The sequence below is a fragment of the Rhipicephalus microplus genome, unplaced genomic scaffold (genome assembly GCF_043290135.1).
Source record: "Rhipicephalus microplus isolate Deutch F79 unplaced genomic scaffold, USDA_Rmic scaffold_17, whole genome shotgun sequence".
Classification (NCBI taxonomy): domain Eukaryota; kingdom Metazoa; phylum Arthropoda; class Arachnida; order Ixodida; family Ixodidae; genus Rhipicephalus; species Rhipicephalus microplus.
In genome coordinates, this window is record NW_027464590.1 from 1,297,633 (window position 1) to 1,369,721 (window position 72,089).

Sequence of the window (72,089 nt, forward strand, 5' to 3'; positions counted from 1 at the left end):
GGGTTTAACGTCCCAAAACCACCATATGATTATGAGAGACGCCGTAGTGGAGGGCTCCGGAAATTTCGACCACCTGGGGTTTTTTAACGTGCACCCAAATCTGAGCACCGGGCCTGCAACATTTCCGCCTCCATCAGAAATGCAGCCCCCGCCACCGGGATTTGAACCCGCGACCTTCGGGTCAGCAGCCAAGTACCTTAGCCACTAGACCACCGAGGCGGGGCACCAGCCTGTAGACCACTGATGTCACTGTTATAAGATGGTAGTTGTTTATATCAGCTTTGTCCCCCTTTCCTTTATAGATCATGCTCATCCTGCTAAATTTCCATCCAATGGGAACTTCTCCATCAATTATTATTTTGCTCACTGCCTCTTTTAAAGCCTGCTTAGACTTCGGACCTACTGTCTTTATTAGCGTAGTTGGAATGCCATCTGGGCCTGTCGATGTACTACTATGAACCCTTTTCTCAGCCCTTTCCCAATCTTGTGAAAATGAAGCCATTGCGCCACTTGATTAATCCTTGTCTATTGTGGTGCATAGCACTTTTTTGTTGAAATTTCGCACCTCTTTGTTGAAATTTGAGATAGCGCTCATGTCTCACACTTGAGACATGAGTGCCATCTGGCAGTTTCTTTGGAAAACAAAGCGCGTGGCCTTGGGCACTCGTCTCAGAGGTGAGAAGCTGTAGAACGCGAGGCGACGGGTAGGTGCCACCACCATCACGTCTTAGCAAAGCGTTGGAAGCGCTCTCCTTTTCGTGCAAGTGTTGCATGGTCAGCGCAGCGCGGTAAGCGCTACGGTCCTTAAAATTACTTATGTATGGCTTTTCCAGTAAAAGATATGCATGCAAAATATATGCATGTTGTTATGGTGCCACAGGCATGCGCAATAATTTCTTTTCAACTGACACTTGCACAATCATAAACGCCCAACCTTGAGCAACATTGGTGGTCGCTGCAGATGGGATCGGCCGTTTGAAGTACCCGATGCGGTAAGAGTGGACAAACAGACAAGTGTGCAGACAGACAGACGGACAGACCAAAATTTTTGCGTCGAAAGCCCCAAGAATGACTATCGTCTTTATTAGACGACATCAATTTTTTTTCGCCTCTGTAAAGCTTGACCTGCGGTCAATCTATACAGAAGGTGGCATAAGAAACAAAGCTCCCGCGAAATGCACGTAGCGCCATTTTTGCCACAACTAGTTCAAAAACAGTTTCGCACAATTGCAGGTGCCACTGCGGCAGCGCTACTCAAGGACAACTTAAAATAAGAAAGCCAAGACATCCTGATTTCTGTGGTCAATTTGTGAGTGTTTCGCTAATAATTCATCATTACCTTCGTCGTAATTACGTTTCTAGCCTCGATGTTAAAATAATGAAATAGTGAAATTGCTTAGAATTGGTACAAAATGATTCGGAGCTTTTCCACCCGAATCAAACCAATGAAGGCAGTAATGTTTGGCGTGTGTGCACCTTATCTTTCTGCATTCTTTCTTCCTATAAAGTTGCGCAATGCTCCTTTCTCACTTCTCTCTTCCTTGTCAGAAATTGGACTTCTAATACGTGCTTAGCGAAATATTACAGCTATTGCTAGAACCAACAATGAAGGCCTTGTGTAAAACGGTGAATTGTAACAATGAAAGTATACTTTTCACGTGGGATCGAGATATGACGTTTTGCCTTCATAAAAAATGAAAATCTCCAGTAGAAATTGCCGATCAATGAGAAGTCCATGATTGAGTAAGCATCAACTACTCGAATAGAGTCCATAAAGAAACGCATGCGTATGTCGGCAAAAAATTACTCATAAGCTACGTAACTCTCGAATCAATCCCATGCGAAGCCTGAAGAAAGGAGGTGACTGCCATGTGATTTTTATCAATCAAAACCTTACAAAGTGGCGCTAAATATAGTACAAATGCATGAATATATTTACGTTAGGCAGGTGTATATGTTATAATACAAATTGTCTACAGTTGCGTGACGTTGCCAAAAGAAACATGTAAATTATCAACATCTGAAGTGGTGAGTAGATATAAGGTGCTGGTGATGAACAGGAAGGTAGCTCTCAGCATTATTACAGCAAATCATATTCATTACATAGCGCCGAATTACAGGTGACGTTAAGGCCACGTGATAGCTTTATTATAGCACTAAAAAGCATTATTGATTGATGTGTGAAACTTAACGTCCCAAAACCATCACATAATTATGAGAGACGCCGGTGTAACAGGGCTCCAGGAATTTCGACCACCTGGAGTACTTTTCCTTCACTAGAATTTGAGCACACGTGCCTATAGCACTTCCACCTCTATCGAAAATGCAGCTGTCGCAGCCAGGAGAAGTACAAGTTTAATGCTTCCTAACGCGAACACCAACTCCAGTTGAGATCACCGAAATCAAAACTGGTGGCTCTTAGATTTAGTTGTTGTAGGCCACATGCCGGCAGGTAAACTCGGAGGCCTGCGTTTGCGCCTCCCCTCGAAGGAAACATTTGTTTATTTGTCGCACCAGACGTCACTTGCTCCGTACGTGTCCTCGCGTTTTGGCCTAAGAAAGTTCAGCAGATGGCATGTACCTTGAAATCAACGTTATGTGAAGCAAGTGGAGAGAAGATGACATTGTATCAATTTTTCATTGAGCGACACGTGATGGAATGACGCTAAATATATGTACAAATGTAACTCGCACAGACAAATGTTAAAGAGTTGGAGGTGTTCATACAACCAGTTATTTGCACTGGCGCAACGATGCCTAAATAAATATGCATTTTAGCAAGACCAGAAGCTGCTATGAAGTGCTGATGCTCGCGAGGATGCTGACCCTGGACACTGCTCCATAATTCAACTTCAGTGCATGGCAAATAACCACAACGAACCACGCAGAATGCTTGGTTTCGTTCCAGCTGGGACCCTGACATTTATTATTTGCATTCGTCGAGCCGATGTTGCCGATGTCGTATATTTCTTGGTGCTCGACCGACGAAATTGCCCAGTTGTGTTCTCGTCGTTCCTGGGTAGATACTAAGTGTCAATCACCTGTGACACATTCCGGCATAACAGCTCCACATAGCCACCCGCTGGTATGTGTCACTGTCTGGTGGGAAGTGTTTGACAACGTAAGCGACGGCATTGTTACATTATTCATGTCTTGAGCAGCGCGTCACATTCGTCAAACGATCTTACCCTCCCATGCTAATTTTGGTTCACGCCAAGTTAATAGATAGATAGATAGATAGATAGATATAAAGATAGATAGATAGATAGATAGATAGATAGATAGATAGATAGATAGATAGATAGATAGATAGATAGATAGATAGATAGATAGATAGATAGATAGATAGATAGATAGATAGATAGACGTTCTATGTGTCGATCGTACGCTAATGAATTCCTTGCATTTAATATATCTTGCTCTATGGGCTCACTCGGACACACCAATTTTTCCTGAGCCATATTGCCTCGAACGCGGAATCACTAAAAGTTCGCTCCGACAGACTCACTGGGACTTGATCGGTCCAAAATATGACTTACCCGAGTCACTAAGATTCCGACTCATGGCTTGATCTGATATGAATGAGTCCAATTGAATAGACTCATGAAATCTAAGCACGGAATAAGCTTTTCGGGCATTTTTTTCAATGTTCATACCATCTCGCGCGATCGGTGCTTTTCTCGGCGCTTCTTGATATTGATACGTGTACAGAACTGTCGCCCCGACACTGCTGAACTGGCACCCAAACGAAGAAGACGACAACGTGGTTGTTGTGGGTTGCACTCTCGAGCTTCTCCCCGTTGGCCTGCTTGACTGTGCGCTTTCTAAGCCGTTGGCAAGACAAGCTCTCGGTGAATAAATCTTCCCCGTAACATCTTTTGGTGGAAGGTGCGGGGTCTTCAAACAACCCGGCTCTGTAACTCCGCAGTGGACGCCAGCTTTGTCCAGCCGCGATGCCTGAAACCGGCACTCAGGCCTCGCCATCCGCGCCGGCTCCATAACCTGTGATTCCCCCCCATCTTCTCGACCCTGGCACGTTTTCCGTGACGGACAGCACGGATGTCGAAGAATGGCTCGCATTATTTGAGCGCGTCAGCAAGCACTACAGGTGGGACGAAACACTTATGCTGGCAAATATTTTATTCTACCTACGGGGTACGGCACGCGCCTGGTATGAGACGCATGAAGAATAACTAACCAGCTGGGACACATGCAAGCAAAAGCTTCGTGATTTGTTCGGTCGGTCAGTTGCTCGTCAGATGTCAGCCAGGCAGGAACTCGCGTCGCGTGTTCAATCATCGACGGAGTCGTACGTCACGTACATTCAAGACGTACTGGCACTGTGTCGGAAGACTGACAAAAATATGTCTGAGGCGGACAAGATCAGCAACGTGTCGAAAGGCATTGCTGATGATGCTTTCAACATACTAATGTGCAAGAATTGCGCCACTGTCAACTCCATCATATCTAAATGCCGACAATTTGAACAAGCTAAGAGCAGGCGAATAACCCACCACATCACGAGACTACGAAACACAGCTGCGACTTCGTCTTGCGAGGATTCTGCAGTGCCCCGTTCACTTGCGCCTCCTGCCAATATTGCAAGGATTGTTCGCCAGGAACTGGAAGCCATGGCACCCGCTTCCTATCAGCCCCCTGCGCAAGACAACTGGGCAACAGTCTCGCTTATTCAAGCCGTCGTACGTCAAAAGTTTGCTAACCTGAGCGTCCAGGTTCCCCGGCCCGCCAGACCTATGCCGCAACCTATGAGCACTCCCGTCCACAACGCTGACCACCACTCTGCTCCCCTTGTCGCTGCGGCAGCTGCGACTCCTCGGTTTCCATCACGCTACCGAAATCCATCTAAGTGGCGCTCGCACGATGATCAACCCATCTGCTTTTCTTGCTCTCGAGTTGGGCACATCTCCCGCCATCGCCGCAACAAGTGGTATTTCCGGCCAAGTTTTCCTAATATCGACCGCCGTCAGGACCGTGGACGCTATTCGCAACCCAGTTTTCCGGATGACAATATTCAGGACCCTTCAGCTCGCCGTTCATCCCCACGCTCCGAACCGTCCTACGCTGACATCGTCGCCCAAAGAAACTGGTCTGGCCGCTTGCCGTCACCTCAGGGTCGGCCGTCATGCTCCCCTCAACGCCGCCGCTCTCCGTCACCGGCTTATTCTGGCCATTCCCCAGGAAACTGACGAGTGCAGCGCCTGGAGGTGGCGCTGCGTGGACGACTTAGAACGAAAACCCTCAACCGGCTACAAATTCAAGACGCAATTTACTTCGGGTGTTCGTTGATGGCCACGCCATTACTGCTCTAATTGACACTGGTGCCCATGTATATGTTATGAGTTCTACCTTTCGATCTCGCCTGAAAAAGGTTCTCACACCGGCTATGTTCTCTACTGTTCGAGTTGCCAACGGAAGTCGAACATCGGTGCTTGGTATGTGCAGTGCCCGCGTTACTGTTGCTGGCCACCACACTTCCGTTCTCTTCGCAGTCCTCGATGCTTGCCCACAAGACGTCATCCTTGGAATTGACTTCCTAACCGCCCACTCAGCCCTCATCGATTGTTCTACCGGTATCTTACGGCTCGAATTGCCTTTGTGCTCCGACTTCACTCCTTGAAGTCGCACTCGGCTACGATCCGTGGAGTCTCTACGGCTACCACCCCAGGCTGCTATGCACATTCCTTTGTCACCCTTCCCGTCTGTTCCTGATAGAGACTATCTGGTGGCTCCCTTATTGATTTGACCCTTACGCACCGCGTCGCACTACCACATACTATGGTGGTTGTTGCTAACAACACGGTCCTATTTCCAGTTCTGAACTTCTCAACGTCGACCCATGATCTTCCCAAGGCATCACTTTAGCCGATCTTTCCACCCTTGATGAATGTTCGGTTTGTTCTTTTACCCCTGACACTAAGACCATGGCGAAACCTGTCATCACGTCGCAATATAAGGCGTTCCTCGATAAAATGATATTCAGTGACCTCTTACCTTCCCAAGTCGCAGCACTGCGGGGTGTTCTATTTTCTTACCTGGATATCTTTGACGTCGACGACCGTTCCCTGGGCCGCACAAGTGCCGTAACCCACCGCATTGAAACCGGCAACGCCAGTCCACTCCACAAACGCCCTTATCGCGTGTCACATGCTGAGCGCCAAGTTATACAGATGGAGGTCGAGAAAATGCTGAGTAAAGACGTCATTGAGCATTCATCGAGTCCTTGGGCATCCCCTGTGGTCTTAGTTAAAAAGAAGGACAACACCTTGCGCTTTTGCGTCGACTATCGCCACCTGAATCGGATCACCAAGAAGGACGTTTAACGTTTACCCCGAATCGATGATGCGCTTGACTGCCTCCACGGCACCAACTATTTCTCGTCCCTCGACCTTCGATGTGGATACTGGCAAATTTCGGTGGATGACCGCGACCGCGAGAAAACAGCATTCATCCCACCCGATGGCCTTCACCAATGTAAGGTCATGCCTTTTGGGTTGTGCAATGCCCCGGTTACTTTTGAGCGTATGATGGACTCTCTTCTTCGTGGTTTCAAATGGTGGACCTGCCTTTGCTATTTGGATAATGTAATCATTTTCTCGCCCTCCTTCGAATGCCACCTGTCTCGTCTCTCGTCAATTTTCGACGTTTTTCGTTGCGCTGGTCTCCAACTAAATTCGTCGAAATGCTCATTTGGACGCCGGCAGATTAAACTACTCGACCACCTTGTTGACGCCACTGGTGTTCAACCCGACCCTGACAAAGTCCGTGCAGTCCGAGAATTCCGGTTCCGCGTTCCACACAAGAAGTTCGCAGTTTTATTGGGCTCTGCTCATACTTCCGCCGATTTGTCTTACATTTCGCGAATGTTGCTAGGCCCCTCATGGATCTCCTCAAAAAGAATGTGGCCTTTTCTTGGGGAAGGGACCAAGAACATTCCTTTGCGTCGCTAATTACCGCCCTCACATCACCACCTGTGTTGGCTCATTTTGACCTAGCGGCTCGAACAGAGCTTCGCACCAATGCAAGCGGCCATGGCATTGGTGCTGTACTCGCTCAGATACAGAATGGCACCAATCGCGTGATAGCCTATGCTAGCCACCTTTTGTCGCAAGCGGAACAAAATTATTTCATCACTGAGCGGGAATGCTTAGCCCTCGTTTGGGCTATTGTGAAATTCTGTCCGTACGTATACGAACGTCCGTTCGCAGTCATCACGGACCATCATGCGCTTTGCTGGCTGTCCACGCTTAAGGACCCTACAAGAAGACTCGGCCGATGGGCACTTCGATTACAGGAGTACACGTTCTCGGTTGTTTACAAATCTGGAAAGTTGCACAGCGATGCTGACTGCTTATCGCGGCACCCCGTTGATTCACCTTGATCCAATGATTTGGAATCCGATGCCTGCGTTTTAGCTATCACTGACTTTCTGAACGTGGCCGACGAACAGCGCCGGGATCCTACGCTGCTCACCATCATTGACCACCTTCAATCGCGTAATGCTGACCCTTCTCTTAGCAGATACCTACTTCAAGACAACGTTTCGTACCACCGCAGCTTACACCCCGACGGCGCAGAACTTTTACACGTCGTACCACATCACCTGCGAAAGGATGTTCCGCGACAATTCCACGACGCTCCAACTTCTGGACATCTAGGAGTCTCCAGAACTTACGACCGCATTCGACGACGAGTATTCTAGAAGGGCCTCTACCGCTCTGTTCGCCGTTACGTCGCATCATGCGACCTCTGCCAGCGCCGAAAGAAGCCTATGATTCCCCCTGCCGGTCTTCTTCAACCTATTGAAGTTCCAGCCGAGCCATTTTATCAAGTGGGGTTGGACTTGCTAGGTCCCTTTCCTACTTCTACAACTGGAAATAAATGGATTGCAGTGGCCACAGACTATGCCACTCGGTATTCAATCACTCGAGCGCTACCAACCAGCTGCGCAACCGACGTTGCCGATTTCCTGCTGTACGACATTATTCTCCAGCATGGCGCTCCGTCTTACCTGCTCACAGACCTTGGTCGCTACTTTCTATCTCGTGTGGTTGATGATCTACTCTGATCTTGTGCAAACCGTCACAACTTCACCACATCTTACCACCCTCAGACTAATGGTCTTACGGAGCGCCTAAACCGCACATTCACAGACATGTTTGCCATGTACGTATCTACCGACCACACTGATTGGGACATAGCTTTTCCATTTGTAACCTTCGCCTATAACTCATCGCGTCATGAAACAGCGGGCTACTCCCCTTTTTATCTACTCTTCGGACGTCATCTCTTACTGCCCTTCGACACACTGCTTTCATCAGACCACCCATTCTCCACTTCGTACGCTCAGGATGCGATCACCCGGGCCCTCACGGCACGCGCGGTAGCACGCGCTCGGTTATCGTCGTCACAGACAGCACAGAAGTCCCTTTATGACCGTCGACATAGAGATGCCGTTTTTTCTGCGGGATCTCTTGTTCTCCTGTGGCTCCCATCTCGACGTGTTGGCCTCTGCGAGAAACTACTATCGCGATACGCTGGGCCCTGCCGAGTCATTCGTCAGGTCACACCTGTGACCTACGAGATTGCCGCTACCAAAAACTCATCAGCTGCTGCACCCAGAACGGAAGTAGTCCACGTTTCTCGTCTCAAGCCCTACAACGCCGACTCGCTCATTTAACAGGCACCGAGACGGCGCCTTACGGGCCGGGGTGATGATACGTGTATGGAACTGTCACCTCGACACAGCTGAATTGGCACCCAAACGAAGAAGACGACAACGTGGCTGTTGTGGGTTGCACTCTCGAGCTTCTCCCCGTTGGCCTCCTTGACTGTGCGCTCTCTAAGCCGTTGGCAAGACCAGCTCTCGGTGAATAAATCTTCCCCGTAACACTATATTACCATCTATTTAGGGCTATGAGTGGTTGCAAACCGGTAAGTGAATTTTTATGAAAATAGTTGAGTAAAACAGATATATTCATGAAGAACTTTGGAAGTGCTTGTGGGGAAAATGGCAACCATCTGTGCAATTGGCCCCCTGGCGCAGAAATCATCGTAGGCACGAGGGCCTAGCCAGGTCAGATGTAGGGTATATTAACATGCAGGGTGGCCGAATTCGCTGAAGTGGGAACAGGTAGAATAACAGCTAAGGGAGGAGAGGCCGATGGTATATAGTTTTCTATAATCACGTCTTAGGGACATGGAACAACTATCTAGCAATGTAGACTACGCATCAAAATATTGTAATAGAACAGACGGCTGCAGAAATTGGGGTGGTTTTGTAGCATTCGTTCGTAAAAACACAGCCTGGCAAAGAGTCAAGCAGGAGTGCTAAGAACATTTATGGCTAAAAGGAAATATGGCTGGGCAAATTACGCTCCTGAGTTTTGTATACTTGCGGACAGGAGAAAAATCCAGAGAGAAAAACCAAAAAATGGTGCAGTGCATAAAAAATGACATTACAAACTAGAAAAAGAGTGCGAGGGAATTACATAGGAGATATGAATGTGCACATAGAAGTAATGCTTTGATATATTGACCCAACAGGCAGATTTTATTTGATATGTGTGAAAGGCATGATTTATTCATTTGTAACAGCACCTAAAAACGCCAAGGGCAGATACATAGGAGCTGGGAAGGCTGCAGTCGGTGATACATCACGCAATAATGTCACATAGGATGTATGATAGGCTAAGGGTGATGTACATAGATGAATAGGGGGTCAAGACGCTTGGGTAGTGATCACAATCGTATCAAGCGGAACTTCAAAAGAGAAATCAAATTAGAAAAGTGGCATTACGAGCAACCAGTTTGTAATGTTTATTCAAAAAGGCAAATAAAGGCAAATAGAAAAAGCAACTAATGAGATTGAGCAAATAATCACCGAGGATACTAAAATAGAGTTGACGTACACAAATCTAATTCGATTGTTTGAATTAGAGCTTGCTAAGGTACAAGTCAAATCAACCAAGAAAAGCAGACCCAAACCTAAAAGGTGGTGGGTTGAGGAATTTAAGAGAGCCATAGTAAGACGTCAGGAAGCCTCCAGGGAACACACGTATACCAAACACAGAGTTTAACAGGAAGATGATGTCAAAAGAAAATGTAATAACGTTTTGAGCTGCACAAGGGCAGCGTCCGATTTATCAGAGACAAGATTAGAAGAAAGGGGGCCCAATAGATGGCAGAAGTTAACAAACAGGATAGAAAGGCAGCTACAAAGTTTTAGAACCATCTCAATTCTCTGAGTAATAAGACAAGCATAAAACAGAGGCCTAGAACTACAGTTCAAGGGGTCAGAGTAGAAGGATATGAGACAATGGAATATATAAAAACGATGATGACAGACACATTTCAACACCAAGAAAATGCTGCCTGCACCGTATACCAGACGAGGATAGACAATTAGCTCAGTGGCTCCTCTGGAATAATGAGAGAGGGAAAGGACATAAAAAAGGGTTCCCAGTAGCACTTCAACTGGCCCTGAAAGCATCTCAATTATTTTAATAAACTATGACCAAAATCTAAGCAAACATTAAGATAGACAGCGAGAAAAGCAATAAATATTCAATGGTGAAGCGCCTAATGGGTGGAAACTAGTAGGGCAAGCATGATCTAAAAAGAAAAGCGGGACAAAGCATATATAAGCAACTACCGTATTTTAATAGTGACATCAGTAGTTTACAGGCTGGCGATCACATAGTAAAAATTGCAGACATGGGTGGAGAATGAGGGGGTGCTGAGAGAACAACGAAATCGGTTCCGTAAACGAAGAAAGTTCAAGGACGATCTGTTAGCCTTGATGCAGTGTACTGAAATAGCGGAAAAAGAACACAGGCCTCTGTGGCTGGGATTTCTAGATATCAAAAGAGCTTACGATAGTGTGTTTCAAAAAGACTTGTGAGGAAGACTGGATACATGAGATGTGGAAGATGGGATCACTAATATTCTAAAGGATATCTATGAAAGTAACAAGGTAGTTATCAAATGAAAATAACAGATATCTGAACCTATAGAGATACAACACGAGATTCGACAGGGATGTCTCTTGTCAACTTTGTTATTTCTGCTTTATCTCCAGGGACTAGGAGCCAAGTTATAGGGGAGCCGACTAGGCTTCGGCCTCTCTTTTGCCAAGAGAGGAAAACACTATGAACAGTCATTACCAGCATTGATGTGTGCAGACGGTATAGTAATAAAAGCCGAAAACAAGGAAGATCTGCAGGCATTGAGAGACATTTGTGGTAAGAAGGTAGATAGGTTAAATTTGAAGTTAAGCACGGAAAAATCGGCAATCATGATTTTAATGGTAACGAAGGCAGTCAGCATAAGATACAAGAACTCACGCTAGAAATAGTGGATATATACAAATACTTGGGCGTATGTATACATCACAGGCTAAGTAGCTAAGGAAGCACGAAAGATACGTAATGACTAAGGGTAACAGGAATGCAGCTGTAATTAAAAATAGGACACTGTGGAACTACAATAGGTATGACGTAATGAGAGGGATTTGGAAAGGTGTCATGGTCGCGGTTTTGACGTTCGGCAATGCGGTCTCGTGCTCGAAATCAGAGGTTCTAGCAAGACAGGAAATCAAATAACGTGGCATAGGCAGACTGGCTTTGTGAGGACATGGGATTGCCACAAAGAAGGGGGTACAGGGTGACATGGCCTGGACATTATTTGAGTGCAGGGAAGCTAGCAGCAAGGTAGAACTTGAGGAGTGAGTGAGAAAATTGGGAGCGGAGCGTTGGGCTAGGAAATTTTTGATCTACTTGCACATGAAGACTATTGGTACTAAATTAAGGAAGCGAACTGGAAAACTGTCAGGCTAGTACGTAGACAGAAGCAGAATACCAAGCCAAAAGGAAAGATCGGTTAAGGAAAAGGTGAAGGAAACAGAGAGGGACATGTGTAAGATGGGAACGCCTACGAAATCATCACTCGAGACCTACCAATCTTTTGAGCAGGAAAATGCTAGGAGAATGATCTACTATAACGGTCAGGGTAGTTCTCTTCTCTTCGAGGCAAGAACGGGAATATTGCGGACCAAGACGTACTGAGCAAAATACGAAGGCACTGACACAGTATGTTGCGCGTGTGGAGAGGAGGAGGAAACGGCTGTATATTAGATAACGTTCTGTAAAGGGCTCCACCCTAAAGTCCGAGATAATGGCGCCAAATTTTTTGAAGCATTGATATTTAGGGCGAGTGGAGGCAAAATAGTTTTTAAACGGGTAGAAATAACCAGGAGGAGGCTAACTGATTCGTGGCTATAATCTAGGCGCAAGTGAACTTCAATTGTTAAACACTCAGTTATAGTACTTAACTTTATGCCTAGGTGGCGTCAGCCACCACCTGACTTAAAGGGAACAGCCTGATTTGTCCATCCACTCATCCAAAATGAACCAGGCAACCACAAAAGTTTTATTTTCCGATGGAGGCGTAAACGTTGTAGGCCCGTGTGCTCAGAGTTGGGCGCATGTTAAAAAAAACCGAGGTGGTCGAAATTTCCGGTGCCCTCTACTACGGCGTCTCTCATAATTTAATGGTGGTTTTGGGACGCAAAACCCTACATAACAATCAATCAAATCTACAAAGGTTTTATTGCAGAAACATCATGCATTATTCCCCATCTTGTGTAAAAGTGTTTACAGTGGCATTACTACAAATAAGCTACCATTCAATGATCTTAACCCCAAAACACTAACGTGTTCATGACATTCGTTGCTCGAAGTGTCACGAGATGTTGACACCGTCGTTGCACTAACCTTGCATTTCTTCACTCTTAAGCGCGTACCTAGATACTCTACAAGAAAAAAATGATCTCTTCATTTTTTCTAGAGTAGTGATTCAGTATACCTAAGTGAAATCTAGTGTAACAGCAGTTATCCTCACCATGTATGATTTGCACAGAAGTAAAGGAATACGCTTACATTAGTACACAAACTTTTACTGGGTGCTAAAACTCAAAAAACAAACACATGTACCGGTAACCCTGTAATTGCCATCTGGTACTCCGGTAACCGGGCTACGCTAAAAAGAGTACTTGCGAGCTAACAATGCCTAATCTCAGGGTCTGAGCAGGAATCTCCCCTCAGCATTTTTGTTGGCACTAAAGTATTCTCCCACAAAGCCACACCATGTTCTGTAACAACTTTTTAAACAGGCCTTACCGTTCGTGAAACGGTAATTACAGTTGCAGTGCTGGTAAACCAATTGTATAAACATTACATAAGTACTGAAATGATACAGCCGTTCCATTCGGTGAACGTCCGCTGCAGTTGGCCACCACTCGCTGAACTTGATCCATGTAGCAGTGTCCAGAGCTACCATCCTCACGAGCAGAAGCGCTTCCTAACAGCTTACCGATTCCAGTGTTGCTAATATATATGTTGCTATTGCCATCGTTGCGCATCTCTAAATGACGAGTTATATAAAACATATGCGGCTGTTTAACTGTTCTCATCGCGTGCAATTGTACAATCTTTAGTGCCACTTTTCAACCATTTACTTCATAAAATAATTACAATACAGTCCCCTTCTATTCACATGCTTTACATAATATTGAGTGCTAAAGAACGTTGCGTCTGCGATTTTTTTTCGGCTGTAAATAAGCCTGAAGAGAAAAAATGCACTAAAAAGAAAAATTGGGCGAGTACAAGACAAGAAGAGGACCGTTATTTGTTTCGTAAAACACATCAGCTAATTCACTGATTGCCATTGTGTGTAGCATGTAAGGTCTCTAAGCTGCAGCCGCACTTACGTTGGACAGACCAGAGATTATTGGAACACAACAGATCACTAATTAGAGGCTCACCTAATCTTTTTTTGCCTTATCTTGATTGTAAGTGCGTGCCTATGTTTGATGACTGCGCAGTTTTTTACCGGCATCTTAATGAGCAAACGCGTCTGATAATTGAGGCTTGGCATATCGATAACAGCGGTAGTATATTTGTGAGCCCACTATCGACTGCCGTGCATCGAAATGGAGTAAAGCACCTGAAAAATTATCTTTCACAGAGACACCCCCGCAGGCCAGATTATTAGGCTCCTATTTTGCATGCTCATGCACAGATAATATTTTGTTTCTCATTCCGTTCCCGTCGTTTCGCGCCCCCTCAGTTGTTAGTAGTCGTTTGCGGTGACTGTATTTGTTCATGGGTCCATGCTTGCACACCCTGTCTTTTTAAAAATGAATACGTACTGACTAGCTCGGCTAAGTCTTACGTGTAAGATAAGACTCAAGTTTTCTGAAAGATGGGGTCTCTTTCAAGCACGCACTGCCCCTAATTGATTGATATGTGGGGTAGCGTCCCAAAACCACCATATAACTTTGAAAGGCGCTGTAGTGCAGGACTTCGGTAATTTAATTACTTGGAAATCTTTAACTTGAACCCGTATCTTAGCACTCGGGCCTACAGCTTTTTCGCCTCCATCGATTACGCGTTGGCTAGCAGATTGCTTTCCGTGTTCCTACACAAAATACTTCAGTGAACCACGCAGCAAGTTTACTGCGTCGAAGTCATTTCTAGATATTTTGGTAGAACAACTTAGTATTGAATGCAGTTCATATTGGAAAATTATGAATGCGATGTCCAGGGGTCAAGATATTCACTTTCAAAGTGGTGACAGCAGGGTTCAAACATTTGCGCTGGAAATGAAAGTTATTCAGCTTTCTTTATTAATTTGTTAGTACGTGTAAGAAATGGGTGAGGAGGGTTTTTGGAGGAACCGATGACGCGCTTCTGCCGCGATGTTTTTTTTTCTGAAACAACAGCACCACCACCTTCTCAAGTCACTCATTGCAGTACTTGCTAGAAAAGGCCGGAGAGCCGCAAACAGGCAAAGGTTTTTTACCGCCTGATTGGCTCCGCGTTCAATTATTTCAGCCAATTTCACTTGCGCTGAACAAGCATGAATTTGTTAGAACTATCTATATTTGTTGTATACAACACGAGAAGTAAATTGGCGGCTCTTCGTGGAACAGGTGTTTACGGGAGCCTATAGAGTACGTTGGTGAAATGTTCCGCACATCGCTGGCCTATCTGATAGGATAACCGCTATTTTTAAATGCTGTTTTACCTGCAGTCATTTTCACTGATTCCTTAGTCTACCGGGAACTTCACGTAATGGTATTTACAACGTGTTAATTACAATGTATTCATGACATGATGAAAAAGTGGCTTGCATAATCACAGCCAAATCAGGTGGTACGTATCATTCATGCGCACAAATATTCTCAAGTAGTCGCTCTTCCTAGCCTACCATTATTGTTCAGTAAGTTTGAAAGAGAAAATGCTTTTTTTTCCAATTCTTTGACGCGCAAGCAAGTTATACAGTATTTTTATAAATCCTAATAAAAGCCAGCAACAAAACAGTTCTCTCATTTACTCATTGTTTTTTTTTTTGAAGAACACTATTTATGGCAAGCCAGTGACCAAAGTTCCAGAATCTATCGACGAAAGTGGGCAATCCTGCACAAGTGCACCTTCTATACCACTAACGAAAAATAAAAAAATTAGGTGCACAAAGAAGCAATATAAAAAGTCAGTGAGCATTGCATTTGCCATGAACTGCTAAGAATATACAGGGAAAGTTTCATTGAATGTTCAGATGCTACTCCAACAATGTGTCATGTGTCTTCTTGTGCTCATCGAAGTAGTTGGCTTGAGCTCCCTCACTAAGTTTGACCAACGAGCTCAGGCAGCGCTACCTTCCTACGTAAAGCTTTTAAACAGTGTCGCTTAAGCCGCTCTACTTTCGTTGAAAAATGGTGTACAATGAAATATTGACAATAATCTCAAGCATGATAACAAGGACGGTGTGCCGAGGCGCACATGTGCTTATAACGGCGCCGCAAAAGTAGAAATTCGCAAAGACAAACAGTCTCGCATCATTTCGCTATACTTTGCATAGTTGCACCTATTACACTGTAGTTTTGCAAGTCAAGATGCGCGGCTACCTACATCTTAACCTAGCCTAATCTAGCAGACTGTGAATAAATGTGGTGACGAAAGTTTCGTAAATTCAAAACGCTAAGAACGATGAAAAGGAATTGAATTATAGTCCGTGTTTTATTTGATGGAACCATAAAGAAATAATTTTATATGAATATTTAGGATAAAAGTGGCATTCTTTGCTTTATTAGCATGATAGGCTAAGCTCAGACGCCTCGAGGTGTTCTATGCTCCTCTGTAGACTACGAAGCGACGGTGGGAGAAATTGAAATATATTATAGAATGGATAGGGTGCAATTAGCAGTGCCTGCAAAAGATGAGGAAGAGGACCGTGGTTTATGCTCGTGATAGCTCCGATTCGGATCGCTGAGCGCTTGACCTGTGTTCGTTTATTTAATAAAGGCGTCGCGTACTCAACGCTCATCGCGTACTACAAACTGGTGGAGAGTGCTGGTTCTCTTCTTCACCCTGGAACTCCGTAACCGGACTCTACCTCCACCGTCCATCGTGCCTAACATTGCAGCACAGCCAAATGCTGCCACACACCCCGCTCTCCGCTGCCCCGGTATTCCGAGGGAGCGCTACCTAGTTCTATTCAACGGCACTGATGAACAGGACGTCGAGGACCGGCTCGCTTCGTTTGAAAAAGTGGGTGTCAACAACTGGTGGTATGATAACGACAAACTTTGTCGCGTCCACTTCTGCCTGAGGGGTGTCGTGGAGCTTTGGTTGAACAACCATGAGGCTGAGATTACCACCTGGGCCTCTTTCAAAACGACTTTCGCAGACGTATTAGGCCGACCGGCAGTGCGCAAGCTCCGCGCGGAGCAGCATTTGCGTGATCGTGCTCAGTTGGCAGAAGAAAGTTTCACGTCTTATATTGAGGACGTAGTAGGCCTCAGCCGGCGCTTCAATCGGCCATGTCCGAAGTCGACAAAGTCAAGCATATCATGAAGGGTATCGAGGACGATGCGTTCCACCTACTTGTGGAGAAAAGTCCTCGAACCGTCACAGACATCATTCAGCACTGACAAAGCTACGACGAGTTGTGAAAGCAGCGAATATCCACGCGACGTCACAGTTTCGACACGACCAGCACGTCAGCACTGACCGTTGGCACGATCTCTCCAGATCCGGTGGTATTGACACACCAAATACAACAGTTCATCCGCGAGGAGGTTGCCCACCAATGATCTATTGCTCCTTTTCTCCCTAGTAATAGTCATTGACTCCCGTCGTCACTGTGCCAAACCATTGAGGAGCAAGTATCCGGAGCTCTTCCGCCTACGCACCAGCCACTGCCTGTATCCGCACCGTTGACCTATTCCGAAGTCGCGAGAAGGTCTTCACATGCAGTGCCATACAGCACAGGTCCTCCTCAACGCCCTCGTTTCTTCTACGCACAGCGGGCACCGACAAGCCCACAAATTCCGCTTTATCGGCATCATGCCACCCTTCCCAATTATTTTTGGCACACACTGGACAACCGACGAATATGCTATTACTGTGATCTACCCGGGCTTGTCGAGCGTTTCTGCTGCCGCCGCGTTCTTCCTCCAACTGCCGTTGAAGCCAATTAATGCTACGACCATACAGAGCCGCAACAGCCAATGCCCTCCCACGCTCCTTCCAACACCTCGTCGTCGAACCGCCGTACCTCCCACTCGTCTCGATCACCCTCCCCGCGCCGGCACTCGCTATCGCCAATGCTTCGACGCACCGCGCCCGTCCACATGAAAAACTGACCACCACAGTTCCCGAGGCAAGAAAATCGCCACTGTCAAAATCTATGAGGCATCGTTCCCGACCTGCAAACGAAATCCCAATCTTCATTGAAGGTGTTGCCATGTCCACCTTAGTCGATACTGGAGCTGCTGTGTCTGTGTTGAGCGAAGCAATGTGCCGCATGTTGAAAAAGATTACGACTCCGCTTTCTGGTGCTTCTCCCCGTACGGCGACCGCGCATAACATACAACCTTCCGTCACGTGCACAGCATGTCTACTCATTCAGGACGTTTTTTATGTGGCTGATTTCGTCGTCTTTCCGCACTGCTCGCACGACGTTTATTGGGCTGGGACTTTCCATGCATCATGCCGTTGTCGATTGTGCCCGTGCCGAGATTGATTTATCAGCAATGTCGGACATCGCTCCTGCCAAGTCATCTTTTTCTCGTGTCGTCATTACCGAGGACACGGACATCCCACCTATGTCATCTGCTATTGTGCCAATCTCCTGCGACTATGCTTTCTCTTCCGCTTTGTTTGTACCGTCAGCGAAATTCACTTCCCGTAAGCACTTCTCCCATCCGCTCTTATCACGATCGAAAACTCATCCGCAACTATTTACGTCACGAACCTGCTTTGGGCCCCAACCACTGTGCCACGGAGGATATATATGGCAACTTGAAGACATTGATTCAGTCTGTCCTCACTCACTACCTGGTCGCACAGCAAGCCTGTCGCGAGCGTGAATCTCGATACCATGGCCAAAACATCTACCCCAGATGCCTTCCTTCCATCAATTGCTTCGGACCTTCCCAGCATTCAGAGGACGCAACTCTTGAAGCATCTCGACCGCTTTCGGATGTGTTTCGATTGCGAGCAACCCAGTTTGAGCAGAACAACTTCGATCGCTCATCATATAGACACCGGCAACCATGCACCCCTGCGCCAGCATCCATACCGCGTCTCTCAAGCTGAACGTCGCGCGATTGAAGACCAGGTGACTGACATGCTTAGTCGAGGAGTCATACAGCCGTCCCACAGTTCCTGGGCAACTCCGGTGGTGCTCGTGGAAAAGAAGGATGGTAGCATCCGCTTCTGTGTTTTTTATAGGCGCCTTAACAAGATCGCGCGAAAAGATGTCTATGCGCTCCTCAGAATTGATGACGCGCTTGACTGTTCGCAAGGAGCGAAGTACTTCTCTTCGCTGGATCTTCGGTCGGGTATGGATAAAGCCAACCGCCCCAAAACTGCGTTCTTAACTCTTGACGGCTTGTACGAGCTCAACGTGATGCCGTTCGGCCTTTGCAATGCCCCGGACACATTCTAGCGTCCTATGGACAACATACTCCGAGGTGTCAAGTGGCATACGTGCCTTTGCTATCTGGACGACGTCGTGGTTTTTTCAAAATACTTCAATACCCATCTCCAGCGCCTCGCAAGTGTGCTGGAATGCCTCACACAGGCTGGACTACAACTAAACTTGAAAAAATGTCACTTCACCCCACGGAAGCTCGCAATATTAGGGCACGTTGTCAGCAAGGACGGTGTTCTACCAGACCCAGACACCCTCCGCGCTGTCACCGAGTTTCCTGAGCCGTCAACACTCGAAGAACTTCTGAGCTTGATAGGAATATGTTCGTATTTTCGACGATTTAATCGTAATTTAGCATCTATAATTATCCCATTACCGCGTCTACTTGCTGACAGCCAAGGTATCTCGGCGTGGTCGTCAACCTGTGACGACGCATTTGCGAAATTACGTCATCTCCTGACATCGCCGCCGAATCTTTGTCACTTTCACCCAGACGCCCCTACCGAAATCCACATGGACGCTAGTGGAGTCGGCCTTGGCGCTATCTTTGCGCAGTGAAAGTCTGGCTTTGATGAGTACGTCATTTCTTACGCGAGTCGCACTCAGACCAGAGCCCAAGAAAATTATTCCATCACGGAGAAAGAATGCCTAGCGATCCTTTGGGCAATCGCTAAATTTATACCTTACATATATGGTCGGACATTTGATGTCGTGACTGACCATCACGCCCTCTGCTGGTTGTCGTCTCCAAAAACCCATCTGGTTGCCTAGCCCATTGGGCATTACCACTCCAAGACTACGACATCCGTGTCGTCTACAGGTCAGGGCGCAGACATTCAGACGCCGACGCTCTCTCTCGATCTCCGCTTCGCCATGACGGTGCAAATGCGCCTGTTTCTACCTACAATTCTTCCACCCTCACACACGCTGACATGCCATCCGAGCAGTGTCAAGACCCTTGAATACTGTCCTTAATGGAGTTCCTATCGAAGTCATCACCGAGTACCACCAGTCGCTCGCTGTGGTGCACAGCTCGCCATTTCACCATGCGCGATAGGCTACTTTACCACCGCAATTACCTCAGTGAAAGTCACAAGTGGTTGTTGGTGATTCCTCGCCATCTACGTGCTGATATTTGCGTCTCGTTCTACGTGGACCCCCAATGCGGCCACGCTTGTGAAATAAAGACGTATTCACGCCTCTGGCTACGGCACTACAGGCGTGGAATGTACCAATTTGTCCTCCAATACGCGTGTTCATGCTCAAAATGTCAACGCCGGAAGAGTTCACCGCATGCCGTCACTGGACCGCTTCAGCTGTTGCCCTGCCCATCCCGACCTTTCGATCGCATCGGAATTGACTTATACGGCCCACTTCTGTACACACCTGACGGGAATCGCTGGGTGGTTGCCGCTATTGATCATTTGACACGGTATGCTGAGAGTGCCGCGCTGCCAGAGGCTACATCACATGAAGTCGGCTTATTTATTCTTCACAAACTTGTTCTTCGCCATGGCGCTCCTCGCGAGTTACTCAGCGACCGCGAACGCACGTTCCTCACAGAAGCCGTGCAAGACCTCCTGCGTGAAGGCAATGTTGTTTATGGAACGACCAGTGCGTACCACCTCTCAACCAATGGCATGACTGAACGCTTCAACCGCACATTAGGCGACATGCTGTCCATGTATGTATCTGCTGACCACAACAACTGGGACCGCATACTACCATTTGTCACCTATGCCTACAACAGCGCCACTCAGTCCACGACTAAGTTTTCTCCCTTCTTTCTTATACATGGCCGAGAACCCTCCTCATTTATGGATACAATTCTGTTGTATCGCCTGGATATTTCAGAGACTGCAACTCTCTCAGAAGTCGCCACCTATGTGGAAGAATGCAGTCAGCTAGCGCGTTCGTTAACTACAAAAGACCAAGCATACCAAAAGGACCACCATGACGCCAACCTGCAATCCCAGTCATATTCGCCTGGAACACTGGTTTGGCTTCGCGTTGCCTCCTTTCTTCAAAGCTGCTACCTAAGTATGAAGGCCTCTACCGCATCCTGCGTCAAGCATCCCCGATAAACTATAATGTCAAGCCCGTACAGTCATCCACAGACCGCCGCCGTCGCGGCCGTGAGACCGTTCACGTCGACCGAGGCCGCACTATGACCCACCAGTCGTACCTGTGCTTTAGGTCGCCAGGATGGCTCCTTTTCCGCGGGGGAGTGATTTGTAGAATGGATAGGGTGCAATTGGCAGTGCTTGCAAAAGACGAGTAGGAGGACCGTGGTTCGTGCTCGTGATAGCTCCGATTCGCATCGCTGAGCGCTTGATCTGTGTTCGTTTTTTATAGACGCGCCACGGACGACTTAACGCTCAACCCTTACTACCAATATATATATATATATATAAATAAATATATATATATATATATATATATATATATATATATATATATATATATATATATATATATATATATATATATATATATATATATATATATGTATATTGTAAGGAAGAGCGGCGCGGCAGCTGTGAGCCTTAGGCTGGACAGCCAAGAAGAAGAAGCAGAATAGAACAGCTTGCCCGACGAACGGGTGTTGTGTCTGTCTCGCTCATTACAATGGCGCGACCGTTCAACGAACCCGTGCACGACGACCTGCATGAAAAAACCGTCCTACAGAGCGGACGCACTCTCCAGCGGCTCGCAACTCCTACTTCCGTGGCCGTGGCATCCGACCTGGCCACCGCGGGTATCGAAGCCAGCGCGCTGCCTGTAGGCGTCCTTGCCAAACCACAAAGTGACTCCCCTGACTTGGCTTCGCAAACCGCCTCCTTGCACAGGGACGCCATACACGCTCCCTTGGTCTTCGCCTCAGGTACCATCCCTCGAGAAACGTCACTACTGTCACCAGAAGAAAGGCGTAATTCCTCGCCTGTAGCCACCAGCGAACTATGCACGGTTCTGCAGGCCATCACTACTTCGAGCCACTGTCTTGCAGATGCCACCGTCACCTTCTCAGCAGCCCTTGCACGCACCACGTTGCCTTCACCGTTCATTGCTGAAATTCCTGACTTTACTGGCATTGAACAAGACCCAACCATCTGGCTGGATGAAATTCATTCGTTGGCCCGTCGACATGCATGGACTGATGACGTGACGCTATCGCTAGCCGTAAGCTGACTGCGCGAGTCCGCCAAAGCGTGGCATCAATACGATGGCTGCAAGTACAACTCCTGGAGTGACTAGAATAAAGCCTTAGTCACGGCCTTCAAACCACTGTCATTCGCATACCACGACCATTTCATGCGCATGCGATCGCGTTGGCCGGCTTCATCAGAAGACGCCCGCAAATACGTCTACAATAAGCTCGGGCTTCTCGACAAATGTGGCATTACATGGATCTCTCTGTCTGCCCGCCAGTATGTCGTTGATGGCTTGGCTGACCCTACCCATGCTGCCACCTTATCTTGCCAGTCACCTGAAGCGTCACCCCAGGTTTTCGCTCAAAAAGCAGCCGAACTTCAGCAGAACTCTCGTCGTCGGCTTAGCTAGGACACATTGCCGACTGTCCGTTTGACTTACGCCTCCACACGACACGGATGCTTCAAGTGCGGTCACATTGGCCACAACGCAAGGAGTGTAACCAACCATTCCAGACCCGAATCCACTTCAAATCAAATTCCTCGTAAGTTCTTTTCGTCGCTTGATCAAATTCCTCGGATATTCTTTCATGTTGAGAGAATAGGTGACCTATCTTCTCTGGTGGATACCGGTGTGGAACGGACGGCGCTACACGAACGGCGACGTCATGCTCCGGACACTATCCGACCCTGGACGCAACCTCCCCTCTGCGGACTTGGAGGAAGTGCTATGCCAGTCGGAATGCTAGATATTTCAGTCCGCACGGCAGCGGGCACTAAAGTTCTTCCAGCCATTCCCGTCTTTGAAGACCTCCCTGCCGACATGATCCTTGGTGCTGACTTCTTGCTATCTGATGACCATACATAGCGGTCACTTCGAGCTTCGGTCTTCGACAGCTGTGACTACCGCCACAACCCTGCCACCACAGACAAGATACAGCAGAACTGCCAATAACTAATTTGCTGCTCCGTCGCATACGAACGGGAGATCACCCGCCAATATTCGTACCACTGCGACGATACGCTGAACTAGAACGGGCAGTGATCGCAGAACAAGTAGATGAAATGCTTGCCGCGGGCATTTTTAGGCTGTCATCGAGTCCGTGGGCAGCGTCAGTCGTCCTTGTTCGCAAAAAAAAAACGAATCACTACGTTTTTGCGTGGACTACAGGCAGCTCAATAACAGAAAACGCCTGACTCCTACCCTTTACCCCTCATTGATTATGCTGTTGATACAATACGTCACTGTAAGTTCTTTTCGTCACTTGATTTACGTGCAGGTTACTGGCAGATTAACGTCGCGGAGAAAGATAGCTGTAAAACGACCTTTCGAACGCATTTTGGTTTGTATGAATTCAACCGCATGCCGTTTGAACTAAGAATGGCTCCTAGCACTTTTCAGCGTGCGAATATTTCAGTGCTCGGACCAATGAGCCTGTGTGGTGTACTAAGCCGACATCCTGGTCGTTGGCAGAAGAGACGATGAACACCTTCGCAATTCGGACGAAGTACTACACAGACTCCATGCAGAGGGATTGCATTTGAACCAAGAGAAATGCTGGTTTGGGGTGTCCAAGATTTCGTACCTGGGACATAATATATCTCCTTTCGCCATTCAGACACTCCCGGAGCGAAAAGCTGCCGTGTCGCAGTATCCCCCACTAACCTGCTTAAGCAGGTTCAGTCATTTCTGGGTATGGCCTCGTATTTGCGAAGGTTTATTCCCCGCTTTGCTTCGATCACAGCTCCCTTGAGCAGTTTTTTAAAAAGAACGCACGGTTTGAACGGGGCGTCTCACAAGAAAATGCTTTTCGAGCTATAAACAAAAGCTCACTAGTTGCCCCATACTAAGTCACTTCAATAAAGACTGGTCCACCGAAGTGCACACTGATGCCAGCCGAGTCGGCCTAGGAGCTGTGTTAGTGCAGCGTGATCCAGATGGCGTGGAACACGTGGTCGCTTATGCCAGCCGAAAACTTTCAGACACCGAGCGCCACTATCACTCAAACGTGCTTGAATGTTTTGCAGTAGTATGGAGCGTCGATTATAAGTTTCGACAATATCTTTTCAGGCGTAAATTCGCTTTTGTGACTGATAATGCTGCTATAGCACGAATGTTCTCCAAGCAGCAACTTAAGCACAAATTCGCCCAGTGGATAATCACACTGTAAGAGTTCAATTTTGACGTGCGCCACCATGCCGGGGGGTGGGGCTAAACAACGTCGCCGATGCACTCTCACAGAACCCCCTTGACTGCGCGCAACAAACCACGAAAACCCACATTTTTTTCGCCCAGATGGGTATATCTCAAGCCCAACAGCAGGATAAAGTTTTGGCATCCATTATTACTACTCTCACTGACAAGGAAAATCACAGTACTTTTGTGATGCGCAATGGCGCATTGTAACGGCGTCACTGGCGAGCGGACCGATCCGAAGCACGTTACCACCTGGTGATCCCGCAAACCCACAGGTCAGACATTTTAATAGCCATTCAGGACTCCCCAGAAGGCGAACACGCGGCCAACAAGTCACGCTCCGGAAACTACAGGATCGTTTTTGGTGGCCGAAGATGCAAAGTAGCGTCCATTCTTATGTCGCCAGTTTCAAAATCTGTCAGCAGTTTAAGCGACTGCCTGGGTGTCAACTTGGATTACTAACACCAATACAGATACCCAAAACAATTTTCCACATGATTGCCATTCATTACATGAAACCTTTACCTACCACCACTGCGGAAAATTGTTAAGCCATTGCAGCAGTAGACTACCTGCCAAAATACGTGGAAGTGTAGGCCGTACCATCTCTTGCATCCACTTACCTAATCGACTTCCTCAAGCACTGATTTGAATGGAGACATGGCTTACCAAAACGTTTATATCTGATCGGGCTACAACGTTTCGTAGCGGGGAACTGAAAAGCACCTTTACACGGCAGGCGTGCAGCACCACTTCGCATCCGCGTTTCATCCTCAAGCAAACGGTCTTAGTGAGACAACTTGCCAGAGCATCCAGGCACAACTCGCTCCATATACGAAGGCAGGGAAAAGAGGAGAGACCGACTGGGACGTCTACCTTCCGTCAGCCACTTTTGCGGTTAACACAGCACTGCAGACGTCTACCAGGGAAACGCCCTACAAAATTGTTTATGAAAAACTACCACAGCTGAAAGCGGTCCTCAGTTTGAATGCTCCCTTTATAGTTCCACGGGCCAACGATCGCAAAGCGACCCGTCAGAAGATCCGAACTAAGGCGATCAAGAAAGCCGCCACACAAAAGAAAATTGAAAGCACCACTATGACAGACGCCGTAGGCGCGCTCCTTCTTACAACATCGGTGACGAGGTGTGGGTGCAACGGGGCACCAGCGGGCCCAGCAAGAAGCTACTCCATAAGTTCGGCGGGCCATTTATATTTATTCAGCGTGTAGGAGAAAATACCTGGCGTGTGAACACCGCAGATGCGAACTTCACCCTCGATAACCGCAAAAGAAACCACTTTGCCGTGCATGTGTTGCGCTTGAAAAAAGCAGTCGGACCACTGCAGGTGCCAAAAACTGTAATTTATTTTTTGCTTTGTCAGGTCCGCAGTGTGGCCGAATGTAACGCAGAGTGGTGCGGATGCTGTGGGCCATGGGCTGAATGGCGAGGAAGAAGAGGCCGAATAGAACAGCTTGCGCGACGTAAGGGTGTTGTGTCTGTCTCGCTCATTACACTATATATATATATATATATATATATATATATATATATTATTTCATCCTGTTATTCATACTATAAACCGGTGTCCGAGAATTTATTACCTGCGAATATATATATATATATATTGTTACGGGTAGCTTATTTATTAAATTAAATACGAGGCACTGTGCTCGGCGAACAAGATGGCGACAGTTCATAAACAACCAGCCACCAACGTCGTCTTTCTCTTTCTTCCAGACAGGCTGTGCCGGCTGTAACGTATCATAACCCCCCGGTGGTAGAAGCACCATCTCGGTGCTTGAGCGACTCGGGTACGGTAGAAGGAGGGTGATAGGGCTTGAGTCGAGCTATGTGCACGATGTCACTCGAAGGTGACGATGATGACGTTGAATCGGCTGGAACGATCTCGTAGGTAACGTCAGTCACCTGGCGAACGACACGGTATGGTCCAGTGTAGCGTGACAGCTGTTTTTCAGAAAGCCCTACACGCCGAGTGGGGGACCACAGGAGGACAAGGGAACCTGGTGAAAAGTGCACGTTTCGAAGATGGGAATCGTAGAGCTGTCTTTGGCGCTCCTGTGAAGCCTGCAGGCGGCTGCGGGCGAGTTGGCGAGCGTGGTCGGCTCGCGCGATGGCTTCGCCGACATACTTAGTGACCGAGGGCAGCAAGGTGTCAAATGGTAGGACGGGTTCTCAGCCGTATAGAAGATGTAATGGTGAATAGCCGGCAGTGTCGTGACGTGACGAATTATATGCGAACGTCACAAATGGCAAATGAACGTCCCAGTCCCGGTGGTCGGCCGCTACGTATTTAGAAAGCATGTCGGTTATGGTGCGGTTGCGGCGCTCCGTAAGACCGTTCGTTTGTGGATGGTACGAAGTGGCAAACTTGTGCTTGGCAGAGCAAGAGCGCAGAATTTCATCAACGACAGCTGATAGGAAGGTGCGGCCCCTGTCAGTGAGAAGTTGGCGTGGAGCTCCGTGTACTAATATAATATCATATACCAGAAAGTCCGCCACATCGGTTGCGCAACTCGTCGGAAGTGCTCGTGTGATAGCGTACCGTGTCGCATAGTCAGTGGCGACAGCGATCCATTTGTTGCCTGAGCTGGAGATCGGGAATGGGCCAAGCAGGTCGAGGCCAACTCGAAAAAAAGGTTCGATGGGAATGTCGATTGGCTGAAGGAATCCAGCTGGTAGGGAAGATGGCTTTTTGCGGCGCTGGCAGGGTTCACAAGCGGCGACGTAGCGTCGAACAGAGCGGGCAAGACCAGGCCAAAAGAAACGACGACGTACACGGTCGTATGTGCGAGAGACGCCCAAGTGGCCTGCCAAAGGAGCGTCATGAAGTTGGTTGAGAATAGTCGCACGAAGATGTGCTGGTATGACGGGGAGCAAGTCATGGCCATATGGATCGAGGTGACGGCGATACAGGATGCCGTCTTTTACCAGGAACATTTGTAGAGATGCGTCGCGAGGCCTTGACTCAAGTTTGCCAATGATGGTTCGCAGGGAAGCATCCAGGCGTTGTTCGTGCCCAAGGTTGAGTAGCTGCGTCACAGACAGAAGGTCTGGAAAGGTGTCAGTATGGGCAGCCTCCTCCACGGGGTAGCGTGATAAACAATCAGCATCTTGGTGTGACTGCCCTGTTTTGTACGTTACGGTGAACGTGTATTCTTGTAATCGTAGGGACCAACGAGCGAGGCGTCCTGTGGGATCCTTGAGTGAGGCCAGCCAGCAGAGTGCGTGATGGTCTGTGACTACCCGGAATGGACGCCCGTATAAGTATGGGCGAAACTTGGCGACTGCCCACACGAGAGCGAGACACTCACGTTCCGTGATTGAATAGTTGCGCTCGGCTGTAGATAGTAGGCGGCTTGCATATGCTATAACACGGTCATGTCCGCGTTGATGTTGCATTAGCATTGCCCCGATGCCATGCCCACTAGCGTCAGTGCGAACCTCGGTTGGAGCTGATGGATCAAAATGGGCTAAAATCGGCGGTGTTGTAAGGAGCGTCGTGAGCTGGGAAAAAGATGAGGCTTGATCAGCGCCCCAGAAAAACGGGGTGTCCTTCTTCAGGAGGTTTGTGAGTGGGCGTGCAATGATGGCGAAGTCCTTAACAAACCGTCTAAAGTAGGAGCACAAGCCCACAAAACTGCGAACGTCCTTTGTTGACTTCGGAACAGGAAAGTCCGTGACGGCGCGAATTTTTTCGGGATCCGGGCAGACTCCTGCGGCATCGACGATGTGGCCAAGTACGGTTATTTGACGACGAGCAAAGTGGCATTTCGACGAGTTCAGTTGAAGTCCGGCTCGACGAAAAACTTCAAGAATCGCCGATAAACGCTTGAGATGGGAGTCGAATGTGGGCGAGAAAACGATAACGTCGTCTAAATAACATAAGCAGGTTGACCATTTAAACCCTTGGAGCAACGAGTCCATCATTCTTTCGAATGTGGCCGGCGCATTACAGAGACGAAAGGGCATAACTTTGAAGTGATAAAACCCGTCAGGAGTGACGAATGCGGTCTTCTCACGGTCCATCTCATCCACAGTGATCTGCCAATAGCCAGATCGAAGGTCGATAGTGGAAAAATACTTAGCACCGTAAAGGCAGTCTAAGGCATCGTCAATTCTAGGCAACGGATAAACATCTTTCTTCGTAATTTTGTTGAGATGCCTGTAATCTACACAAAAGCGCCATGTTCCATCCTTCTTTCTGATCAGGACGACAGGAGAAGCCCAGGGGTTACAAGAGGGTTCGATTATGTCCTTTGCAAGCATCTTTTCGACTTCCTGTTGTATGACTGTGCGCTCGGACGCGGAAACACGGTATGGACGTCGGTGAATGGGACTCGCGTCACCGGTATTGATGCGATGAGTAACAACACTCGTTCGGCTTAAAGCCGTGCTGGCGAAGTCAAAAATGTCACTATAGGACTCCAGGACGTGACGAAGGGCTTCGGCTTGATCAGGAGCGAGGTCTGATGGTACCATGTGGTCAACGTCGACGCCCGATGAACGTGTTAGAGTTGGTTCATTGTCTAAGGTGCAGCAATCATCCACTCTGAAGGGTTTAACCGTATGGTCTTGTAGAGCAGTAATTTCGGCTAGGGAGATACCTTGTGGAAGAATTTGGGCAGTGAGGGCAAAATTCACAATAGGAAGGCATGTGCGGTTTCCAACGATTGTCAAAATGTTGTGCGGAACAGCGACGCCATGCGTAAGCATCACGGCATGAATTGGTGCCACCATGTAATCGCCGTCAGGTACAGGTGGTGTAGAGAAGAGGTCGATATGTGTGACACAGTTAGGCGGAAGGCGTGCGAAATCAATGCAGCAAAGGCGACTTTGGGGTGGGTTGGTCAGATCAGCAAGTAGAGGCATTTCAAGGTCAAGACAGCTGGCTGAACAATCTATACGGGCCGAGTGAGCGATTAGAAAATCCATGCCTAGAATTACTTCATGAGGGCAATTTTCTATAACGGTGAAAAGAACAGCAGTGCTTCTATCGGCGATAGTCACACGGGCAGAGCACATGCCAATAATCGCGGCAGTTTCCCCGTCGGCGACTCGAACGGCTCGGTTCAAGGCGGGTATGACAACTTTCTTTAGGCGGCGACGAAGAGCAGCACTCATTATGGACACATGCGCGCTGGTATCGATCAATGCGCGCACAGGTACATTGTCTAATGTAACGTTCAACAGATCCGGGTCGTCGGTAATAATACACGAGGATTTGTTGCAGAGGTCGTCGTCAATGCAGCTTCACCTCCAGAAGCTGCACTGCCTGGTTTTCCGGTCGGGGGCGCTGCGAATAGGTCGGAGATGCAGGACGGCGTTGTGAGGGTGAACGAGATTGACGGCGAGCAGGGGATGGTGAGCGGGCGTAGCGAGGTCTCGTCAGAGGTGCGGCAGAATCAGAAGATGTGGTCGGCATAGGGGAACCAAAATCAAATGTTGAGGACGACTGGTGGTCAGACGTGGCTTGGGTAGGAGGCCCATAGCGTGCCGGCGGAGCCCAGTGATTGCGGCAGTGGCGAGCAATATGACCGACACGTCGGCGGTTGAAGCAGATGGGCTTGTCGTCCGGTGTACGCCATTCGGACAAATTGCGCTGTCGAGAGTAGTTGGACCCAAATCGAGGAGCGGATGAACGACGATAAAAAGGCTCGGCAGAGTAGACTGGTTGAATGGGGTGTAGGCCGACGTTCGATAATTCTTGACGAACGACGGCTTGTATCAGTGAGATCGTGGTCGGTGAAGGATCAGGCGTTGGAAATGAAGTAGCTACTGGTTGGGCTGCCTCGACCTCACGACGAATGATGCGGGTGAGGTTGTCACATCGGGGAACTGGGCGGACGGAGTCATCACAAGAGGAAGTAGCAGCTGTGTTCGGCAGGCGCGTGATGCCGTGGGATACGCGGCGGGCTTAGCCTGTTCTAGACGGCGGCACTCTGTCAGGATCGTGTCGATTCTCGTGACATTATTAAAAACCAGCAGGTTGAAGGCATCGTCAGCAATCCCTTTGAGGACATGGTTAACTTTTTCTTCTTCTGACATGCGCTGGTCGACCTTGCTACAAAGCGCCAAGACGTCAAGAATGTATGAGACGTACGATTCAGTAGACGTCTGGGCGTGAGTGGCGAGAGTCTTCTTGGCAGCAAGCTGACGACCAGATGAATCGCCGAAAAGATCACGGATCTTCGATTTGTAAAGATCCCAGCTTGTGATTTCGGCTTCGTTGGTTTCGAACCATGTCCGCGGCGTGCCGTCGAGGTAGAACACAACATTGGCGAGCATGAGCGTGGGATCCCAGCGGTGGGTAGCACAGACTCGCTCGTACCGGTGCAGCCAGGAGTCAACGTCGATGGTGCCGTCAGCGGAGAAAGTTCCAGGATCCCGCAGGGGTGGCAGGGTGACGTAGGTTGTCGACTCGGATCGAGAGACCGGTGGGGATGAGGCACTGGCAGTTGAAGTAGTCGAAGAGTCCCCGGTGTTGCGACCGCTGCGCGTCTCCATCGAGGTACGGTAGTCGTCCACCTCCACCAATAATGTTACGGGTAGCTTATTTATTAAATTAAATACGAGGCACTGTGCTCGGTGAACAAGATGGTGACAGTTCATAAACAACCAGCCACCAACGTCGTCTTTCTCTTTCTTCCAGACAGGCTGTGCCGGCTGTTGCGTATCAATATATATATATATATATATATATATATATATATATATATATATATATATATATATATATATATATATATATATATACATATGTATATATTTATATATAGGGACAGGCATCGTGGTTCTGTGACCGTAGCGTTGCAAGCAGTAAAGTAAATCCTCCGTGAGCAGTCACAACGTGGTTTATTTCGACGTTTTAGCCATAGTCGCCCTCATCGTGATCAAGGCCAAACTTTAGCTGAAACGTCGATTGATTGATATGTGGGGTTTAACGTCCCAAAACCACCATATGAATATGAGAGACGCCGTAGGGGAGGGCTCCGGTAATTTTCACCACCTGGGGTTCTTTAACGTGCACCCAAATCTGAGCACACGTGCCTACAATTCCGCCTCCATCGGAATGTAGCCACTGCAGCCGGGATTCGATTCGCCACCTGCGGGTCGGCAGCCGAGTACCTTAGCCACTAGACCACCGCGACAGGGCTGAAACATCAAAATACACCACATTGTGACTGCTGATGGAGGATCTACTTGACTATATATATATACATATATATGTATATATATGTATATATATATATATATATATATATATATATATATATATATATATATATATTTTGGAAGTTTCAGAAAGAATCTGGCCTTCGTCCTGACAAACGCCAGACTGTGGGGGAAACCGTCCAAATAAATGCTTTCGTGGTTACCATTCACAAAGAATTTACTTGACGTATGCATATATATATATATATATATTTATTTATAATATATATTTGTTTTTCTACACATCAAGTGCAAGTTATTCCGTCACGTCAGTATGAGCCACTGCATTCGCGGCCCCCTCCACACTGGAATTTGCGCCAGAAGACGCAGAGGCGTGAATACAGAACTCACGCGGCACCTAGAGTTTCAGCCGGCATGCATGTGCTGGAAACACGCAGTTTCTGCTTTTGATACATAGGTTGGAAATGACTTCTAGGCGGAACGTTACAAGGCCTAGGGATTTCACCACCCTGAACGGGCTGGCGAACCGGGGAAGAAACATCGGCAACGCGCTGGCTGCGTCGAACCAGCACTAGGGCCCGTATTCACAAACGCTCCTTCACTCAAGGGCTCCCCTCGACTTGACGAAGTCAAGGTGGAGCGTGCTCTTCCACTCAAGGGGCCGCTGCGTTTCATGAACGCTCCTCCACACTTCCTTCGCCAAGGGAGGCCTTGGAAATGCTGCCTTCACTTGAGTGAACTGCATGCGCCGAGAAAAGCGCCTGATAACGAGAGTATTCGCAATTGTGGTTAAGAATTGCCTATCTATGTACATTAAGAGAACGCTTTTTCTAGTTATTCTTTTTTAAAAATTGACATTACAGCAGAATACGTGCAATTAGAGTGGTATTGTTGTTTTTCTAAGCCTTGTGCTGATAGAGTTAGCGAAACCCTCCTTCACGTCTGGCAACAGTCGAACCCAGGCAGCTGAACGAACAGCTGATGGCATTTCGTCTGCTGCTGAACCTGTCTACCTGCTTAGTTTATTTTGTCTTGTATGCGTCTATTAATTGCAGTTTATATTTACGGTAGTGTTTGCGTATGTGTTGTTTGAGAGCCTACTTTCGCCGGGGTGACTAACGAACTACATGAGTGATGACAGGAAGCGCAATAGATGGTTTTTTTGCTTTGTTTACTTTCGCTTTACTGAGAGCCTTCTGATCACTAATGTAGCCACCGAATGTATAACGCGGTGGAATGAGTATTTTTTACTATATATCACAGTATGTTGGCGTGCTTTTAGCATTCACCACCGCACGCATTATGTATAAGGATTACTCGTACGTAAATTCGTTCACGCTACGGGAGTACCTGCACAGTTCCTAACTTCAGGGGCCTGTGCAATGTTTATTTTTCTCATTTACTGCGAATTTCACCGTGGCGCTTTCGTAGTTGTTCCTCTGCGTATAATAGGAAATTTGAAAGACATTGCTCGCAACTGATATTCAAGGTTATACCAGGGTAGCGTTAAAAACTAGGCATGTTATACTCGTGGCTGAGCGTTCGAATTAGACTGCTACGCAAGTTAAGAAAAGCGATGGTGTGCCTTTCTTTCACTATTGGTGAAAAATACATTTTAAAGTTGTTTTCTTCATTTAGTAACATATATAGTCGGTTAATAGGGACTGATGTGTGTGTGTCAACTTTAACATTTTAAACTTGCAAGCAATAAGTTATTGTTTTCGCATTGTTTTTCTATTTGCCCTGCATTTGTGGATGCGTCTAATTTGTCAGATTCGCATAGAAGTAAACTTTAAATTTGTGTAGCTTCCGTCTCCAAGTTCACACAGCGGCAACGTCTTAATTTTTTTTTTCCGTCTCCTTCATCTGCATGCCCAGAAGCACAATCGTTAGTGCATGAATTACCTTTGCACTAATGTTTTGGATTTTATTTGCAATATAACCACTGGAAATACCTGTTGAAAAGGATCGTGGTGTCTGTGCTGCATTCCAAAGCTCCGGCACAACATAAATTATAGGGGATGTTTTATTTTTTGGGAAATCATAAAATTCAAGCCGCGTCTGACTTTTGGCGCTGTTCTGTTTTAAAAACTATCCTGTGGTTTCTCTCAACCTTTGAAAAAGTGTCGTCAAGAGCAGCGTATATTATTCTGCTGATTTATTGAAGACCAGTGAAACAAAGCGGTGAGAAATGCTCAAGAGTATTGCAGTCATCGCGGATACATCTTGTCAGAACCTTGTAAATAAAATATCCGCTATTGCTGCATCATTAGCAAGTCTACCAGTTAAAACCACGCCATCTCAGTTCCGTGGAAGAGGAGTGGTGCTGCTTTATATAAAACAAGTTTAATTTTCCTAGAACTGCTTTCCTGTAGAATCGGAGAAGTGGTTTTTTCAGTCCTGTCTCATCATGAAAAGACAAACACGACGATAATTATGTATTGATAAATGAACAAAACAGCAGTTGTGAATGGCAAATGGACCTTTATTACATGTGGCTGATGAAGAGCAACGTGGCAAACATAAGAATGCAAATGAAAAGTGTTCATCAATCAAACATATGCAACCTACACACTCCAAAGATTAAGTACGAGCTCGGAGGACATCATAAATAAGATTAAGGAAGTACACGACATAGCGCGCCTATTGCAGTGTAGCTGCACGCATTCACTGCTATTTTTGTGCTTTTGTATACAGTCGTGCAAACTCTGCAATGCATTGATAATACGGCAGATTTTAGGAGGCCTTTTCTCTGTGTTCATCTGTCGGCAGCTGGTCCCCTGCATAAAAGAGGCAAGAAATAGTATTAGAAAAACGTAATAGCTTGGATACAAAAGCCGCATTTTTCTTTAATTCTAGCGGTGCACACATTCATTAGTATGTCTCGCGTTAAAGAACAGACATGGTTGAAGTATTGAGCTTTGACTATTTTGACACATGTTTGGCTCAGGCACTTAAGCAGCTGACGAGGCATATTGGTATATAATTTCATTAACTAATTGCACGAATCAGTGCCATAGCCAGCAATTCTTCTTCGGGGGGTAGGAATGGGGTTAAATTAAAAAAAAAACAATCTCATTATGTATCTGCTGCATTTATATTTCATATGTTTGCGTTTTCATACGACACTTGACACACGTTTGCGTACATGCAGGATTCACAGAGCATGATCATATGCTTGAACCCCTAAATATGTACTTGGTTGTTCATTGGTATTGTGAGCTGCATAGACACTGTATAAAGAAGCTATGTTTCACGCGTAGTAGCTACAGCAGCACACTCATTGCGCCCAATGTATTGTGTAGTGCTTTTCTAAAACTGTCTTTAATAGTAAGCTGACCGAAGCAGAAAAAAAATAAAAAAAACACAGGAGAACTTACCTTCTCATTGGTACAGATGGCCGTCTAACAGAGGTGTGCTTCGTCGTAAATTTCGGCTAGGGCAGCAAAGGTTCACCGGAGAGGAAGCCACTCTAAAGTACGGGGAACCCAGCGCATCAAAAGTTTGCTATGCCGCTCATTTGTCAAGCTTTCGCACCACGCTTGAACTGATGCGGTGTGCGAGCTTCATCAAAACATTTCAAAGCACTGGATTCCACAGTAAGTCATGGAGCACTCGCACGAAGAGTATACGCACACACGAAGGCAGGTAATCCACTGGCTCATGCACGGAACGCAACACATCACGGCACTGGTGAGTGCTCCTTTTGACACCACGCCCGCTTGTCCCGGCGCCACAGTAGCCGTTGCTGAACTGTTCGAAGACAGCTCCGTAGTAAACGCGCACCGTCATTGTCGAAAGAACGCGGCGGTGGCAGCCTACTTGATCGAGAAACGCCGTCAAAGCGAGACGGGCTCCGCCATGAACGCGATGCTGGCGCAAATATTTCACTCGAGGGACGATTCAAGGTAGCTCGATCGCTTCCTTGACAATCTCGAGGAAAAGCTCAAGATTTTTTCAAGTGAAGGAAGCCTTTCAAGTGAAGGGCGGTTTGTGAATGGGAAAAGGCCACTTAAGGAGCGTTTCGAGTGAAGGGTCGAGTGAAGGAGCGTTTGTGAATACGGGCCTAGAACTCCTTGTTCGAAAGGGGTGGGGTTCTCGTTGGAATACGAGAGGAATTTCGCCTGATGATGCGCTATGGCCAGGTGTGCTCTAAAGCGAGTTCTCTGAATAATCATTGAAGCACTGGTATCATTCATACAATTTTGGGCAGTGGTTTTGGAACCAAAGAAGTTTTCTTGCAGACCCCTTGGCGTCCTTCCGTTAGACCATCTTGAATGGTGACTCCCGCGTGGTTGCCTGCTGTGACGTATTTAAGGCGAAGACAATTGCGACGATGTATACGTCCCAGATGTTCTGACTGGGACTCATGTATAACGACAGAATGTCCTTTGTGGTACCTTTTGTACTGTTTTTGTGGGTGCTGAGGAGTGGCTGTTGCATGTCGAATCGCATGATCATTCAATAGGTTTTGGGGCCTGTAGTGCTTCACAGAACGTGCCCAACAAAACGTAGCCAAAAATGCCACTGTGCATGCCCCACCACAAAAACATCTCTTTGATGCGCCCAAGTGTTTTTTATAGCACGAGATGATTGGTAGTCTGAGCGTCGCGGCACATGAAGGGCACCCATCGCCGCATTGCAACCAGCAAAACAGGCATGAATAACCCATTCTGATTATTTCGCTTATAAAAGATTCTTTCTTGGACGACATGCGACGCAGAAAGACTTTCACGACGACGCTTGGGAGTGCGTACTTCACTGAATAGTTCCAGGGTTATATCGAGGATTCCTGCATCTTGTAGCTGTATGGTTCGTAAATCAAGGACTGCAGTGACTGGCGAGATGTCACTGAGAGCTGTCGGGTGGCGGAAAGGTAGTCAGTGTCTTGATGGTGAGTGCCGCTGTGATGGACAATAAAAAAGTTGTGATCTAGCAGTTTGAGAGACCACTTGGTGAACTTAGCATTGAGGACGTTTATCGTTTAGAGCCAGTGAAGGGCGACGCTGTCGGTAACGACCGTGAAGCTTTTACCATAAACGTATGGTCGAAATTTTTCGACGTCTCCCAATCAAGCACTCAATTTCAAAGGCAAAGTATCGGCTCTGTTTTTTACTGACCGGCTGCAAGTCCCTCCTGCCCATCCTCGTTAACTTCAAAGAAAACAGCTCCGAGGCCCAGGCCACTGGCATCGGCGTGTAGAATCGTCGGGGCATTCTCGTCATGGTGCGCAAGCGTCGGAGGTGCTTGAATAGCAGCCTTGAGGGCAAGAAAGGCCGCTGCTTTATCGGGGCCCTATTTCCAGCGAACAAAGTGTTTTAAATATGGCACGAGGACCAGGAAACTTTCAAGCTGCGTAGGAGTGGCGGTAGCATATATATATATATATATATATATATATATATATATATATATATATATATATATAATGAACTTGCAGATAGCACATTTGAAAAGGAAATCGTATTTACTAACGTTCCGGCCGTGGCACAGCCTTCGTCAGAGTAAGTAGGTTAATACAATGCAGCCGCTTTTATAGGTTCACGTGATAAACTTGGTATAGCAGCTAGGACAATCAAAGTAAAAAAATGGTAATCTGTCAGAACCTTGTGTTGACATGACTGACATGTGACGGGTGCATGAATATACAAGTTTCAAATTTCCTTGCGCATCGACACGCGGGGCACAGTATGGTTGGCAGGACATGTAAAAGAGCTCTGAAGTAAAGGAACCACGGTTGACTAATATACATTTCAATGTACACTAAAATATTTTACTAATCTAAGAAGTCGTGTTGTTATAGTGTGAGGCAGGTGAGCTTTCCTACGTTTTCATTGATACCTGAACGAATGGTGGTAAATTAGTGGATCAAGAATGATTCCCTCTTTTCCCTATCGTGATTTGACTTGAAACCGGACTGAATAATTGTGGCCCTAGTTTTGTCGAAACCATGGCCAGGCATACTGACGTGCTTCGACAGCGGTAGATAAGGGAGGCTTATGGCATGTGCACGGTGATTAATAAAACGCATTATTAAAATGAATCTCTCACAAGCAGTTGTGGGAGATTCACAAACAAAGTATATACATTAATACTTCGACCCCCTCTGCATTGGCGCACCAGCCTTCATTTCGCAGTGTGGTGCTACAATCAGTGATGTGCGTGACTTACTGGAACTATGGCCCCGCTCAGCATCCTGTCTTAGTCTTCATGTTATAACGGTCGATGTGGCTTGGAGTTCGGGACACGAAGCGTTTGCAAAATACCGTGATCTACTTGAAAGCATTGCGAAAGACCGCCCAGAAATTCGGCGAATTTACGCCACGCTGATACTGCCTAGAAGTGGAAACCGTCGACAAAGGAACTGTAACCTGACATTCGTCCGACGCTGCAACAGAGAAGCATCAGTGTTCAACAACATGCTTGGGAATTTTTGCCGCTATTCCCGGCTAGTTTGCTACCTCGATCATGAAATCGAATGGTTACCACCCACACGCGTCCTCGCAGCAGACAGCCTTCATATGAGCTACGAGGGTGTGTCGTTGCTTGCAAGCCACATGCGCCACCTGTGCTTCAGGAGACCGGTGGATGCGACATCAGCTGCCTGGTGCGATTCATCAACGAATGACGACTCTTCGTATCGAGTGGGTCGAGCTGGGTTACCTTCAGCACCCAGTCATTCTTCAGGACAGCTGAACTCAAGAAACAACACCGCGCCGACAGCAACCTTCACCATGACGAGCAAGCTTTCCGTAGCAGAGAACGTCACCTCGAAAGCATCGCGCGCCCACATGAACAAGTCGCAATCTACACAGCCTACGTCTTGCCTACCGCCGCCTGCGGTCGTTGCATCACTTTCGCCGTCTCAACCACGCTACGGACTCCGGAACAGGGGCACAACCACGAGAGGAACGAACTGACTAACACAACGCCAGCTGGGTTAGAGTACTTTGTCTGTTGGCTCAACGAACTTTTTAAGGACCAGAAAGGTTACAGAAAAACGGACTCGTTGTGGATCGCACATTTCTATGCTTAGAATGTATGCCGCGGCCACAAGTGCTCCTAAAGGTTTACAACTAAAACTGCAGCCGGCCACATCAGAGATGTCAAAGAAAACCTGTCAAGGTGGAACAACACCTTAAATAGGGCGTCTGTTGAACTAACCAGCATACTTATTAGCCATTAGGAATCATCACAAAAAGGTCTGCGGAATCAGGAAAAACAGCTTGTGCAATCCTCTCAGTTTACGACTGAAGAATTAAAAACTCTCGAATTATATCGGTCACAGAAGTTAGCTGAGCTGGATGCTAAAAAGTCAAAGAAGGTCGCGCGTGACAACTTAAGAGAAAAGGAATGCTCCCGACGAGGAAGCATTCTAACTACAGCTGCAATGCGCCAGCCCGAGCTGGAAAGTAAATCTTCTGGACAGGATAACATTATAAATGTGTCATGTTACGATCTATCAATTGAGGAACGTAGTGTGTTATCTCGAGGACTTAGGTTTTGCCCTGCAACAGGAGGCTATAGTGAATTTCAGTTGGGGAAGGATCTTCACAATTTCGAACGTAACATGCGCCTCCGTGAGTACTTTTATGATCGGTCCTCGGCTCACAATACCGATAGCTCATCATTGCCATCTTACAAGCATTGGACACCTCCCTTCCAAAGAGACAAATGTCTGGACCTTTATATCAGAGCTGTACAACGCGATGTCATGCAGGCATATAAAGAACGTACACCATGGCATCGCAACCTTACTGCCACAGAGCAACAAGCAATTGAATCCCTCGCTAGTCGTAATGACATAACTATAAAACCTGCAGATAAAGGAGGCGCCATTATTATAATGTACAGAAGCAAATATATTCGCGAAGGCCATAGGCAGCTCAGTGATGCATCATCTTACAAGCGGCAAGATCATGACCCAACAAACGAGTTCAAAGATATTGTTCGTGATACTTTGACTGCGCTTTTTAATGATAAAGAAATGAGCTATGGCACTCTGAAATCCCTCATACCGTTGAGCCCAGTAGCTGGCAGGTTTTACCTTCTTCCCAAAATTCATAAGAGAGATAATCCCGGTAGACCGATAATTTCTGGAATTGGAACAGTGACTGAGAACCTTTCCCGTTATGTAGATAGCCTCATCAACACCATTCCATCCAGCTTTTCTTCTTACATTAAAGATACCAATCACTTTCTATCAGATATTGTTGACCTACAGGTTCCTCAAAATTCGTTTCTCGTTACGTTAGATGTCACGTCACTATATACTAATATTCCTGACTCAGATGGCATCGAGGCAGTTATCTGTGCGTACAACGATTGCGACGCCAACAAACCAGTTTTCGCATCTACGTTAGCTACGTTGTTTAAGCTCATTCTTGAACTTAACAATCTCGAATTTGATGGGACATTATGTTCAAGTTAGCGGTACATCTATGGGCACAAGAATCGGACCAAACTACCCAAACATATTTATGGGGCTCCTTGAAAACAAATTTCTCGCAAATTGTGAATACAAGCCATTTTACTATAAGCGGTTCATCGACGACATTTTCCTAATCTGGCACCATAGTGATTCGCAACTTCTTTCTTTAATAGCAGATCTTAACAACGCTCATCCGGCAATTTCTTTTTCGCACTCGTATTCACCTGTGAACATAAGCTTTCTTGATGTCATGGTCACTCTACGTAACGGGAAGCTGATAACTAATCTTTACAGGAAACCCACGGATAGGCAGCAATATCTTCATTTTAGTAGTAGTCACGTGAAACACAATAAAACTAGTATTCCCTACAGCCAAGCAGTCCGTTTTAAAAGAATATGCTCGGATAGCAGCAAATTTTCCCGCCACTGCGAACAACTTTGGAGCGCGCTCGAAAAACAGAGCTATCCGGCCAGCATAATCACAGACGCCATCAAACGTGCAGAAGAGCTCGACCGTTCAGACCTGCTGAGTACTAACCCAAAGATTAAGTACAAAGATGAGTACTAACCCAAAGAGTAAGACCCAAAGATTGTTCGCGGACTAATCTAATTTTGACACATGCGGCCTCAGCTTCAAATGTGAACCATATATTAAAGAAACATTTCAACATTTTAATACAGAGCGAGCGGCTCAAAGGAATCTTTACAGAACAACCACGCGTGGTCTACCGACGATCGCGGAACCTTCGTGATTTACTAACCTCATCTAAAACCACGTGTTCACATCATGAAGGCTGTCATCCCTGCAACAAACCACGTTGCAAAGTTCGCGCTTACATGACGACGTCTAAAACAGTTTTAAGTACATCGTCCAGTTTTTCTTTAAAGATAAATGGGAACTACACGTGTGATAGTATCAACGTCATCTATATTCTCGAGTGTTCTACATGCGGAGCTCAGTACATAGGTCAAACAGAGACAAGTTTCAGAATTCGTTTTAATAATCACCGTGCACATGCCGTAAGCCTCCCTAATCTACCGCTGTCGAAGCACGTCAGTATGCCTGGCCATGGTTTTGACAAAATTAGGCCCACTATTGTTCAGTCCGGTTTCAAGTCAAATCACGATAGGGAAGTGAGGGAATCCTTCTTGATCCACAAATTTAACACCATTCGTTCAGGTATCAATGAAAACGTAGGAAAGCTCACCTGCCTCACACTATACCAACACGACTTCTTAGATTACTAAAATATTTCAGTGTATATTAAAATGTATATTAGTCAACCGTGGTTTCTTTACTTCAGAGCTCTTTTACATGTCCTGCCAAGTATACTGTGCCCCGCGTGTCGATGCTCAAGGAAATTTTAAACTTGTATATTCATGCACCCGCCGCATGTCAGTCCCATTTTTTCCCAATTTTTTACTTTGATTGTCCTAGCTGCTATACCGAGAGTTCATCACGTGAACCTATAAAAGCGGCTGCATTGTATCATACCTACTTACTCTGACGAAGGCCGTGCCACGGCCGAAACGTTAGTAAATACGATTTCCTTTTCAAATGTGCTATCTGCAAGTTCATTCAATATATATTGAGAGGGAGGCAAATGACCCGAGACTGCGTGTGAACGACAACGATGATGTGGGGATTTAACAGACACCATGTAGTGGGCCTCTGGCTTGAATAAACAACAAAGAAGACAATCTTGCGGCTTAGCTGTTGAAAACACGCTGCTTTCGCTGCCTCAAGGCGTACTTGTGCTTTGTTCGCATTGTACTACGACACTGGTGGAGGTGCTGGCCCGCGACACCACCTGATGCTTTACACTCCCACGGGGAGCCGTTCATCCAGTCCAGAAGCACTTGTCGACACTCCCGTGCATCGCTTCAGTCGTCGCTTGCGAAGCCTCCCTCCAGAGTTCACCCCCTCGCAGGAACACTCTACAAGGCAGCGCTCACATCTACCAATGGCAACCGCCAGTCCACAACAGTTAGTACGAGACAGCAGTACACCAACCCCATCTCAGGTAAGCTTTTTTTTCACCGCTGGTGCCTGATCGCTTTGGTGGTGGAGCACATGAAGACGTCGAAGACTGGCTTGATCACTATGAACGTGTCGCCAACACCAACCAGTGGTCTCTTGAACAAAGGCTTTCCCGCGCCTATTTCTATCTCGACGACAGTGCTCGTACTTGGTACGAGAACAGAGAAGGCAGTTTGTCAACATGGAGTGACTTTAAAAGAGGAATGATTGACACATTTGCCGATGTTGACCGGCGCGAACGTGCGCAACATATGCTCGAGCTACGGGTTCAGAAACCTAATGAAACGGTCGCAATGTTCGCTGAGGACATGGCCCATCTCTTCCGTAAAGCTGACCCGCACATGACCAACGACAAAAAGTTATGCTACCTCATGCGTGGCGTAAAAAGAGCAATTGTTCGCCGGACTTTTGCGGAACCCGCCAAGCACCGTGACAGACTTCATCAAAGAAGCTACGGCTATCGAGCGGGCGCTTCACCTACGATGCCAACAATACGATCGCTTGTCCAGCAGCACCCACATTCAACTCGCCGCTACGACATCTGATAATCACAGCTCGTTACGCGATTTAATACGAGAGATTGTTCGCGAAGAGCTGCTGAAGCTGCGGACTCTGGTCACGGAACCACCCACGGCGTCTGTCGCTGAAGTCGTCCGCGAAGAAATACGCCAAGCGTTTTCGGCAGCTGATCCTACTCACGATCAGCGACCCATGAGCTACGCAGCCGCGCTTCGCCACCCGCCGCCCGTTCCGCCGTCGTACCGCCAGCCATCGACAGCCGTTCCTTGGTCGCCACCGCAAGAACAGACACCGCGGCGCCCTTCCGTCGTGCCACCCTACAAAATGCTGCCGTACGAAGAGCCGTCTCCCAACGAGACACGGCATTTACAACATTATGAGCCGTTGCGGCGTCCACAGCTTCGTAAAACAGACGTCTGGCGCACCGTGGATAGACGTCCACTTTGTTTTACCTGCGGAGGTGTCGGCCACATTTCTCGTCATTGCTGGCACCGCGTCGACACGTTTCGACCTCTTCGGCAATGGTCTGACGATCGACGCCCCAACGACGACTACCGACCCCGCCGGGACGCTGATTCTCAACGACCTTCCTTGTCTCGGTTCCATTTTGACAACCGCCGTGCCAACATTGACGACAGTGAGCCTAATTACCAGCCAGGTTTGGGACGTCGACCACGTTCTCCGTCTCCGGCATATTCGCCTTCGTCGCGCCACGGCTCTACAGCCGACGCCAGCGGAAGGAGGTAACCAAGTCCATGCCGGGGAAACTGAAGGCGGTGACCTCCGAGGGTGAGGTTGCAGGCCGCCAAGGCGACGAAAAAAGGCCCCCGTTACTCTTACCACAGGACGCCGTAAAGCCGACTAGTTTTAACGTTGACGAAACTGTGACCACAGATCTTACCGTTTTTGTAGACGGACAACAAGTAACAGCCTTAGTTGACACCGGTGCCGACTTTTCTATCATAAGTGAAAACCTTGCCGTGCGCCTAAAGAAAGTGAAGACTACGTGAACGGGACCTCACCTGAGGACAGCAGGCGGCCAGCTGTTGATGCCTGTGGGAAGGTGCACAGCGAGACTCGGCATCGGCGGCTCTTCTTTCGTGGCGACGTTTTTCATCCTCACCTCATGTTGCAAAGACCTGATCATAGGGATGGACTTCTTAATAGAATATGGTGCCATCATCAACATCCCGGACCGTTCAATTACATTCTGTAACAGCCCTGGTTTGGCTGACTGTTCAGACGCAATACGTAACACTTTATGTATAATTGATGATGATGTGGTCGTCCCGCCACGGTCATGCACTCTTGTTTCGGTGGAAGGGCACGAAGCGTTTGATGGCGAAGGCATTGCCGACCAAATTGGCTCGCTGCTATTTAGCCATGGCATTTCGGTCGCACGAGGTATCGTCCGTCTCACTGGTGGGCGCAAGAATTTACTTTTGACCAACTTCAGTACTGAGCGCCGGCACCTTCCGAAGGGCACAGCTATCGCTTCTTACGACAATATCGTAGACATGCGAGGCAGTTTATGTTTATCGGTATTAGACGAAGTGCCTAATCAAGAACCAGAACCCGTTCTCGATGTTATTCCACTCTGTCAGAGGATGACCGACAGAGACTTCTTCAGCTACTAGCCGAATTCCACGACTGCTTTTCATCTACCTCACAAGCTGGTCGAACACCTTTGACAAAGCATCGAATAATCACCGAGGACACGGCGAGACCTATTCACCAGAACCCTTATCCTGTAGCTTTAAAGGAACGCGAAGCCATACAACAAAAAGTCGCGAAAGTACTTCAAGATGATGTAATTCAACTGTCACAGAGCCCCTGGGCATCGCCTGTAGTGCTAGTAAAGAAAAAGGACGGCATGCTGCGTTTTTGCGTGGACTGCAGGAAGCTGAATCGGTGACCAAAAAAGATGTGTACCCACTCCCACGTATTGATGACTCCCTTGACAGACTTCGGCACGCTCGCTACTTTTCTTTCATGGACTTGAGGAGTGGATACTGGCAGATCGAGGTAGACCCAAGAGACCGAGAGAAAACCTCTTTTGTGACGCCAGATGGTTTATACAAATTTAAAGTCTTGCCTTTCGGTTTGTGCTCCGCGCCCGCGACATTTCAAAGGCCTATGGACACGGTACTTTCGGGATTGAAGTGGAAGACGTGCCTAGTCTATCTGGACGACGTTGTAGTATTTTCAACGACTTTTGACGAGCATCTCCAAAGGCTGGAAGTTGTTTTACGTGCCTTACGGTCTGCGAGCCTAACATTGAAACCGGAAAAGTGTCATTTCTTTTTCCACGAACTTCCGTTTCTCGGTCACGTCGTCAGTAACGCAGGCATCCGACCCGATCCTGGAAAAATTGCCGCTGCCGCACGGTTCCCAGTACCCTCCAATAAAAAGGCTGTCAGACGCTTCCTGGGCCTTTGTGCCTATTATCGCCGATTTATCGCAGACTTTGCCCGCATCGCGTCGCCACTAACTCGTCTCACAAGAGACGACGTTGCCTTTGAGTGGAACGAAGAACAGGAAGCTGCCTTTAATGACCTGCGAAAACGTCTTCAAATGCCCCCAGTCCTTGCCCACTTCGATGAAGAAGCCCCGACGATGCTTCACACAGACGCGAGCAATGTTGGTCTGGGAGCTGTGCTTCTGCAGCAAGAGGGCACAGAAAAGGTAATCGCTTACGAAGCAGAACGTTAACACGTGCCGACGCTAATTACTTTACAACTGAGAAGGAATGTCTCGCCGTGGTATGGGCGGTTTTAAAATTTCACCCGTATTTATATGGCCGCCCCTTCAAAGTAATTAGCGACCACCACTCATTGTGCTGGTTAACAAGTCTAAAAGACCCTACCGGGCGATTAGCGCGTTGGAGTCTCAGGCTGCAAGAATTCGATATTGTAGTCGTACACAAGTCAGGCAAGCGACATATGGACGCCGACTGTCTGTCCCGTTCACCCATCGAGTCGGCAACCCTACCTGAAGAGGAGGAAATGGCATTTCTCGGTGTCTTCGACACGACCGCCATTGCGCAGCAACAACGTGACGACGCTGAGTTGCTTGGCCTAATTAACTACTTGGATGGCAGATCTCAGAAGGCGCCAAAAGTTTTCGCAAGAGTGTTGTCATCATTTTGTTTACAGGACGGAGTACTCTACAAAAGAAACTTTTCGCTGACGGGATCCGCCTATCTGCTCGTCATCCCAGCAACCCTTCGTACCGAAGTACTCAAAGCATGCCACAACGAGGTGAGCTCTGGCCGTTTGGGTTACACGAGAACGTTGTCCAGAATACAGCGAAAGTATTACTGGCCGAGACTAACCACAGCCGTGAAGCACCACGTTCGTACCTGTCTCGACTGCCAGCGACGCAAGTCACCGCCAACTAAACAAGCTTGCCTCCTGCAACCCGTACAGGTCCCATTGACTCCATTTCACCTGATCGGCATGGTCATTTTGGGCCCACTCCCTACTTCTACTGCAGGCAACGGATGGGTTATCATCGCGATGGATTATTTCACCCGTTATGCCGAGACAAGGGCTATCCAGAGAGGTACAGCAGCGGAGGTGGCAAGATTTTTATCGAGAATATTGTACTGAGGCATGGTGCACCAACTGTCGTAAGCACAGACAGAGGAACCGCATATACAGCAGCTCTTTTGGACCATGTTTTGATGCTGAGTGGAACAACGCATCGTAAGACCACCGCATACGACCCGCAAAAGAACGGGCTGACAGAGCGTCTAAACAAAACCATTGAAGACATGCTTTCGATGTACGTAGACGTTGAACACAAAAATTGGGATGAAATCTTGCCGTACATAACGTTTGCGTACAATACGGCAAAGCAAGAAACGACGCGCCTGACCCCGTTCAGCCCCGTTCATGGACGAGAAGTACGAACTATGTTAGATGCGATGCTACCGCAAGAAGGTGACGACATCGACCCATACGCCAACACGTTTACGGAACGCGCGGAAGAAGCTAGGCAACTTGCACGTTTACGGATCCGCCAGCAACAAGAGCACGATGCAGGCCGCTACAATGCTCACCGCAGAACAGTCGTCTATCAAACTGGCGACAAAGTATGGGTTTGGACACCCGTACGGAAACGAAGACTTTCCGAAAAGCTTTTAAGAAGATACTTTGGGCCTTACCGAGTACTGCGACAACTGAGTGAGGTTACTTACGAAGTTGTTCCCGACAGTTCGTGTAGTACCAATCGTCGCCAGCCCCATCCTGATCTCGTTCACGTAGTGCGCATGAAGCCTTACGTCAGCGAGTGATTGCGTGAGACTTTTCTTTAAAAAAAACTGCATTACTGACTTCGCGTCGGATCGATGCTCTTTGAGAGGGAGGCAAATGACCCGAGACTGCGTGTGAACGACAACGATGATGTGGGAATTTAACAGACACCATGTAGTGGGCCTCTGGCTTGACTTAACAACAAAGAAAACAATCTTGCGGCTTAGCTGTTGAAAACACGCTGCTGTCGCTGCCTCAAGGCGTACTTGTGCTTTGTTCGCGTTGTACTGCGACAATATATATATATATATATATATATATGCTTTTTTCCCTGATGCAATCGACGATTGAAATGGGTTACCAAGTAACATAGTCAATGCTGGTGATGTTAATGAATTTGTGCACTTATTTGATTTACATTTACATGCTTCATTGTAATGAATATTGCGATTTTTATCTGTTGCATTGTGAATTGTGGTGTGTATTTGGTTGTGTTTCGCTTTTCGTTTGGAACGCAGAGCTTTCAAGAATTTGTATATATGTACACCTGATTTATTGTTGTGAATTGCATAGTTATGTGCCTACTTTGATTGTGCAGTGTGTCGTACTTTTCCTGTTGTGACCCCCAATAGAGGGTTGCCAGTATCTCTAAATAAATAAAAAATAAACGAACACGAGAGAGGAAAAACATACAGCAGTTTACGACACCTAACTTCAAGTGATCACTAAAGAATTTGCCAATGCAGTTGAGCATGCAGGGGTGTAGTTACTGCATGAACGTTTAAGCCATGGGTGACAATGGGAAACTTTATTGAGTTATTTTTCGAAGTATAGAATTTTGACATAAATTAGATTATTAGTATAATGCTGCGAGGAAGTTTAATGGTGGAAGAGAGCTAGCTGGATCTAACGAGATTGAACACGTGTAAAACCATACTGATTAGGATGAAACAAACTGTTCACATTCAAAATTTGTGCTACAGCAGAATACACGATATGATATATTATCTTAAGCAGACCCTGACATTGGATATAAAACGGTCATTGATTGCAGGAGGCCGATTAGTCATCATGAAAGCAGGGATAGTCTTACAGATCCACCAGTCCTCTGGAAGTGAAATTCCATCTACGGCCCTCTGAAACGTTAATAATAGAAGAAAGTTTACATATTTGGTGTTTCTCAGAACCTTGGTATTCATACATTGCGTTCGACATGCTGACAATTTTTTTTTAATTTTTTGATCACAAGTACAGTCGCAGGTATATATGCGTAGAGCACGCGAGCGACCTGTGTTTCTTTGCGAGGCAACATTTTGAGGCAGTTTCGGGCTCTGACGTGGTCAGCCTGACTGCTAAGTCGCGCGTGCTCCTGACAAACCATGTCTGAGATCGAAACTGCCTCAAGGTGTCACCCTGCAGAGCAGTTACCGGCTGCTTGCGCGCCCTACACAGACGTGGCCGTGGCTGTACAGTCTGTTTCACAGCTAGGGTAAATCAAGGAGCACATGATACGTCGTGCAGCCAGCGCTGCACTCGCGTGCCACCATAGCAGGTGAATTGGTTCATTACTACGGCCATTTGAGTGTCTGCGCATGCACGAGCTGCTGCTGGTGCGTGACTGCAGCGCTGGCCGCACCACAACTCATGCGTTCACAAATTCCCCCTATGTGCGATACAGACTGTACAATACCGCTTGGGCTGAATGTAATACCTTTCATAGGCTGTACGAAAATGAAGATTCTGACTGGCATTATAATGGAAGCAAGACAAAAATGTATTCAGTTCATTAGTAACAACTTCTTTGGCTGCAGGAGGACCATTAGAATCATCTACCTGTAAGATTCCTTCTGCCTGATTCACTTTAAAAATTCAGTATTTGCGGGGTGTTTTAGCCACATAACAATAATCGTCCTTTACTTCGAGTACTTTCCTCGCGTTATCACCACGTTTCCGGTAGTTCGCGGTTGCGAAAAGTGCGCGCTTTATCAGTGCGACATAGCATTCTTGACAGAAAAGTGGCCAGCGCAGGGTTTTCAAGAAAGGAAGCACGAGGAAGTCATGTGATAATTATTGTTATGTAGCGCAACTATTCCCCAAATACTCCATTTTTTCATAGAGTGTGTTGTTCCAATACTGTTCACGATTTCTGCGCAGCAAGGAAGCTAACATGTCGTCATAATATTAATTTTCTGCTTGTATGATTGACGGTATACAATCAACTGCTGCAGGGAGAACATTCATTCAGAGCTAGACTTGGGACGCTTGGAGGATATTAACTTTTTTCTTCTATTACGATTGCTTATAGATAGTTGAATGCTTTGTTCGCTCTTTAACAAAGATGGCATGGCAATATATTGCTATTGGATGAAGCATCTCATTTTTGAACACTGACCAGACAGCTTCAATGTAGCGTGAGTAATAATGAATTATGATTTCGTTGTAAAAGACACTTAATTCACCTGTCGTGGGAGCCTGGTCGTCTCTGTTGTACAATGGTGGAGTTTTGAAAGATTGTATCGTTTGTTGATAAAAGTAGACATCATACGGCAAATAGAATGATCACTTATCGGTGAAAGATAAGCCAATATAGAAGGGATGTCGGTGTCTCTTGTTAAAAGTAGGTCAAGAGTGTTGTAAGTATGAGTCGAATGCGTGCTGCCTCAACGACAAGTTGGGATAAACCGAACGTAAGACGTCTGCTGAGGATATTACTATCGATGTTATTTTTTGGTAAGGAAGGTGCTGGATTAGCATTTGGAATCAAAGGAAAGCTGAAATCTTAGGCGCGTTAGCATGGTGTATTTTATGGTTAGTAAGCAGCCATAAAAGTGCTCATTGAATGAGCTGTCGCTGTTACAGCGTTGAGAACGCACACTCAATAGCACACGTGGGAAGGTGGCATCATGGCGTAACTATAAATTATTCAAATTACACAATACATTTACTACAGTGCAATGCAGTATTTGGTAAGTGGTGATCAGAGTTCGACCGCCACGGGGCCTCTCAGGTCTGTCGTTGCGAAATATATTGAAATTAGGAAATCATTGAAACAACTAAGAATCGAAGATGTATCAATTAAACCATGGTACGGTTAAGATAACTGCTTTATTTGACGATAAGAGATGATGCTGTAAAGCAAGTCATGGTTTCGTATGAAGCTACAGATATTACTCTATGAAAATGACAGGGGTGTTTGGTGTGGCCTATTCCGTTTTTACTCTGTGTATTGGGGTGCTAGGATTTACTTTCAACGTATTGCTGCGCTGAGTGGTAGTCAATGTAGGTCTTGTGTTGCAGTAAAGTCAATCATAAGAGAACCACAACGCTAGCTTTTCAGACTTCCCAAACTGCGGTAGTTGTTTGCATGCTACGTGATTCTGTGAAAAGATGTTTTCGCTTACACTGTAGACAGACAATTGCTTTGATTTTTTTCTTCTCTTACTAAGATGGCTTTAAAAATAGCCCTGAGCGAATGTCTCCAAGTTCTTTAGCGCGAGCTACAAAAAGAAAGATCGAAATAAAAGCTTTCTGTAGGTAGTTCTTGTCTGCCGCACAAGGCGGTGAAACTTCATGTTTCAAGGGTTCAAACAGGATCTCATTTATTGCATTGTGAAAGTATAATGATGACTGATGTGTGGATTGCAGTGTTTTAAAACCACCATATGAATATTAAAAACGCCGTAGTGGAGGGCTGTGCAAATTTCGACCACCTGTGGTTCTTTAACGTGCACTCGCACTCAAACCTAAGCACACGGGCCAACAGCATTTTTGCCTCCATCAAAAATGCAGCCACCGTAGCCGGGACTCGATCCCTTGACCTGCGGGTCTGCTGCCGAGTACTTTAAGCACTAGAACACTACCGCAGGGCTGGCATTGTGAGAATCGTGGATTGGAAACGTTCTGAGACAAAATTTCTTCATTATTAATCAACAGTCTGCCTGCCTTGGAAGTTGTCCAAGCCCTACAAAAAGTATTGCAGTCTCACGTGATACAGTTTACTATATTGAAACCACCTGACACCGTACGTTCATCTGTTAGTCTTCGCGGCAGATAGCCTGAAAACAGCTAGAACTACCTAAATGTTGTTAAAAACTTGTTGGAATATATATATATATATATATATATATATATATATATATATATATATATATCAAGAGAGAGAGAGCAGAGAGAGAGAGGAAGGAGGGATCATTGATGTTGGTGCGTTTTCTTACATGTCTTTCAGCACTGCGGCTGGGGGACCTGCCCAAAGAAATACTGCTACTGCCGGCGGGTCTCCAGAAGTATTATCCAGTCAAACGCTGCGTGTACCCCGCGTCGTCGCTGGAAACGTACTTAGAAAATGACTTGTTAAATAAACACTCAAATCATAAATTTGTGTCCTACAAGTTATTTCGCTGCTTATAAACATTGTACATTGGCGTTGGTATGTGATGGTCAGCCCAGACCAGTTAGGAACTACGTATGTATGCACGAATTCTTTCCGAAAATTAAAATGATTGGTAATACGTCAGTTGCGCTTGCTAATGGACAAATACAATTCATTCAAATTTCAAAGAACTCGCAAGGAAAATGAGTGGCACGCGAAGTTGAAAAGGGCACAACGCCCACGGCGTTGCGTAAACATTCAACTCACCTTATATTGCGTAGCAGGCAATATTGTCATGGTGTCGTGATGTGGCTGAAGGCGGGAGACTAGATAGTCAAATCAAACTGTTTATTTGGGGGAACGTGTGCCCGGTAAACGGAGAGTCATGTTACAGTAGCCGAGCAGCGAACGGAGCGTCGGCCGTCGATAAACTGACAAGCGGCAAAGCGTGTGAGCATTTATACACTTGCCATCGAACAGTCCAGTGTTATCGCTAGTGGTGACGTGGTTACAAAATAATCTGTATTGCTCACAAAGTGGGCGTAATCTTAACAAAATAATATAGTGCTGTCCCGAAGCTTCTCGATTGGTGCAGCCATGGTTTAAGCAGAGAATTGTGTACAGTGTAATGGGGTGATAGGAAAACTTGACCAAAAAACGTTGCATTGCTTCCCCCTCCAAAAAAGGCATCGTCCCGATGCTGATATGAAGATGAAGTACACCAATGTAAAGAGGTACAAATAAAAAAGTACGGTACAGCAATAATAACAATACCAACAAAATACACTCTTTCAGTTCGTTAACATGCATGAAACGGCTTAAGGCTCACGACACGCACTTCTGCAGGTTACCATTAGTGCCGTTGAGAGATCATAATACCATCGGGGACAACCTCGTTGTCGAGTGGACCGACACGTCGTACTACCCTGTATGGTCCGAAGGACCGTCTCAGAAGTTTTTCACTGTTCACGTCGGCGTATCGGCGTCCACACACAAACACGTTCAGTGGGCTGGTGTTCCACGAAGCATCGCAGAAGATTGTAACTGTGGCAGTCGGTAGTCTGCTGATTCGTGATGCGCAGGCGGGCGATTCGAGGAGCTTCTTCAGCGTGCAGAAAATAGGGGGTGACGTCGAGGTTTTATTCGTCAGTGACGTTGGGCTGCATTGCGTCCAGCGTCGTTGCTGGATTCCTTCCGTAGACCGACTTCTACGGCGACACCTACGTTTTCTCCTGCACGGCCGTCTTGTATGCGAAGGCCTCGTATAGAAGGATGGCGTCCCACGTATTGCGTTCGACGTCGACGTACATGTCAAGCATGTCGGCCATTGTTCAGTTTAGCCGCCCGGGGAGACCATTTGTCTGTGGGAGGTAGGCGGTGGTGTGGCGGCGACTTGTCATGGCTTTGTCTCAACATCGCGTAAGTGAAATAAGCAGTAAAGGCCGTACCCATATTGGGGATGATAACCTCTGAGGTGCTGTAACGAAATACGATATTTTCAACGAATTTCTTCGGCACAACCTTCGGGTAGAACCTTTGTTTCTGCGTAGCGGGTGAGGTAATTCGTAGCTACCACAATCCATTTCCCCCCCAAAATTGACGTCAAAAACGGCCCCAGTATGTACAACCCGATTGGTTGGAACGATCGGCGAGGTGTTCAGATCAGCTGAAGAAAGCCTGCTGGCTTTTTCGGCAATGTTTTGCGTCGTGGACAGTCTTGGCTGAACAATGAACGACGTCGGCAGTAATGCGTGCCCATTAGAACCTTTATTGTATCCACTCGAGCGCGGGAAACGCTAAGGTTTGTGGCAGTCGTATCATCGTGCAGGGTCTGGGCCGCTGAGCTGAATGCCCCAGAAGAAGGGACTAGGCTCGAAGTTGCGGGATGTTCTTCTTTTGGAGAAGACCATTTTGCAGCGAATACAGCGCAAGTGCCTATTATAATACCTTCGAAACAACGGAGCACCTTCCCTCGAGGTATTTGATTAGGCCCGTAAGTTACGGATTAGCCCGCTGTCATTCAGTGAAGTTGTCAGCACTTATCTTTCACAAGCAGCAGTCATCAATCAAGTCGTCGGGAGGCGGTGGATCAACGGGGGCTCGATACAGGCAATCGGTGTTGGAGTGTTTTCTGCCTAACTTGTAAGTGACGGTAATGTCGTTATTATAGAAGTCTCAGGCTCCATCACGCAAGACAACCGGAATAGTCCTCAAAGTTAGCTAGCCACCATAAGGCATGGTGGATGATTACAAATTTGAAGGGCCTGCCGTATAAATAATGATAAATATTTTACGTCACCCAGATGATGGTAAGGCACTCCTTTTCTGTTGTGGAATAATTGCTTTCTGCTTCGGATAGCGACCGACAAGCTTAACTAATAACCTTTTCCAGTCCGTCAGTTCTTTGCACAAGGACGGCGCCGAGTTCTAACGCTACTTGCGTTAGAACTCAGCACACTTATGTTTCGAAATTTTCTGTTTCGGCACGTCTGTTTCTGTAATTTCGTGAAAATGCGCAAGTATTCGTGGCATCTGCAGGCGTCATTTTAGTTCCCTAAATGCCTCCTCCTGTGGGGTTTTCCCCTAGAACTTGACGTCAGCCTTGTAGTGTTAGTCAGTGCCTCAGGAATGCGGGCACAGTTTTTGATGAACCGCCTATATGGGTGTATACGCTAAGAAATCGACACACAGTCTTCTTGTCGGCGGGTGGCAGAAATGCAGCGATGACGGCTGTCTTCTGCGGATTAGGTTTTCGTGCGGACTCTCTTATCACGTGGCGAAAGAAAAAAAGTTCCTCGTATGCAATTCGGCACTTTTCTGGCTTGAGTCCAGAAGTTTTGATGGCTTGAAGTACAGCTTCGAAGCGCGGACAATGCTCGTCGAAGCTCGAGGAACACACGACGTCGTCCAAGTAAACGAGACTAGTCTGCCATTTCAATCCTGCTGGCACTTTGTCCATAACGCTTTCCAACATCGCAGGTGCCGAGCAAAGACCGAAGGGCATCACCTTGAACTCAAACAGATCGGCTGGTGTTATAACCGCCGTCATTCCTCGGTCTCTCTCGTCGACTTCATTTTACCAAGAGCCAGTATTGAGGTCGACTGATTAAAAGTACTTTGTATTCTGGAATTGATCCAAGGCGTTGTCTATTACTGGGAGAGGATAAACATCGCATTTTGTCATTTTGTTGAGGTGGCAATATTTAGCACAGAAATGTAGGGTTTCATCGTCCTTCTTCAATAACAGCACAGGTTACACCCACAGACTCTTAAACGGTTGGATGATGTCGTCACGTTGCAGTTCGCCGACTTGTATTTTCACGGCCCCGCGTTCTAACGCCAAAAATCTGTAGCGGCACTTCCGTAGTAGTCTGGTGCTTTCCTCAGTTGTGATCTGCTGTTTGGCGACCGGAGTCTGGTGAATTTCTGACGGCGACGAAAAACAGACCATGCGTTGCAGAAGCATGGCCATGAGGTGTTCTTGCTTATTCTTTAAAAGGCCCAAATTGACGTTGAAAGCTGGGTGGGAAGCTTCTTTCCTAGGAGCAAGTTCTATAGAATTGACGAAAGCAAAAGTATTGGTGGCTTTCAAATTTTTGTCAATGAAGGCGACCATTGTACATTTGTTCATGTGTTTGTACTCATCGCTGATATTCGTGAGCCAACTGTTGCTTTTCCTTCACGCAGCTTGGTGGTTTTTCTTGTAACGGAAACATCGTGGTTAAAAAACAGGTGCTGATTGCTTTCAACCTCCCTTTTGTAGTCTTCGTTTCGGAGAGCCGAAAAAAAATGACGCTTGAGGGAAAAGAAATAGTGACTTGTTCTCTCAGCACATTCAGGCGCAGCTTCCTGGTGGCGTGCGTGGAAGTGGCGATCTTTCTGGGGATAGTGTTATCGACTTTGTTCTCAGTTTGATGACCGCACCACGAATGCTTAAGATGTCCGCTGCAAGAATGACTTCTCTCGAACAGTGCTGCAGTACAATAAAACTTGCGGGATAATTTCGGCTGTTAATGGCCACCCTGGCTGCACAGATCCCGCTAGTGTTACTAGGTGACCTCTGGCTGAAGAAATTTCAGGGCTTTCCCAAGTGGCCCCAACTTTCTTCAACTTCGCAGCAAATGTATCATGCTGACGGAATAGCCGGCTTAGGTGTCGATGAGAGCTGCGACGCTGTGCACTATGATGAGGACGTCAAGGTCACTAGTTCGTCTCCTCGCGTTGCAGTTGGATCACGGCGTTGGATCTCGGCTACGACGGTTTGTACCGTTGATTCGAGTTTATGTCATGAAGTTGCCTTCTGGTTCCAAAGTTTTCACGTAAGGGCAACGTTAATGTTACGGCTAGTTCTTGAGGTTGCGTCGCGGCGTCGTCGTCAGCAGTGAAGGTTATTCAAAATTTCGTCATACAGCAACCGCACCTCCACTCGGTTGCTGCCCTCAGTTTTCTGGATACGGGCTAGGCGACCAGCCCCGGTGTGGGCCAGTGTACGGCCGGTAGTGTGGTAGTATGTAGTGGCCGGGTGATTGTGAACGAGAAGATCCTCTGGTTGTCCGCTGAGCTCCGGCAAGGTATTCAGCGATTTCACGTGGTCCTGCAACCTATTGTCGATGGCGAAACCACGTAATTCCATGTGACGGTACTGGCAGCAGTGATACGTGTGCCTGGCCTCACCGCAGTGGTAGCACAGCGGGTGGTGGTCAGGGCCGTTAGGTGGGCGGTATGGTATCGGTGGCGGTGGAGGTAGTGTCTGGCGGTAGAACCCGGCAGGGCACTGCCCTGACGAGGGCATGGAGGAGCGTTGCGGCGCACTACAGCGGCATACCTCACAGCTTGCAGTTCAGGCTGCGGTGCTTGAGAAATTCCAAGCGACTGGTGAACTTCTTCGCAGACAATGTCGGCGATCAGATTAGCTTGAGACTGGAACAAAGTTGGCAAATTGCGCAGCTCCTCCCGCAAAATCACTCCAATGGTCTTGCCCGCTCGTTGGTAATGAAGGCTTCAGCGCAGTTGACTGACGCGTGGTAGTTATAATGCGTTGTTCGCATTGCAAGAGCGTTTTCTATAATGGTCTTCTCCGTAAGAAATTCATTGACAGTTCCTGGGTGCTATGCAGGATCGGCCGAGTTTTTCCAAACTCGGGATAGTTCCGAGTTTTGGCGACACCCCTTTATGAACAAGCCAACAGTAGAAAAAAAAACAAATTAGCAGATTCCACGTAAGGTAAAATTGAATGATATGCGAAGCACGAATGAGCAAGGTTGAAATGTAGTTTTAAAATCAGCACAACGTTACGAGATAGAGTGAAATGATGGCGTACATGACTTTCGTGTCACGATTATTGTGTTTGGATGTGTCAATTACGTTCGTCATATATTCACGTCACGTGATACCAAATTTAGTATATGTCGAGCTAGCGAAACGACCGCAAGCACGCTATGAGCGTGGTATGTTGTCATGATCTTACATGACATGCGTGTGAGGATTATCATGTTTGCAGCAGTCATACATTTTCATGACTCATTGAGGTCACTTAACGCTATAACGCTAAACTTGATATATGTGGAGCTAGCGAAATGGCCGCGAGCGCAATATGAAGGCTCCAATATACTCCTAAGTGGCGTTGACGCGCGCGCTCGCTGGGCACATCACTTACCTCCACCTTGTAACGTTGTGCTGGTTTTAAGTGACATATCAACATTTCTGATTCGTGCTTCGCATATCATCGATTACCGCGGTACATCGAATCTGCCATTGTTTTTCTCTTCCAGTCTCTCGGCATAGTTTTCCGACCATTTAAGCAGCTAAGTGAGAGAATGTCCGCTAAGTTTTGTCGCTTTTGTTCTTGGCGATGCCAAGTGTGAACGAGGCCTACCTTCCGAAATGGAATGCAAGCGTCGGAGGCGGGCGGATCCTGCAAACCACGCCGCCGAGTTATTTCGCAATGTGAAACGCTTGCAACAACGTTGCACCGAACATTGAATGCGTCGTTTTTGAAAACAGAAAAAAGGCATCTCGCTGACCAAGTGGCGTTGCGGTGTCAACGTGATCACTGCGAGAGCAAGTTCGCAGGAGCGAACATCCGCTTTCGGCGGGATTTTCTTCCGCGGCACTTTAGCATCGGCTGGGACATCGATGACCGCCTGTGGTTCGAGAACAACCCCTGTGATTAACGCAATGCGATCGAATTTACCCCTCATTACCCTTTTTCATGACCATGATCTCGCGAGGCGAAACTCGACGTTAACGTGCCTCTAACCTGATTAAGGAGCACGAACATGTAACCAATATTAGTGAAAGGCTTCAGTGCGTTGCACGTTGGGTGAAGTCCAATGTTCAGCCTAGCCAAGAATTCGGCTTCCAATGGTTAGCCATTTTGCACGGTGTTCTCGGGTGGCGATGTTTTTCATTCATTCTTTGTTTTCTTGAATACTCATTTAAGTGCCTTTCTGAGTAAAAGGTCGTGCGAAATTGAGCCAGGTTGTCAATGTTGGTTGCGGCGCATATAAATTTATTACACACTAGTCAGCAAAGTTGCATCATTCACCGTTATGTAATTTACGGGTCGCTGCTTCACACTATTCTGTAGATGACATAGATTTGTGTTCATGGTAAAGGAAGAGCACTCTCAGAGTAATATTCTTTGAAAATTAACACCAGATGCACTCAAGGTCCCAATTCTTGAAATTATTCTTATTCAGCGCTTCAGCTGGTTGCTGCAAAATTCTTTCTATTGATATATTTTTTTTCTTCAACGCCTTTATCATGAGTGCTATCTTCTGGCATTAGAACAACGAGAAGCTACACAAGCAGAAGGCTTTGCATATCGGCAGGCAATTCGCACCCCTAGTGATAACACCAGGATCTCGATGAACAGTGTGCGCTGTCAGAACGCTTTACTGTCAGAACGTGATAACGGAATTCTTTATGATGCATTATCAAGCATGTGCACAAGACGCGTGTTTCTAAAAGATGAAAGTTACTTTCACTCTATTTACAAGCAGAGGGAGTTATTTTCCCTGTATTCATATTCAGAAAAGTTGTTTTTTCCAAAAAGTGCTTATATGCAGAAACAATACCTCCAAAGCTTGGTTAAACACCAAAGGTATATTTGTATGCTAAATTACCTGCCACCTCTATTAATTTATAAAAACGATATAACATTGTTTCCTTAGTTGCAGGGACGCCATCCTCTTTTGAGACGTCATTTCTGATGGAGGCGGAAATGTAGGCCCGTGTGCTCAGATTCGGGTGCCAGTTGGAAAACCCCGGGTGGTCGAAATTTCCGGAGCCTTCCACTACGGCATCTTTCATAATCATATGGTTGTTTTTGAACGTTAAACACCACATATCAATCAATCTTTTCAGATGTCTTGCAGAGGGCTTTTAAAAACAGCTTAATTTAAGTTCTCATAGAATATGCTATCTTGTACCTACCACATGCAATGATATGCCAGTGGACATGCTCTTGCTAATGAGCTTCCGTAGCTTATGGAAAGCTCGCAGTTTCGCAAGCAGAACCTATAGCGACTTCACGATGTCATGTTTTCCACAAATGAATCTGAAACAAAGATACTGTTATGAACAAATACAGTTTCAACTGGACTGGTGGTATCAAGAAATCATGAAGCGCTACCAAAATACCCTTTTAGACACATTGCTGTGTGGTATTGTTTTGTAATGCTGCTTGTAGATTTGTTGAAGAGGGGAAAAAGACGCCTACATTTGTAATAAACACCCTGCAAGAGGAAAACAAATGCGTGGCTGTGTGGTAGGACATGCGCTTGCCACGCAAAAAGCCCGGTTCAAGCCCCTGCAAAGATCCAGAGTTTTTTAAATATTTATTTTAGTTATATCTGTCTCGATTTTTTGGTAACATACAAGACAATGATCTCTCGTTGACAGCCAACGACACCAACGCCGATGCGGAATTTTTGCAAAACGACCTCATTATTGCTATCGCGTTCAAACAAATTCTACATTTGTTTCTATATTTCACACCACTGCTAGTATATACAGTCTGTTTGCTTTACTGCTATTCTTAACGCGAAAATCTTTTTCACAGAGCTTCACCAAGGTTTTCCGCTGGCGTTTTTTCTTTAGTAATAATACGTTCTAAAATTTAAGTGAACAGATTGATTAAGACGGCCTAGTAAAGAAGAGCCACACGTATCAACGCTGCCCTAATTGAAGCGTGCTTGTGAAATGCGATGTTCACAATATTTGCGCTGCAGTGTGGTCACCAAACAGATTTCATTCATCTGAAAAAAGTTAACACATGGGCTTTTTTTGACGAAACACACATAATGTGAGATCATTCCACCTGCTAACGAAAGACTAAGTAGATAGCAAGCTTTGACCAGGAGAAGGCTACAGGCAGGCATCTCATCACCCAGTACACTATTACATGCAATTTACCACGGTAGCTAGAGCAGGAATTGTCAGTACTGGCCAGACTCTGCAAACACTCTGTACCACAATGTATGAAGCCATCGAAACAATCCGAGTGTCCAGCTCATGATCGAACACAGCGTACAGAAAAAATCAGAAGACCAGTGGGAGGTATTGCTGACGTTTGTAAACCCTGAGGACCTTAACAAGAAGCTTGTTTGGGCAGGTTGGTGCTACATGGTAGACGAAGAAAGTGCTTAACAGCGCAAACGTAAGGAGGGGATTGAAGAGACGAGGACAAAGCGCTGTTCGAAGAAAGTGCTTAACAGCACAAATGTCAGGAGGAGATAAAAGAGATGAGAACCGAGCGCTGTTCAGTGCTCTGTTCTCGGCACTTTTATCCCTTCCTGACATTTGCGCTGTTAAGCACTTTCTTTGTCTACCTGAGGATCTGCTTCGGCTGGAGGAAAGAGCTCGGGCGTCGGCAACTAGCCATGGCTACCTGAAATCAAGAAGTCACCCACTTCTTCAGAAATAGAACGTGAGCGTGGTTGCAAATAAAGTTGAATTATTTCTCTCCCTTCTTCAGGATGCCATAGAAAGATTCAGTTGCCCGCACGCATGGCTTGAATTGTGAGCGTAATAAACGGCTCTTATAGCTTCGATACCTCACGTTACTGATCAGGAGGCTTCAACATATATTACCTGAATGAAGCCACAAAGCTCATACTCATCGGAAGCACCCAAATAGAGAATTTCGTAAATATTGGGCAATATTTCCTATTCCAATTCTTCTGGTGTCCACTTTTTAAGACCGCTGATATGCTACGTAAGGGCGCTGCTCCAAAGACTATATAGAGCGCTTCGCCCAGGCACGAAAGTGAACCTTATTTGGTTCGCCACGCCAATACGTAGTGTAGCAAGCTCATGCTTTCGACCACAGTACTTCATGAAGGCAGAAAAAAGAGGAAGGAGATATTGAGACAGCCTCATTGTATATTTTGAGCTCTCGCGTTGACTTGTAAGAGAATGTAATCAAAGTGAGAGAGGATGCCACAATTAGGAGAAAACATTCAAATATATGTCTAAAGAAGCAAACAGGCGGAAATAATGTAATGAGAGAAGTGACAGATGCTAAATGAACGACACGTAAAGACAAAAGCCCGCGAAACCTTTTGACGAGAATTGCAGCACAGGTCCTGCTGTCACCATACAAAATGAGCCAATTAACCTTTTACTGTTGAGTGCTTCTAGCCGTGACGCACTTCCAAGTCAGATTGGCTTTGAAAATGTCACAGAAGCTTGATATGCAAAGGTATAGCCCATTGAAAGCCAAGAAGAGAGATAGATAAAGAAAGTAGGTACAACAAACTCATTTGCGGGTGATGACAACAAGCGATCACGAGGCGAGTGACGGAAATTAGTGACTGGAGTCACCTTTCAATCTTTTGGAGAGGAGACATCAAGCGCCGCCAAGTTTGACGCATGTGCTGTGATCTTGATAGCCATTTATCATCATCATAATCTTATTATCCATGGCGCCATGACTCTCACCCAGATTAGGCTATAGAGCTCGAGATGCGAAACTGAAAGAACGAGCTGACGCTCTTGGTTGACTAAACGCCGGCAGCCACAGCCTCATAGCTTCGGCTTTCTTCGAATGAGAGTGGCAAAATTGACCTGGGCAAGTCAGCCACCTTCCCGTCTATTACGCTCCTCGCAAAACGTGACTGAGCAGACGCGTGAACAGAGCAACAATAAAAAAAAACAAAAAATCCTGCAAAAATTCGACAGATGACAGCAGCTTTCTATCTCTCAATAATTCATTCACTTATTCATATACCTAAAAGACTTATGTGTGCATTAGGTAGATGCTCAGGAGGAGGACAGTCAGAATACGTCAGAAAAAGTCAGAATAGTCAGTTCTATGTTCACGAAATATATATACAGGAACTTGGAAATTAACAAACCTAAGCTACATTGCGTTTTCACCATTGAAGAAGATACAGTGCTCTATTGTAGCACTCAATAAGACATAAAACAGGGCATTAAATAGAACAGGTAATATGAAAAAAGGTAACAATACCAAATTTTACACTTGCAAATTTCAGATCTCAAATATTCAAGCGTGCGGCGCGTGCTTTTTCCGCTCGTGATAATAGCATGCTCGCAGCCATGTCGCTAAGCAAAGGAGAGCGGGCGTGATCATTATATACTGTCTATTACGTTTGTCAACACAGCGAGGAGCCACAATTCGTGCTTCTAGGAAGACTTAAGATATGGTGCGACCGGTACACAATCACGCAAATAACGCCAGTGTTGCACATCGATGTCAATTTTTAAGCATATAACGGAAAACATACCAGTACGTTAGTGACAGCGAGATGGATAAGGCGAGTCGTCAACACAGGCGTATGTATCTAGGGCGGCGCGAACTATGCTCCATATACATCTATGGGGTGGGGCGTTCTTTTAGTTACCTCAGAGGGGCGTGTGCTAAATTTGTCCCACACACTGAAAGAAAACGTGAGAGGAGGCGTTGTGACAAACCTTTGCCCCCCTCCCTGAACAGGAACACTGTGCGCACCTAGTGCTATACACGCCTGCGGATGGCATGGAACTGCTATACGCCCAAGAACTTCATACTTTATTCGTCCCTCCAAAGATGCATGAAGCAGGAGAGGCTAGATGTCGTTAAGAAGAGAGCGCAAACATGTTGAATACGCCAAGTATTGGTACGGGCTAGTTTGCATTCCATTTCGAGAGTGATTACAGTGCGAGAAACGGCACGGCACAGCCAGGTTAATGAATACGAGCGCTGACGTCCTACTAAACGTCATTCTGAAGAACATAAAATTAAAGAAAAACGACAGCGTGCGAAGAGAAAGCACAGCATGTGACAGAAAACTCCCGCTTCCAAAACACTATAAGTTAACACGAGCAGGCAATCTAAACAAAAAAAAACAGCAAAAGCGCAGTAAAGCACAAGAGGTCTCAGAAAAAAAAGTTCCTTCATAGATAGACCTATTAAAGGCTTACCAACACGGTGACCTTCAGCAATAGCTTCACCTTCTACGTGCTATGTGGAGCTGATGGGTTGATGTCTAAACATCCGACTGCAGGAGCACAGCAACAAGTTGCACAAAGGGAAACAAGACTTTCTAGGTATGCATTGCACACAATGTGGCTGAGTTCAGTTCTTTGAAAAAAAACGAGTGTACAAGAAAAGCATCCTAACAAAGATACAAGACGAATCAGTAGAACTTGCAGGAACCGCTTAACGCAGCTCTATTAATAAGCCTTCATCGTAGCTTTAACTGAGAAGGAACTTCCTTCCCCACACGTGAGATCTTATTCTTTTCAGCGGAACAGTTACATGAACCAGCTTTCTCTTTCACTCTGGACAGTTCGTTAAGGTGCCTTTATCTCGTTCCCCGGCTCCGCCTTGAGGGCAATGACAAGCTTCACAAAGACCCACTCAAGTGATCTCCGCTTCGGGGAAAATACAAGTCCTGGTTATTTTCTTATCGCAAAATCGTTTTTATGTGAAGAAGAAAATGTTTTTGGGTTTTGATGACGGGCGCGGCCGAGGAGACTGCTACGTAACGATCCGCGTCATCTCAGGCTAAGACCTGATCGAGTGTACTATGCAGCAAAACCAGCCTTTTTCCGAACAAAGATATCAACGCGTTATTGTGATTAGGTTAGCTCGACGCAGCCGTCACTATTATTTATTTTCTTTCAGTTCGTTTACATAGATGTTACTGCCTTCTGTAGACTCGGCGTAGTATAGTCTTTGCTACACCTGCAACAAGGAAAGCCGACAGTAACGTGAATAATGTGCTGGCACTTTGCCAGACCTATTTGGCCATTGTGGAATGATAATTGCGCGAACGTAGCGTGTTTACTTGTTAATTATATTTCTGAGCATCCTCAATAAGCTTGCAGGTTCAACTGAAGACCACTGCGGCCTTAAATTAGTTTGAGGAAAATAAAAAAGTGCAAGTGCTGGTGCCGTTATTTTGAGACGGATGTCCAACCACATGAGCTCAATAGGTTGGCTACGTGGCGTAGGTCAAAGCCACTATATTACTTCATGAAGTCTAAAGCTATCATTTTAAGAACCGTGGAAGCCAACTTGCCCTTGTGAATTTTCAGGGATGATTAAAAAGACACAGAATGCAAGTATTATGTTGAAGTACGTTGTGAACAATAGCGTTCCAGCAACTTCGTAGCGCTCATTTCTGGTGTGGGAAATGCTTATTTTGAAAAAGAATTGGGATTTAGTTCTCTGCATACCTTTATCACAGTTGGAAACACTGGCTCCGAGAACGCCATCTTGGTGTACGCGCATGCAGATTGCCAGCTGGCGCGAGCCAAGGATGTTTATTGCGATAAGGGCCGCTAGAATCAGAACTTATGTCGTTCGCAAAGGTAGCATCAAGCTCTTTCTTGCAAGCATCAAATTTTCCCATTAATTATTTTTCGGTGAGTGAGTTATTTGCTCAGCAAGGGAGCGAAAAGCACGGGAACTGGCTCACAAGAGAAAAGACACAGACACACAAGCGCTGACAAACGAATTGATTGGCAGATGAAAAAAAGAGGCGCGGTAGAGCAAAAAAAGCTGAACTTTTGCAGTCGTGGGTGAGAGCACGGCTCAGCATTGGTATGGAAATGGGGAGAGTGTATGAAACAAGGAAAAGGAGAAGAGACATGACATCCGTGGCTGAGGATGTGGCGGGTGACTCCTACAGCCTGTTGTCCACTCCAGTGTCCTCATCAATGCGAACTGCCTTGAAGCCCTTCTTGTTTACCTTCTTCCCAAAATTCATAACAAAGATAATCCCGGTAGCCCAATAATTTCTGGAATCGAAACAGTGACTGAGAACCTTTCCCGTTATGTAGATAGCCTCACCAACATAATTCCGTCCAGCTTTTCTTCTTACATTAAAGACACGAATCATTTTCTGACAAATATTCGTGACCTACAGGTTCCTCAAAATTTGCTTCTCGTTACGTTAGATGTCACGTCACTATACACCAATATCCCTCACTCGTGTGGCATCGAGGCAGTTATCTGTGCGTACAACGATTGCGACGCCGACAAAGCAGTTTCCGCATCTGCGTTAGCTACGTCGCTTAAGCTCATTCTCGAACTTAACAGTTTCGAATATGATAGGACACGTTATGTTCAAGTTAGCGGTACCTCTATGGGCACAAGATTCGGACTAAACTACGCCAGCATACTTATGGGGCTCCTTGAAAACAAATTTCTTGCAAACTGTGAATATAAGCCAATTTACAATAAGCGGTCCATCGACGACATTTTCATAATCTGGCACCATAGTGAATGGCACCTTATTTCTTTCATAGCAGAACCTTACTCACGCTCATCCGGCGATTTATTTTTCCTACTCGTATTCACCTGTGAACATAAGCTTTCTTGATGTCATGGTCACTCTACGTAATGGAATGCTGATAACTAATCTTTACAGAAAACCCACAGATAGGCAACAATATCTTCACTTTAAAAGTAGTCACGTGAAGCACAATAAAACTAGTATTTCCTACAGCCAAGCAGTTCGCTTTAAAAGAATATGCTCTGATAGCAGTTAATTTTTCCGCCACTGCGAACAACTTCTGAGTGCGCTTGAAAAATAGAGCTATCCGTCCAGCATAGTCACAGACGCCATCAAACGTGCAGAAAAGCTCGACCGTTCAGATCTGCTGAGTAATAACAAAAGACCCAAAGATAGTTCACGGACTAACTTAATTTTGACACATGCGGCCTCAGCTCCAATTGTCAACCATATCTTAAAGAAAAATTTCACCATTTTAATACAGAGCGAGCGGCTCAAAGGAATTTTTACGAAACAACCACGTGTGGTCTACCGACGATCGCGGAACCTTCGTGATTTACTAACCTCATCTAAAACCACGTGTTCACATCATGAAGGCTGTCATCCCTGCAACAAACTACGTTGCAAAGTGTGCGCGCGCGTGACGGCATATAAAACAGTTTCAAGTACCTCAACCAGCTTTTATTTAAAAATAATTGGGGACTACACATGTGATAATACAAACGTCGTCTGTCTTCTCGAGTGTTCAACTTGCAAAGTTCAATACCTAGGTCAAACAGAGACAAGTTTCAGAATTCGTTTTAATGGTGACCGTTCTCATGCCATAAGCCTCCCTAATCTACCATTGCCGAAGCACGTCAGTTTGCCTGGTCACGGTTTTGACAAAATTAGGGCCTCTATTATTCAGTCCGATTTCAAGACAAATCACGATAAGGAAGTGAGGTAATTCTTCTTGATCCACAAATTTAACACCATTCGTTCAGGTATCAATGAAAACACAAAAAGCTCAAAACAACACGACTTCTTAAAATAGTAGAATCTTTCAATGTATATTAAAATGTATATTAGTCATCAGTGGTTTCGTTACTTCATAGCTCTTTTAAGTTACCTGCAAACCACACTGTGTCCGACGTGTTGATGCGCAAGAAAATTTGAAACTTGTATATTCATGCATCCGTCGCATGCCAATCATGTTAACAAAAGCTTTCTGACTATTACCTATTTTTTTCGCCTGGATTGTCCTAGCTGCTGTACCGAGAGTTCTTCACGTGAGCCCATAAAAACGGCTGCATTGTATCATACCTACTTACGATGACGAAGGCCGTGTCACGGCCGAAACGTTAGTAAAGGCAATTTCCCTTTCAAAAGTGCTATCCGCAAGTAAATTGAATGTATATATATATATATATATATATATATATATATATATATATATATATATATATATATATATATATTGTAATAATTGAGACAGACACAACACCCGTTCATCGAGCAAGCTGTTCTGATCTGCCTCTCCCTCCCCGCTTTCAAGCTCATTGCCCACTGCTGCGGTGCAGCTCTTCGTTATATTAGGCCACACTGTGGACCTGACAAAGAAAAAAAGAATTTGGGTGCACGTTAAAGAACCCCAGGTGGTCAATCTTTCCAGAGTCCTCCACTACGGCGTCTCTCATAATCAAATAGTGGTTTTGGGACGTTAAACCCCACAAATCAATCAATCAATCAATCAACAAAGAAAAAAAAGAAATTACAGTTTATTGCACCTGCAGTGGTCCGACTGCTTTTTTCAAGCGTGATACATGAGCGGCAATGTTGTTGTTTTTTTTTGCGGTTATCGAAAGTGAAGTTCGCATCTGAGGTGTTCACACGCAAGGTCTTCTCTCCTACACGCTGAGTAATTATGAATGGCTCGCCGAACTTATGGAGTAGCTTCTTGCTGGGCCCGCTGGTGCGCCTTTGCACCCAGACCTCGTCACCGATGTTGTAAGCAGGAGCGGGTCTACGTCGTCTGTCATAGTGGCGCTTTTGATTTTCTTGTGCGTGGGTGGCTTTCTTGATCGCCTTAGTTCAGATCTTCTAACAGGCCGCTTTGCGTTGGTCGGTACGTGGAAATATAATGGGAGCATCCAGACTGAGGACCGCTTTCAGCTGTGGTAGTTTCCCATAAACAATTTCGTAGGGCGTTTCTCCGGTAAACGTCTCCAGTGCCGTGTTAATCGCAAAGGCGGCTGACGGAAGGTGGACGTCCCAGTCGGCCTCTTTTCTTTTCCCTGCTTTAGTAAATGGAGCAAGTCGTTCCTGGGTGCTGTGGTTGGTTCTGTCAGTAAGGCCGTTTGCTTGATGATGAAACGCGGATGCGAAGTGGTGCTGCACGCCTGCCATGCAAAGGTACTTGTTCAGTTCCCCGCTACGAAACATTGTAGCCCGATCAGATATTAACTTTTTCGGTAAGCCATGTCTCCATTCAAATCGGTGCTTGAGGAAGTCGGTTAGGTAAGTGGATGAAAGAGATGGCACGGCCTCCACCTCCACGTATTTTGACAGGTAGTCTACTGCTACAATGACGTAACGATTTCCCGCAGTGGTGGTGGGTAGAGGTCCCATGAAATCAATGCCAATCGTGTGGAAATTTGTTTCGGGTATCTGGATTGGTGTTAGTAATCCAGGTTGACACCCAGGCAGTCGCTTAAACTGCTGGCAGATTTTGCAACTGGCGACATAAGAACGGCCGCTAATTTGCATCTTCGGCCACCAAAAACGTTCTTATAGTTTCTGGAGCGATGCTTGTTGGACAGCGTGTCCACCTTCTGGCGAGTCATGAATGGCGCGTAATATTTCTGACCTGTGGGATTTCGGAATCACCAGGATGTAACGTTCTTCGGATCGGTCCGCTCGCCAGTGACGCCGGTACAATGCGCCATTGCGCATCACAAAAGTATTGTGATTTCCCTTGTCAGTGAGAAATGCAATAATGGATGCCAAAACTTTATCCTCCTGTTGGGCTCGGGATATATCCATGTGGGCGAAAAAAATGTGGGTTTGCCTGGTTTGTTGCGCGCAGTCAAGGAGGTTCCGTGAGAGTGCATCGGCGACGTTGTTTAGCCCGCCGGCGCGGTGGCGCACGTCAAAATCGTATTCTTGCAGCGTGATTATCCACCGGGCAAATTTGTGCTTAAGTTGCTGCTTGGAGAACATTCATGCTATAGCAGCATCATCAGTTACAACAGTGAATTCACGCCCGAAAAAATAATGTCGAAACTTATCATCGACGCTCAATACGACTGCAATACATTCGAGCTCGTTGAAGTGATAAAGGCGCTCGGTGTCTGAAAGTTTCGGCTGGCATAAGCGACCACGTGTTCCACGCCATCTGGATCACGCTGCACCAACACAGCTCTTGGCCGACTTGGCTGGCATCAGTGTGCACTTCGGTGGAACAGTGTTCATTGAAGTGATTTAGTATGGGGCAACAAGTGAGCTTTCTGTTTATAGCTCGAAAAGCAATTTCTTGTGAGACGCCCCATTTTTGAATTACATTTTGCTTGAGCATCTCGCAAACCTGTTTGTTGATCACTGCGCGTTCCGAAGGCGATACACGATATGGTTTCTGTCGAAGAGGTCTGTGAGACGTCGTGTCGATTCGGTGCTTTATACGAGAAGCAGGGAATGACGGTGAATCATGCTGAGCGAAATAAAAAATACCGGCATGTTTGCGCAGAATACTCGCCAGTTCATTACGTTCCTTGGTGCTGTTTGACTTATCATTCATAGCCATAATGGTGGTGTCCTTGGCGTGCAGATTATCGCAACGGGTCTTATCCGGGGAATCATTGCTTTCTGCGAGAATGGCAAGCGAGAAGACTTGGTGTTCACGAATCTCTGCAAGTTTCAGACCCTTCGGCAGCACTGTAGGTTCATTAGAGCAGTTAATCGCCCATAAACCAGTACGTCCTTGCACAACCGATAATGTACAGTAGGTTATTAAAACTGTCTTCTTTATGCAACTGAGATGCACGGGCTCCACAGTTGCGTCAAATGTTGTCTCGCTTGCAGGTGAACAGGCAACAGGGACACATTTTGCAGACAACGGCGGCACAGTTGTGTCCACAGACACGCAAAGAGCACTTTCTTGAGAGGGCGAGTTTTCCATAAACGAAACTGGGATATCAGAATATACTGTAATTTGTCCTGTGCGGCAATCAACAGTAGCACCACATAGCTTCGAGAAACCGAGTCCCAGAATGACGTCATGCGTAGTTTGAGGAAGAACAGCAAACTCTGCGACAAAGTTCTGGCATGTCAAACTAACAGTCACAGTGCAGACACCAACAGGTTGTAACACCTCTCCGCTCACTCCACAAAACGTATCACGACGGTCCCAACGAAACATAACCTTTCGTCCAAGAAGGCGGGTGAAAACTAAACTCATCACTGACACGCTTGTACCTGTGTCCACCAACGCCATCGTCGGTACACCATCGATAAGCACTCGAACCTTATTTCTAAACATGGAAGCTAACGGAGGTATATCTGTTAAAATTGAAGACTGTCCGGCGACCTCACCTCCAACGGCCGCGCCGGCTAGTTTTCCGTAGGAGGCGAGGAGTGGCGGTGCCGAGGAGACGGTGATCGGTTGGCGCGAGGGGCAGGTGGTGGTGTCAGACTGCGGTCAGAGGCCGGAGATTGGTTTCGTAGCGGTCCTGGGATCTCGTAAGACGCGCTTCCTGGGAATGTCGGTGCTCGGGTAACGCCAGAACGGTTAAATCTCGGTGATCGGTCGTACCTTGGCGGCTGCCGGTAGTTGCAATACCTGGCAATGTGTCCTTCGAAGCCACAGTTGTAGCAGGCTGGTAGAGGACGCTCGTTGAACCAATGCTGAGACCGCTCAGCTGTGAAGGGTCGGTGACGAGCTTGCTGAGTGGGAGCTGCCCACCTCTGTGTGGCGGGGCCGTGCCGAAGGCGTTGGCCATATCGCTGGTCGGCCGCGAATGAGTCACGACGTGGCCTCGGATTTCCAGTTTCGCTGATGTCTGCCACACATACCGATGGTGGCAAAGGAGCTGATGATATATGGTGTTTTTTGGCGCAAGGGCCATTTGTTGGCCAAAGAGCGCCATTTCAACTTACTAAAAATATGGACAATGATTGTGATAAGCGGCTGTATAAGGGCCATAAATTCCTCGCGATAAGGCGGGTAAGAACATACAAGCAATAAAATGATTACCATGCCGTGAAAGATGTGTGTGGTGTGAATGATGACAAAAGTTGGTGATAATAAGACGATGGTGGATATGTATGGCATTAGCACAAGTGCCTCACTCGTTCATACCCTTGCGTCCAAGGGCCGTGAGGCAAGTGCTTTCCTGTGTAGCCACCGCAGCAAAAACCTCTCAAGAGAGGTCGTGCTACGGTATGCCCGGGTATATGATATGAAAATTATGAATTTCCTTTAAAAAACGCTAATAGTGATTTGTGACTAAAAAGCGGTTCCCCACCGACGAACATTGCAGTGTGTAAAGGTATATGTTGTCGGTAGGATAGTGGGAAGTGGTGTCTTCTTAGAGTGTCTAAATGTGTACATTGAATTAAAACGTGAAGAACTGTTAATGTCTCACCACATTTATCACACAATGGTGGATCACCACCGGATAAAAGATGTGTGTGTGTCGTGTATGTGTGTCCTATCCTGAGTCTTGTTAGTGTTACCTCTGTTAGACGTGATTTTGATACTGGTGGCCAATGGCCAAGGTGTGGCTTGATAACGTGTAGTTTGTTTTGTGTGTGTGTATCCCACTTGCTCTGCCAGTAGTCCCTGAGGTTTCGTTTGAGAGACGGCTTAAGATCAAGGGCCGGGATTGATATAGATGTAATGGCGGTGCTCTCATGGACGGATGCAGCGAGCTGATCCGCCCTCACGTTGTCTAGGATCTCACGGTGCCCTGGCACCCAGCACACTACATGTTGTTTGTGTGTGTAGAGTGTGCACAAAATGGAGTAAAGTGAGACAAGGACTGGGTTTTTTTTGTTTTTTAAGACTGTGCAGAGCCGTTACCACACTGAGGGAGTCTGTATAAATTACTGCTTTTTGTATTTGTAATTGTTTGATATGTTTAGCTGCCACCAGTATCGCGTAAGCTTCCGCTGTGAAGATACTTGTGCGTGGATGTAGAGGGCCAGCATCCGAAAAGGATGGGCCGACAGCAGCGTACGACACAGAGGAGTTAGTCTTGGAGGCATCTGTGAAGAACTCAGGACGTGTGTATTTGTGTTGAAGTTCCAGAAAGTGTGTTCGGATATGGGCAATAGGTGCATGTTTTGTAACCTCTAGGAAAGACACATCGCAGTCTATAGTCTGCCACTGCCACGGTGGCGGGTATGCTACAGGAGCCATTAAACTATGTTCGAGCGACACTCCAGTGTCTTCAGCTAGACCCTTCAGGCGAACTGAGAAGGGCTGCCTCATTGAAGGCCTGTTTTGAAAAAGAATGGAGCTCGCCAAGTCATTAATAGTAGAGTATGAGGGGTGCCTCTTGTCTGCTTTCACCTTAAAGAAATATACAAAGGACATGTAGGTTCTTTGCAGATGAAGCGACCACTCATTTGACTCAACGTAAAGGCTTTCTACGGGGCTGGTGCGAAAAGCACCCGTAGAAAGGCGGATGCCCAAATGATGCACGGGGTCCAGCATTTTCAAGGCACTTTGAGTGGCAGACTGATAGACAACGGCCCCATAATCTAAGCGGGTACGAATAAGGCTTCTATAGAGGTTCATGAGGCATTGCCTATCACTACCCCACGTAGTACGTGACAACACTTTTATAACATTCATGGCTTTTAAACATTTTGTTTTTAAATACTTTATGTGTGGTACGAAGGTCAACTTGTTGTCCAAGATTAAGCCTAGGAATTTATGCTCCGCATTCACAGACAGAAGTTGGCCGTTCAGTTCAATGTCGGGTTCAGAGTGCATGCCTCTCTTTCAGGAGAACAAGACACACGTGCTTTTTCCTGGGTTCAGCCGGAATCCGTTTTCCTTTGCCCATTTGGAGACCTTGTTTAAACCTAACTGAGCCTGTCGCTCACACATTGCTAGGTTGCATGACTTAAAGCCAAGCTGGACGTCATCGACATATGGGGAATAGAACATGTTGCGGGGGATGG

At 46.6% G+C, this 72,089-nt stretch overlaps 1 long non-coding RNA gene across 1 annotated transcript; it reads left to right on the plus strand.

Moving 5' to 3' along the window:
• Positions 1-1,238: 1,238 nt before the first annotated feature.
• LOC142785041 (uncharacterized) lies at positions 1,239-51,179 on the plus strand. Its single transcript, XR_012888831.1, has 2 exons — positions 1,239-1,309; positions 51,031-51,179. It is a non-coding gene; the product is annotated as an uncharacterized LOC142785041 (long non-coding RNA).
• The last annotated feature ends 20,910 nt before the right edge of the window (positions 51,180-72,089 follow it).